General features: G+C 38.7%; 2 protein-coding genes across 2 annotated transcripts in view; both read right to left on the bottom strand.

The window, feature by feature from the left end:
• Positions 1-26,509: 26,509 nt before the first annotated feature.
• Positions 26,510-53,320, bottom strand: pid1 (phosphotyrosine interaction domain containing 1). Its single transcript, XM_053623369.1, has 3 exons — positions 52,725-53,320; positions 33,532-33,678; positions 26,510-27,591 (listed from the first exon to the last, which is right to left on the bottom strand). The coding sequence occupies exons 1-3, from the start codon at positions 52,935-52,937 to the stop codon at positions 27,127-27,129; spliced, it is 825 nt and encodes a 274-aa protein (XP_053479344.1). The 5' UTR covers positions 52,938-53,320; the 3' UTR covers positions 26,510-27,126.
• Positions 53,321-68,390: 15,070 nt separating this feature from the next.
• dner (delta/notch-like EGF repeat containing) overlaps positions 68,391-72,089 on the bottom strand; it is a 32,030-nt gene continuing 28,331 nt past the window's right edge. Inside the window, exon 13 of the mRNA XM_053623368.1 lies at positions 68,391-69,561. Coding sequence (XP_053479343.1) covers positions 69,450-69,561 — 112 coding nt within the window. The 3' untranslated portion in view covers positions 68,391-69,449. The remainder of the gene's footprint in view (positions 69,562-72,089) is intronic.

Genomic DNA, 72,089 nt, shown 5'->3' with positions numbered 1-72,089 from the left:
ATTTTTCTTTCTTTATGACATTGATGGTGCTATTTTACAAATGGAGGCCTCTCCAGATGACCTTATGTTTTGTTCCTCGGAAGGTTGTTCCCCATTCCCCACCAATGGTTTAGTACGCTGCCCTGCTGGCCACCTCACTCTTTCATCATCCATCCTTCCGTTTCTCATACATCATTTTCACGGTGTTTCTCATGCCGTACGAGGGGTGATCTTGGCTATAACATCAAGGTTTTGTATTCAAGACACTCACAAAACTGCTAAATTAGTTCTCGATGCATGTCTGACCTGTGCCAGAGTAAATGTACAAGGGAAAAATACCAAACATGATGCATTACCACCACCTAGTGGCCCCTTTCAGGCAGATTTCAGGCCCCTTTCAAATTGACTTCACACACATGCCAACTGTCAGAGGTCTCAAATACCTTTTAGTTATCTTGGACAAATTCTCCAAATGGGTAGAAGATTTCCCATGCTCAAAAGAAAATGCCAACTATGTGAAAATTCGAATAACACCTAATTAGGAAACAAAATTGTCTCCTTTTGAGATCATTATGGGCAGACCATTTCCCACTCCATGGACAAAGGGGGTAACCCAGGTGTTTGTTTTACAGGAGATCTGGGTGTGATTGTCAGTGACTATACTCAGGAAAAATTATAGTCTAAGGATGTTAGATTGAAAAATTAATTAGCATGCATGGTGATGTTTCTGCTTCTCTCCCTTTACCCACAGAACAGCCTACTCACCCTTTCCGTCCAGGTAACGCAGTTCCCGTCAAATGTCTGAATCCACGAAAGGTTGGGGAAGCAGACTTCAGCCCTCCTACATGTGTGGTGGCCATTTCCCATATTGTTGTCCTTACAGATTCACAACACCAGTGGATTCATGCCAGGCATATCATGCGCTGCCTATGTGTGACAAGAGGCAATACTGCTATCAAGTAGCCCTTAGGGGGCCTCTTCTCATCTCACCTTAACACATACACATATAGCATTATTTTGTATTAGAAACACACACATGAACTTCTACTGTGCCAAAGCTTTATCCTTTGCTACAACTGTTTAGCACCCATTCGTCATCAGTTGACCTTTGCACCTTTGCAAACAGGACACACCTGCCTAACACTCTGCTATGCACTTTATGTTGTCCCGACCCTTTGTAAATGAGCAGCCATAGAGGTGACTGTCATTTAAAGGAAAGGTTAACTTGGGGCAGGTGCAGCATGCGCAGGTCCCGTTGGGATGCTCTCTGTTTGTTCTCTCTGCTCTCTTTGTGCACACTCTCTTTCTCTCTCTCTCTCTCTCTCTCTCTCTCTCTCTCTCTCTCTCTGATAGCCTGTACATCTTCTTATCTGAGTACACAGAAGTCCCAGTCCCTGTTCTGACACAATAAGCTCTCTGTTCCTAGTTAAGACAAGCAATGATCTAACTCTTCCTCCTTTTCTGTATATATACTCTGATAATTTTAGCATTAAACTAAGAAGCTTTCACTGAATTCTGTGTCTGTGTGACTTCTTCCTGAGCTCTGTACTGAGAAGGCAACAGCAACATGGGTCCAAGAATTTAATTCTGAGGCTGGTATCAGCGAAATTATAACGATAATAATAATAATAATAATAATAATAATAATAACATTAGTAATAATAGTAGTATTGAAAAAGGCAAAAGACTAACACCCATGTATTCATGTCACAAGTTAATTACTGGATGATGAGTTTGAGTTAGAATTGAGTTAGAAAGATTAACAGATGTACTGCCAGCCTGCTGAATTATCGTTTAAGCACACACACACACACACACACACATTTGCGTCTCCTTGTGTCTTCCTGACCTTGGCAGATGGCCCTGCGGGAGATGAACTACATAATTAACGCTATGTTAACGTAACAGGACTCGACCTCACATCACACACCATCAGAAACTCCATCCGTCTCATGTTTGCTCTGTTTATTTCTGTTCTTTTCAGGTCAAAATGGTCCATTTCTTTAAAGTAAAAGAGAATACTAAAAAAAGGATTTTTCTGCATTGATTACGTACACTATGTAGCATGCAAATAGAGGCACATTATAGCAGAGAGTGTGGTTTACAGGGTTTAGAATTTATAACTCTGTGTTCCCTTGTAATGACAGGAACACTGTAGAACATCTGTGATTCACACTGTGTTCTAAATGTGTGTTACTGTTATACAGGTGATATTCAGATTATTTAAAGTTAAGAACAACCTGAAATACAAGGTGAAGACAGTAGTGTATTGCTGGGCAATGAGACACCATACTGCTAAGAAGTAAACCCTAGAGAATGTGCAGGAGAGGTTTGCATCATACAGCTTAAGAAAGAGAAAGGAGAGGAAAGACAAAAGAGTAAGGAGAAAAAAGTTGAGAGAAATAAAGACAGAGAATTTGATATATAGAGCAAGGAATAGAAAATATTTCAAACGAGTAAAGAAATATAAGCTGTGGAAGGACACCGGGGAGTGAGAGAGAGAGAGAGAGAGAGAGAGAGAGAGAGAGAGATGAGAAAGGGAAGGAGAGACCAAAAAAACCCCAGAAAACAGCTAAAGTCACTAATGGATGACTTTATTAGAAGAGAAGGAAAGATTAAAGAGGAAAGAACAATGAAAAGAGATAGACACAGAAAACAGAGAAAAAGAAAAGACATGAAGTCGTACGGAAGAGAGGACACAATGGCTTCTGAAACGGGGTCAACATAACACACTGAGAGCATTAATACTGAAACACACACAAATACATGTGCTAATGGCACACTGAATCAGAATGTGCTGTGGATTATGAGCTCTCTGGCGATGCTAATCAATAAGTGATCAATATCTGAGCAGTGAAATGCAAGGAAAGCGTGTGATATGTTTCTGAAGGTCAGATGTAAAAGGGCAGACTAGTCTAGATTGAATGACAAACCTGATGAAAGATAATAATATAGTTAACGAGATGTGCACTTAGGAATATATAGTAATATATAGTTTTTCCAAAGTATTGTAAATTAGTTTTTTGTTTTTTGTTTGTTTGTTTGTTTGTTTGTTTAAATATCACAGTCCTCACTGCAGAACGTTTCAGGTTTGGACAGGGAGTATCTGCACTGCTATTTTCAGATCTCCCCAGAGCTTCAGGCTGTGGCTGAGCAAGGCCATTCACAGACTTATATCAAAGCCACTTCTCTGTATTCCTGGCCTGGTTTATACTTCTGCATTAATACACATTTGCATCATGATGCAGAGAGGGCAATTATGGGCAAGCATGGCACGCAGACACACAGAGAGGTGCTAGCTCGCATCCTGCCACAGAGCTACGTCCGCCGATATTAAGGTGAACGCTAATTGGTTGGTGAAGTGAGTGTGTCCAGTTGTATAACCAGAAAAGTTGTCATGAGGTGGTATTTCTTTTGCAAGTTTAATCAAATTCAGAATAATATTGTTCAATTTAAAGTAATATTGTTCCAAATATACAATAAATATACAATAAAATGAAAAACATCTGTAAAAAAAAAAAAAAAAAGATAAAAATCGCAATTTAGACATGTTCACTTTGCTATTTTCTAAGGTTTCTAAGATGTCTTTAATAAAAAAATTCACAACAATTTAAATGAAAAAATAAGCTGAACTTTCCCCTGTTGAAGTAGGCCTACTCAAAAAGCTTGAATGAGTGGTTCTGTCACAATGATCGCATAAAGTGCAAAGTCGCCAGCAAGTCTAAGTACCCTATTCTGCAACTGTAATGGCTTCATATGTAAACTACTACTTATAATGCAATTATTAATAAAACTAATAATGGAGGTCTTGAATTGATGGAAAACTTGATGGAAAAATCTCGATTGTGGCAAATGAGCATATGTCTGTTGTGATGTCTGGCCACATATGGATACAGTATAGCATAATGAAAAGATAGAAAGCATCAGCTTACCTTACCCATATGAACAGCTTTTTTGTGACACAAACAATATAATAATCATCTCGTTATTATTTTGGATGAAGTCTCTTTCAGTAGATAGTATAGCAAATGGGTTCAGTGTCTCCTGTCTCATAATGTTCTAAAGAAAATATATGATCCTTTTAAGTGTACCCAGGGTGTCCCCTGCCTTGTGCCCTGAGTCCCCTGGGATAGGCTCCCCATGACCCTGTGTAGGATGAGCAGTATGGAAAATGGCTGGATGTTAGCAGTACAGCGTTCTATCTTGTTTGCCCTGATGCTGGAATCCTCCATCAAGACTTCAAGAAAAAATATGAAAAGCTTAGATGTTTGATGGGTTTTAGAAATGAACATACCTGCTGCATAATGGAATTTGACTGATGGCCTTAGCAGTCCACAAAGTAAACATAAGGGAACATTTATCTTAATCTGACCTGCAAGATGGATGATGACTTATTCATTACCACTGCTCAATCATAGGTTTGTGTGATGAGTTTATGCCCAAACTTATATGGTGTTGTCTTCTCTGTCAGGAGCTACACAAGTCCCTCACTGGTTCTATCTGCTAGCTTGGCAAAGCAAATAAAGCTCTTCACAACTGTCTCTCCAGTAATGTACATAAGGACAATTACACACTCGCTAACACAAGCCACACGTCTGTCATCTCATCTGCTTGCACAGCCATAAATGGTGCTTTCGATATTTCATCAGTTATTTTCTGTCCATAAACATGGAGCACACAGTCAAGTAGCTAATTCTGGCTGGTTTTTGACAGCTACTGTACTTGTGTTGAAAAAGTGATCAACTAAACGGCTACCTAAGAAAAAGAATTGATTGACCAAATCAAGAAGGATGCTCCGGTGTAATGATGCAGCAGATTCATTTGACCCATGTAGAACTAGCAAAATTTAATATAGTCTGCTATTCTTGACAGCGAGTTCCTGTTCTTTTTAATGAGTTTGTTGTGTCTCTGTATGAAGATATGGTGACCTTCATCAACCTGACAGGCAATATTACTGTAGCTTTGCCCAACACTGACAGTTTAACGTTATTTCCAATATGACTTGTGCTTCCAAATTTTATCTAGTTATCTGCCTTTTTTTTGTTGTTAATTTGGTGTATCAAGCCTTATTACCTTGCTGGGTCTATGTTGTGTCTCTTCTAGACAGCAAGCATGGGAAAGAGAAAAGTGTCTTTTTGGCTATGCTTACTATTACTTCTTTTTTTTTTTTTAAACCAAGAAATACAAATCTTGTGATTTTTGTGTAACTTAAACTTAAATTTTTGCATAGTCCTTTTATATTAAATTTCTCATCCAACATTATTTTGTAAAAAAGTTGCTCAATCAAGCAATCGACCTTGTTTATATGAATTACACCTGCCATTGTACATTTTAAACACCCCTTCCTGAAAACGTGTTCTGAATGTGTCAGAGGCTTTGAATAATTAGCTCAAAAGGAGATGAAATCTAGGAGGTGTTTCACTCTGTGTAATCATGTCACTGTCATTGATAGGCTGTGTGAACAGTGTGGGCTAGAAAGAACCAGCCCAGAAATTCAATCTATTGCATATCATTCTGTGTATTTATCCTGAGACTCTTGGTTGTACTGATCCACTTGGGTCCACAAAAATCCAAAATAATCAGTCTCAACTAAGAACATATGCTGATGTGGACTCCATCCCTGATTGTATATAATTCTAGGAGTTCTGAAACACTTACCAGTGTAAATCACTAATGTTCATGATTAAAAGGGCCCAGAATGCATGACCTAAAAGCCATGTCATGGCCTTCTTCTGCATTGTTCAACTTTTTGGGAAAACAGTCAAACCTCCTCCATAGCACTTGCATCTATTTGGATTGATGACTAATTTGACCTTTTTAAATTTAACAGGCTCTTCTTTATACAGGATAAAATGATCAATTGTAGTATGTGGCAGCTCTAAAAAAATAATGAGGGTGAGACACCAATGACAGTAAACAAGCTGGCTTACAGAGGTGGGTAGAGTAGACAAAAATTTGACTCAAGTACAAGCAAAACTCTTTCTACAAATAATTACTCAAGTAACAGTAAAAGTAATGATGCTGTTAATGACTTGAGTAAGAAATAAAGTATCCAATGAGAAGACTACTCAAGTAGCAAGTTACTAGTTACTTCGGATCTGATTACAATGAAGGGAAAATCATGAATCTCAGACTACACGGAGAATTGTAAGACACACCTCTCCCTGAAAGACTGTCTGCTCTGTTTATATGATATAAAACCTGGGTTCAAGATGAAGCAGCATATCCCAATCCTGTGAGGGGTACAATAACACAGAACTCGTCATTTTCAACACAAAATCTCACACACATACCAAAAAACAAACATTTTTCCAACGGTTGATTGTCTTTTATTTCACAACATGTTAACAAAACAAACTTGTCAGCATCTGTATATAAAGAAGACAACCGAGAACAAAAAGACAGACTATGGAACAGAACAGAAGAGAAAGTGTGTGTAGAGAGAGTGAGTTTTTGTGTGTGTTAGTGTGCCTGTGTCCTGCCTCCGTCGACACGCTCGTTTCTTCTCCATCTACGGCCATTATCTTCCAGCACCGAGCCACTAAAAAAAAGTGAGCGGTTGTTGCAGATGCATTCATACCACTGCAGCATATCGTGAGAATGTAACGAAGTAAATGGAGAACGTCACTACCCACCTCTAATGGCTTATCAAAATAAGGAACTCCATAGAGCATTAAGACAATTAAAATTTTTCTAAATTCTTTCTGTGTATTTCACACCTTAATCTTAAATATAGGGGGGGAAATCTACAGTGCAGCTTTCTCTGAAATTAGCTACAAAACAACTTTTAACCGAGTCTGTACCAATGACTGTAGATTATGAGTGAACATTGTAACATTGGCACAAAAGTAAAAGCAAAATGCCTCTGAGGCTCTCTAGTGGCTAGCAGCAGTAGATTTTTTAACCCCACCCATATCCATATTTTACTGAATGCGAAAAGATCTAAATTTAATTCATTTTAAGTTACTTCTCCACAAATGTCTTCAGGAATAGAGTTCTGTCATTTTAGTTCAGTTCACCTTGATATCCCCCCAATATTAATCCTTATGAAAAATCTGTTTTAAAGGAGTCATTTGATGATAAATGAAAGGGCGTGGTGGATGAGGTGATTGACAGTTTTTGGGTTGGGCTAGAAATGACAGTCGAGCCTCATTTCCAACATGGACCTGAAGCTCTTGCTGAGACTACAGCCCAGCGAACTTCAGCTTTGAGTGTTCTGTAGCAAAGCCGTGTCTTGTTCTAACAGACCCTCAGCTTTACAGTTTTTCTGGAAAGTTGCTCATTTTGATGTGTAGCTAATTGTACTGAAATTAAATCTAGCAAACCAATGTGAGTGAATGAAGTTATTGTATAAACCAAGGTATCTAATATGAGCTAAATTATTCAATTATTATTAAATTATTGACTGAACAACCTTAAATAATTAACATATGAAGTAGCTTGGCAAGGTTAGCCAGTCACTCCTTCTCCATTCAGATGGATAACAGATGTGTCAGAGCTAGACAGAAATCATGCAGAGTAGTGATTTTTTTTTTTTTAATAGCTTGTGTTGAGTGTAAATGTTGACTGCTGTTTACCAGTATATTTTCAATGGATACTTTATATTAATTCAATTCAATTCAATTCAATTTTATTTGTATAGCGCTTTTTACAATAGACATTGTCTCAAAGCAGCTTTACAGAAATATCAACACGGTATACAGATATTAAAGGTGTGAATTTATCCCAACTGAGCAAGCCACTGAGTGGCGACGGTGGCAAGGAAAAACTCCCTAAGATGTTTTAAGAGGAAGAAACCTTGAGAGGAACCCGACTCAGAAGGGAACCCATCCTCATCTGGGTAACAACAGATAGTGTGAAAAAGTTCATTATGGATTTATATGAAGTCTGTATGGCCTTAGGAGCAGCCGTAATCCCAGCAGTCTGGAATTAGAGAAGATTTGAGCTCCATCCAGAGGCAGAAAGGATCTGGATCTCTAATATCTCCATAAATTCGTGTGGGGCTCGGCGAAAGGACAGAGGGAGAAAAAAGATTATTATGACTGCGAAGTAGTAGAACAGAATCTAGTCAGGGTAGGCTTGAGTAAACAAATACGTTTTAAGCCTAGACTTAAACACTGAGACTGTGTCTGAGTCCCGAACACTAATAGAAAGACTGTTCCATAACTGTGGGGCTCTATAAGCGAAGGCTCTTCCCCCTGCTGTAGCTTTCACTATTCAAGGTACCGTCAAATAGCCTGCATCTTTTGATCTAAGTAGGCGTGGCGGATCATATAAAACCAAAAGGTCGCTTAGATATTGTGGCGCGAGACCGTTTAGTGCTTTATAGGTTAATAATAGTATTTTATAGTTAATGCGAGATTTCACTGGGAGCCAATGCAGTACTGATAATATTGGTGTGATATGGTCGTATCTTCTAGTTCTAGTTAGGACTCTAGCAGCTGCATTGTGGACTAACTGGAGCTTATTTATATTCCTACTGGAACATCCAGACAGTAAGGCATTACAGTAATCTAATCTAGAGGTGACGAATGCATGAACTAGTATTTCTGCATCATGTAGTGACAATATGTTTCTTATCTTAGAAATATTTCTGAGATGAAAGAAAGCTATCCTAGTAATATTATTTACATGAGCATCAAATGATAGACGGGAGTCAATAATCACCCCAAGGTCTTTTACTGCTGCACATGATGAAACAGAAAGACCATCCAGAGTAACCATGTGATCAGAAAGATTACTTCTAGCTACACGTGGGCCTAATAAAAGTATTTCTGTCTTATCAGAATTAAGTAAGAGGAAGTTAATAAGCATCCAACGTCTAATGTCCTTTACACAATCCTCAACTTTACTAAGCTTCTGTCTGTCCTCTGGCTTCGCTGAAACATACAACTGTGTATCATCAGCATAACAGTGGAAGCTAATTCTATGTTTACGAATAATTTGTCCTAGGGGTAGCATATATAAAGTAAAGAGCAGTGGGCCTAAAACAGAACCCTGTGGAACTCCAAAAGTAACCTCAGTACGCATGGAGAAATCACCATTTACATCTACGAACTGATAACGATCAGTCAGATAAGACCTGAGCCAGGAGAGGACTGTTCCCTTAATACCAACAACATTTTCTAATCTATCAAGGAGAATAGTGTGATCTATAGTATCAAAAGCTGCACTAAGGTCGAGTAACACAAGCAGCGAGACACAACCCTGATTGTAGGTCAGTAGAAGGTCATTTACTACTTTAACTAACGCTGTCTCTGTGCTATGATGAGGTCTAAATCCTGACTGATACATTTCATGAGTGTTATTCCTATCTAAGTACGAGCATAACTGCTTTGCTACAACCTTTTCTAAAATCTTAGAGATGAAGGGGAGATTTGATATTGGTCTATAGCTGGACAATTGAGACGGGTCAAGATCAGGTTTTTTAATCAAAGGTTTAATAACTGCTAATTTAAGTGATTTAGGTACATAGCCAGTGCTTAGGGAAGAATTGATTATATTTAAAAGTGGTTCAATTACTCCTGGACAAATCTGTTTAAACAAACATGTAGGTACGGGATCTAGTATGCAAGTTGATGAATTGGCTGAAGAGATTAATGTAGCTAGTTCGGTCTCTCTAAGGGGAGCAAAACACTCTAAACATTGATCTGATATTGCTACATTGTCATGTAATGGGTTTGTTACAGTACTGTCCGGTTTTAATTTAATGGCCTGTATTTCACGTCTAATATTTTCAACCTTATCAATGAAAAATTTCATGAAATCTTCACTGCTATGTAATGATTGAGTGTTTCTCTCTGTAGTGGTTTTATTCCTAGTTAATTTTGCTACTGTGTTGAAAAGGAATCTAGAATTGTTTTTGTTATCTCCTATTAAGGTGGAGAAATAGATTTTTCTAGCATCGCCAAGAGATTTCCTATATTTCAGTAGGCTCTCCTTCCATGCTGTTTGAAATATCACCAGTTTGGTTTGACGCCATTTACGTTCTAATTGTCGGGATGTCTGTTTTAAGGTTCGCGTTTGATTGTTATACTAGGATGCTAATTTTTTTAAATTTTTTATTTTTTTTTATTAGATACCTATATTACTTTGATCAAAATGATGGATAATGTCAGCTTGCTAGCAAATGGTGGCTCAGTCAGTCATGACTCAAAACTCTAAAACTGTTTAATGACAAGAGTAAAATCAAATATATTTGTGAAAATTATACAACTACAATTTAACATTTTACATTTTGATTAATAATGCTATACTTGCACTTTGAGATATCCAATGTAGTTGCACTTCAGGTAATATTTCACAGCATGTGTGTTCTCAACATGAACAATTACTGTGTCCATCACTAGTATGAGCAGCAAGAGACAGACTCCTTGTCCAACCGGCCGTAATTACTGCATATGCTCTTGCAGCCGCAAGATCTCTACTGTACAGACTCAGTATTTTTTTTTTTTTTTTTTTTTTAAATGATGCCATTTTGTCCACTCATGTCAGTCATGGTTTATTGGTTTATTCATACAGTCATTGGTTTATAAATTAAGCCATGGAATCATCACAGAAAAGGTGAGAAGATGAAGAATCATGATGAAATAACAGTGCTGTTGCATAAATGTTACTTTTCTTGCAGTAGCTATCTGAGGTGAGGTAGGTTTGCTTGGAAACTAGCTAACATTATGCTTTTATACTGTGTAAATAAAATGCATGCTAAGCAGTGTGTTAAATGTAGTAGTGGTGTCACATAAACAAGATTGTTCTTGGCTGATCAACATAAGCTATGTCCTTGTTTGCCCAGAAATGCCTGTCACGCTGGGAACAAAGGATATTACACCCGACTTTATGATTTATGGTTGGGAGCCACATATGCTAAATTCTTGTTATCAGATTCACTAGTATTAGATTATTAGTGCATAAAGTTTTCTAATCTCAACATCAGGACAGGTGTGATCTCAGGGGCTGGGAATCTGCACATATGTTTGCATCACACTATGTTCTGAAGGTGAACAGGGCATTAGGTACTCAAAAACAGATTATACTTGTGCGTTAAAGTATATAACATGAGCAATGCATTAGTATTTATGAGCAGCTCTGTTTCTTTCACTTCTTTCTGATGCTATGGGCTAGCTGCTTATATGGATTGGCATTGGTTGTTGGCTGCTATGATTTATTAACACACTTCAATTCAGAATCTGAAGTACAAATAATGTTCCAAGGACAAATAGTACAAGCATGACTCTGTGTGTGTGTGTGTGTGTGTGCGTGTGTGTGTAAAGAGAATAGATATTGGATATTGTGTGTACAGAGCAGGACTGAAGTAGACAGCTGGGCTTATAAGTAATGCATGTTGTGTCGGATCATACACTTACAAGGAGGTGACGGCAATGTAAGAAATGTCCCTTGATGTTCACAGTTCCCATTTTTCAAAGTATATATACAGTCCCCTTGGAAAGTATTGGAAGGGCAAGGCCAGTTCTTTTGTTTTTGCTATACACTGAAGACATTTAGGTTTGAGATCAAAAGACAAATATGAGATGATAGATTAGAATTTCATCTTTCATTTCCTGATATTTACATCTAGATGTGTTAAACAACTTAGAACATGGCACCTTTTGTTTAACCCCCCCTCCCCCCATTTTTCAAGTGATCAAAAATCTTTGAACATGTGACAGATAGGTGTTTCTTGCTGCCCAGGTGTGCCCTGTTAGATTGATTGTTTAAACAACTAATATCTGTGAATGTCTACTCTTGGCTTGAGCCCTAGGTTTTACCTGTGACAACTGCATTTGTTGTTAAAAAGGATAAACCAACATGAAGACCAGGGAACTGTCTAAGGGAGAAAAGCAAGCCATTTTGAAACTCAGAAAAGAGGGAAAATCTATCAAGACCGTGGCACAAGCATTGGGCATAGCCAACCCAACAATTTAAACTGTCCTGAAAAAGAAGGAAACTACCGGTGTACTAACAACCACACATGGAACAGGTTGGCCAAGGAACATAACAGCATTTGATGTCAAAAAACACTGCAGAAAAAACCAAAAGCAATAGTCAGTGACATCACCAACTACCTCCAAAGGCAGGGGTGAAGTTATCAATTAATACACCATTCAAAGAAGACTTTGAGAGCAGAAATATAGAGGCCATACCACAGGATGCAAATTACTCGTGAGCAGTAAAATTTGGGAAGCCAGATTATAATTCTCAAAGAAATACAGGGATGATCTACAAAAGTTCTGCCATTGTGGTGGAAAGGGCAAAGTGTGGAGAAAGAAAGGATCTGTTCATGATCCAAAACAGAATATCATCAGTCAAGCATGGTGGAAGCAGTGTCAGGGCTTGGGAACAGGCTCACTAATCTGTTGATGATTTAACTCACAGTGGTAGCAGCAGAATTAATTCAGAATGACATCTACAGAAAAATATTTCTTCCAGTTTACAGAGAAATGCATCCAAATTAATTAGGAGGAACTTCATTGGGGGGAGGGTCAATCACCAGTTAACCCAGTTGAGCATGTATTTCACCTCCTGAAGCGGAGACTGAAGGGAGAAACCCCCCCAAAACAAACAAACAACAACTGAAAGAAGCTGCAGTAAAGCCTGGAAAAGCATCATAAAAGAAGAATGCAATAGTTTTGTGATGTTACCGGCTTTGCAGTTTTTTCAAGCAAGGGATATGCAACCAAATATTTCGTGTTTTTACAGTGCTGTGAAAAAGTATTTTAAAAAAGTACTAAATTGTTTCAGAAATTAAAACAAAATCTAAGATAAAACAAAAGCAACATGAGTAAACACAAAATACAGTTTTTAAATGATAATGTTATTTATTGAAGCAAAAAAGTTATCCGATACCAACTGGGCCTGTGTGAAACTGTATTTACCCCCATAGTTACTAATTCCCCAAATCTATGAAACTGCATTCATAATAGGCTTTTTCAACAACATGAGGTTGGTTAAAAGGTCTTACCAAGTAATACACTATGACAGAGTTGAAAGAAATTCCAGAAATTATGAGGAAGAAGGTGATTGAAATACATCAGTCTGGGAAGGGTTAGAAAGCTATTTCAAAGGCTCTGGGACTCCAAAGGACCACAGTGAGAGCCATTATCTCCAAATGGAAAAACTTGGCACAGTAGTGAACCTTCCCAGAAGTGGCTGACCTTCCAAAATTCCTCCAAGAGCACAACAACTACTCATCCAGGAAGTCACAAAAGAGCCAAGGACAACATCAAAGGACCTACAGGCCTCTCTTGCATCAGTAAAGGTCACTGACTCCACTATCAGAAAGACACTGGGCAAAAATGGCATCCATGGAAGAGTGGCGAGGTGAAAACCACTGCTAACCCAGAAGAACATTAAGGCTTGTCTGAATTTTGCAAAAACACATCTTGGCGATCCTCAAACCTTTTGGGAGAATGTTCTGTTGCCTGATGAGTCGAAAGTGGAACTGTTTGGAAGACAGGGGTCCAATTACATCTGTCATAAACCAAACATAGAATTCCACTAAAAGAACATCATTCCTACGGCCAAGCATGGTGGTGGAAGTGTGATGGGATGCTTTGCTGCTTCAGGGTCTGGGCAACTTGCAATAATTGAGGGAAACATGAATTCTGCTCTTTACCAGAAAATCCTAAAGCAGAATGTACGGTCTTCAGTCGGTAAGTTGAAACTCAAGTGCAACTGGATTATGCAGCAAGACAATGATCCAAAGCAAAGGAGTAAGTACTAGAAGTAAGTGAAAGACTGATCTCCAGTTATCAGAAGCGCTTGGTTGCAGTTATTGCTGCTAAAGGTGGCACAAACAGATTTTAAGCTTAAGGGGGCAATTAGTTTTTCACATGGGTGATAGGAGTTGGATAACTTATTTTGCTTCATTAAAAAATTAAAAATAAAAACTGCAATTTTGTGTTTACTCAGATTGCCTTTGTTCGATGTTGCATCTTATTTGAAGATTTAAAACTATTTAGTATGAGATATGCACAAAAACAGAAGAAATCACTTTTTCACAGCACTATACTTTAATTTACTTTAAGACTGTTTGTTCCTATACTTTTGCCCAACTAAAAATTGGGTGGTCTGCCAACAAAGGTGCCATGTTCTAAGTTTTGTTTAACATATCTAGATGTAAATTTCAGGAAATGAAGGCTGAAATTCGGATCTATTCACCTTTGGATCTCAATCTTAACTGTCTTCACTGTATAACAAAAGCATAACAATATAACTGACCTGGCTGTTCCAGTACTTTTGGACCGGCTATCCTTCTCAAACAAAAAAAATGCATGAGCATGTAATGTAACAACTAGATGATATGGTGACACTGCTAGCAGGGTACATTGTAGAGAATATGTTGATGAAAGTGTGCTGTTAATGCTTGTTAAGCATGTTGATTTACACTTGCAGTTGTAACCTACAATATTGTGTGATTTCAGGTAAATTTCGCCCATACTCCAGCTTTGTTCAGCCAATACCAGGATTGCTTAACCCAAACAAAACAAAAGGTCCATGGCCATGAGACTACAGTGTAGTCATGAAGCATGAAGCTCAGATAGATTTACTACCATATGCATATCATTTAGATTATGTTTACAGATGTTACAAATACAACAAGATTATTACACCATTCTAGAGCCACCTGTTTAAAACCTAAATAAGGAACAGCATACATACACGTTAATGTTGGACAATTCCAATATTTTGACCTGAACATGGTATATGAAGTCTGATCCTCAGTGTGATGCTTACTGACGTCACATTCTGTTCTTCATCCTTATGTTTTGCTGTTCAGAGGGGATTAAAGATCAGGGAACAGGTGCACACACGCACACACACACACACACACACACACACACATACCTTTTTACATCTGATCTGATAAAACCATCTAAAAAGCTCAAACTGAGCTAGAGATAAAAATCATTCAGACACCGGTGAGGAAGACAGAAAGAGAGAGGCTGGACAGGTGCAAGGAAAGCCATAGATAATAATAAAAAAGTTAGAGAGAGAGACTGGCAGATGGGGAAAATAGACAGACAGACAGAGCAGAGCAGTCCTTGATGTAGAGATCAGTATTCAATCTTCAGCAGTGCAATTCAATCCCAGCTTTATACATAAGACTACTGAAGTACAACAATACCAAAGCATGGCAAGGTGACCCCGTTACATCCTTATAGCTACAGCACGTCTTTTTTTTTCTTCTTCGAGATTTGTTTAATTACATAATGTTAATGGTCCTGTATCTTATTATTTCAGGCATTTTTGTATTCTTCCTTTGAGTACAGATTGTTAAAATGAGGAAACCAATTACAAACCTTGCAAACTAAACTATGGGTACTGATTTTCTTTTAAAAAAAAAAAAAATTAAAAATCTCTTGTGGCCTTTAGAGTCACAACTACATAGAATACTGTGTTAAAATAGGGATCCTTTTGTTGCAGCTGAACCAAATAAACCATACTATGTACCAATTTCCACAATTTCTCTGTTTGTTCATTATAGTCTAATTACTACCAATAAAACCTCGGGGGGGGGGGGGGGGGGGTGGGGGGTCTGTTAATTATACAGAAGCTTCTTTCTCAATACAATTTTATTTGAGTCACTTGATAAATGGCAGTATTATAATGTATCATTTTTATACATAATCTCCATTATTCAATGAAAGTGTTCCAGCTCTTAATGAGTGTTCAGATTGCTCTAGAATAATTTTTATTAAATTCTAATTTATGTAACACTTTTGGGGATTAATTTGACCCTCATATAAAAAAATGAACAAGGCATTGATATGATTATATAAACCTAATAGCAAAGCATGTGATTTAGCTATATAGTATAGTCATAAGGGTAACATAACAGCTTACATAAGTAGCAATAATATCAAAGGTTTAAAAAAAAATACAAAGGCAAGTAATGGAGTTTTATCATTCTAAAAGAAAGAAAGAAAAAAAAGGACAACAAGGAAAGAAAGGCAGCAAACAATGTAATAAAATGGTAGTTGCATCCATGACCATGCATTAAGCTTTGTGTCATTTTTAGGTGTGTTAAATATTACTGGCACACAAATCTCTGACCTAATAACACACCCCCAAAATAACACAGACCAAAAGAGATGATGTGTGACAGATTGGATGGGTCTCTAATGCCACCTGGTGGTTGGAAATAGAAGCGCGACTACTATAACACTCCAATTTAGTTTTTCATCAATCTCTCATGACACTCAGTTTATTCTCAAAACTCTAAGTGTAATTTCTCACAATGTTTTCTTATATTGGTCCTAAAAAAAGCAACATTTATTTAAACATTCACAAGAGGTTATTAGTATTTCAACTGAAATTTAACATGCATGTATATTTGAATGAGGATTTGAGGCACTATTCTGAGGACGCAGTTTCTTGGAGATTTCAGTTCAGAGGAATTCAATTTTCCACCAGTCCAAAGTACTTACAGTAGTTTTAACAATGCATATGCAAATGGCTACCAACCATTTCCTGCATTCATTTGGTTCATCGATCTTGCAATTTGTAAAAAAAAAAAAAAAAAAAATGAACGATCCAAGTGCCTGGTGAAGTTGCAAGGTTAATAGTGGGGGCAATAATGTATGGAGACAATTCTGTGACAGACAGAAAAGCAGGTACACATACCCTAGTGGTGTTTCTTTTTTATTAGTGATTTGTGACACTAGAATAATGCGGCACAGTGAAAAACAAAACTTTCATTGATTGCATTGCTCTTATGTCAGTTGACTGAAAAATAATCAGCAGGGGATTGCTATTAATGTGTTTAATGATGCTTTCCTTCTTCTCATTTCCTATTACAGCAACATCCCCAAGTACATCTTACTGTGTAACAGGACAGTGAATATATTTCAATGTGGCACAATTGCAGTGTACTAATGAAAGTTAAATGTAATGCACTGGGAAATTACACTCACTTCTGACTGAAACCAGCACTTAATTCTTACAAAGCAATCCTCTGTAGATTCTGGCATAGTTTTGAGTGGAGCTAAAAAAATAAGTAACTACTTCTAGAATGCGTATTCTTGTCAGGGTTATTGACAATGGACTACGTTTACCCTCAGCCAATTCATCTCACTGGATTATGTCACATGACTGTGTGTCACATTTTTTGCTAATGAGCAGAAATTCACATCTTCCACCTTACTCATCGTCTAGCATTTGTCATTTGTGGTTGTCGTTGTCTGTTGCTCTCTGATGCTCAGATAATGTATATCTTGTTCCCTTGCATCGTTGTTTCTTGTTTTGCCTCATATTTTATTGTTGTGTCCATTTTCAATTTTAATAAAAGAAGTCTGCACTTGTAGTCATCTCCATTATGTAACAATTCACACTTACATTGACACTGGGATTGTTGTTTCCTGTAGGGTCCAAAACATTTACACTACATTTACCAACTGACGCTATCCAATTGCAACAGTGGCAGCCTGTATCAGTAGCCCAATACCAATTCCAGCAGTCCAGTTCCAATCAGTAGCCCAATACCTTAAACATTGCGCTATCACTGCCCATTTGCTGTGGTAATTGTAGTAATTAAATGTCTAGCTTGCTAAGTTGCTATAGTTTTCATGTTGTAAGATAAGATTAGAATATATATACTGAATTTGATATCATTTTAGAATTCTTTTAAATTGATCAACTTATAAATACTGGCCTATGTTCATATTAAAAAAAAACTTTTAGTCTGCTAAATGCAATGTGAGTGTGCATTTGAAATATGGTTTCTATTTTTATTCAATCTGCACAACAGGAAGTGACCTCAAATATCAGCAACATTCCTTAACAGCATCTGTAGACAATATGGCCAACACATACTTTCAGACACAACCACAGCATTGGGGGGGGGGGGGGTACAGTGTAAGTGTATAAACATGCATTCTGATGGTCTGTATGACGTTGGCAAGGCTGTGACAAATGGCGACTCAGTGACTGTGACATTTGATGTAAAGTTTATGAAGAGTGTAAGACTCTAGTACATTGCTGCAGCAATTGTGAGTGTGTCTATATATATATATATATATATATATATATATATATATATATATATATATATATATACAGTATACAGTAAATGAATAAATGTAGTGCTGCAGGCAAGAGGGTCACAATGTAAACGTCTACTGCACCTGATTGTTTGGGACGTGTTTTTAAGTACCACTGTGTCCAGTTCAGTACTCAGACAGTACTTATAAATTTTTGTGTAATTATGTCACATGGTTCCTGAATAACAATCAGTCCAGACAGCATTACAGTCAAGGCTATGTTCACATGTGGCACTGATTGTAATGAGAAGGCTGCTTTAATGGACAGCAGGCACCAATGCATGATGTGAGGACTTTACTCTAATGTCCATTTAAACCACAAATCAGGCTATTGATAAATGTACTGTCATGTATCCAGCTTATGAAGCCCTTTGGCTCACAGGAACACATATTTACTTTAAGGTGGCATATTATGATGCTATCTTGTTAACAGCACAATACCACAATATGATCAAATTCTAGAAATAATCTTGCTAAAATGAAACTTTATGTGATATTATAGCACACAACAATTATTTTGAGATGTCATATAACACTTTTATCATAATGTTCAGTCAACATTCAATAACATTTACATACTACTAAGACCTAGAACAAATAACATTATATCAGTGAGATGTTTTACAAAACAGCAATCCATTATGACATTACAGAAGAAATATTACACTGTCACAATGTACCAGAACAAACATTCCATCACCTCAGCATTTTAAAATGAACCTTTCATCACCATTCTTCACCAGAACAAACAGTCCATCTCTGTGATGTTCTAAAACAGAAATGATCCAGAAAAGAAATCATTCCATCTCAATATTCTAACACACAGAATACCATTGCAACATTCCAGAACATATGATTAGTCGTAATGTTCAAACAATATTATATTGTTATATGCCAGAAGAAAACATTTAAGCAATATCACATGAGCAAGAGTGCTCTTGTACTGAATATCAGCATGGATGCATGCCGAGTGCCGCAGGTAATCACAGCTGTGCTGATATTCAATACAACAGTATGATTGTGAGTGTGATATTGCTTTGATACAACAGTCCTATAAAAAAGCAATTAATATTAATTGAAATTTCAGACACAATGAGTCTCATTTATCATGCTGGATACGAACGCATTCATTTGTAAATAATTCACACCAGCATGTACACAAGAAATGTGATATTTATGAATATTATTCATGAAAAACATTCATGCTCCTGACTGTGTGTAAATATCCACATAAGAAGAGTAACTAATTTTATATATGGATTACATTGTTAACTTTAAATAGCTTGTGTATTTAAGTTAAATATATGTAATGAAACTTTGTGAAACCCAGTTGCTTCATATTAATGGCGTTAGCAAAGAAATATTTAATATGGGGTGGTGAAAGAAAGAAAGCCAATGTAGGTCATTTAAGAATGCCACTGTAATGGCTCAGTATATACTTTGGTACTGTTTTCCACAACATCTTCCTTTAATGTTGTGCAATACTTTATTAGAGCCAGCACTAACTGACCGATAAGTGACTGAGTAAGCTGCAATGTGCCATATACTCCATAGTGTACTCCAATCCAATCCAATCCTTTGTGACCTCAGAGACTATTACACATCTTGCTCTTGGAGTGATCTTTTTTGGTCTCCACTCCTGGGGAGGGTAACAATGGTCTTGAATTTCCTCCATTTGTACACAATCTGTGGAGAGATGGAGTCTAAATGCTTTAGAGATGGTTTTGTAAACTTTTCCAGCCTGATGAGCATCAACAAGTCTTTTTCTGAGGTGTTGCCATGATACACTTCCATAAACATGTTGTGAAGATCAGACTCTGATAGATCCCTGTTCTTTAAATAAAACAGCTTGCACACTCACACCTGCTTGTCGAAGTAACAGCTAATCCTAAGTTCACATATTTTTGCCCCTTACAGATATGCAATATTGGATCATTTACCTCAAAAAATAAACGACCAAGTATAGTATTTTTGTCTCATTTGTTTAATTGGGTTCTCTTTGCCTATTTTAGGACTTATATATATTCAGAAACATAGATTCTATTATTCTATAAAAGGGTTCACAATCTTTCAAGCATCACTCTATGTCTGCCACAGTATACTGTAACTGAAATCATATGATCAGCTTTAACTTGAGGGTAATTTACATATAAATCAGGTGAAAGGTGTAGGAATTACAACACTTTTTATATGTGATTCTTCCCATTTCAGGGACCAAAAGTAATTGGACAAACTAACAATCATAAATTAACTTGTCATTTTTAATACTTGCAAAAATCCACTTTAAAGACTAGTGGATCCACTAAGGACTAGGGGCTCACTAAATACATTTCATGAATTCACGCTTAGTGAATTAAGTGGCTTAGTGGTTTCCAGTAGTGATGTGTTGTTCATGAACGATTCGTTCATTTTGTACAAATCTTTAATATGACTCAGGAACAACGAGGTGTCTCAGAGACTGGTTTGTTCATATTTGACCGCCCATGCGTAGCAACATCCCCATAGGTTCTCTACAGGAAACAGAAATGATTCGTTCAGCTCTCGAGTCTTCAGGTTTGAGTTGTTCGTTCTTCCGGTGACCGCCGCATAGGCTATGCACCATGCAGTACCGGAAACAGAAATGTCTCATCTAAAGTGTAGTAAGAGAAAAAAGACTCTTGCATTTTGGTTTATTGTGTTGACACAGTCTGCTGCCATGGTCAGGTGAAAACAAATATTGCAATGTGTTTGTCATCAAGCCACCTATTCTAAGAGAAAAAGGGCCGCATTTGGCGCTTGGGCCAGATTTGGGACACCCCTGTGCTAGTGGATTAGCTAGGCTAAATTGCCCTTAAGTGTGAATGAGAGTACGAATGAGCATGTACTTCAGAGTTTCCGCTAAGAAATTTTGGTGCAAGCCAACGTGTCTGGGAATTATAAAGTTTGTGGGACAAACTGGGGAAAAAATCCAGTCATATCATTTCAGTGTTTATTTTGCACTGTAACGTTTTGGACTATGCATAGTATATGGGATTGTGGTGGCGGGGGCGTGTTCAAGCTGTTTGTTTTATATTGTTTAGAGTTTACATGTATGTCTGTTTGTGCTTTCAGTGCCTCCAATGAAAGAGAGAGAGGGAGAGAGAGAGAGGGGGAGAGAGAGAGACGACCAGCACAAAGACATGTGTATGTATGTGTGGTTGAAGGAGTCTACTGAAAATCGAAAGTAAAAATAGAGAAAATGAAAGGCCCTTTTGAGTTATCCTCACCCTCCCGCCTCCTCATTCCTGACCCAACCCAGAAGTGTTACAGCGACATAATAATAACAACAACAAAACAGTCAAGTCAAATGAAAGATAAAAGTTTATTTCATATATTTTCTTTTACACATGATTCAAAATAACAAACGGCAGTCGTTCAAAACAAAAACAGGGTGCAGCAAAATATTAAACTGCAGTTTGCCTCATATATTTTCATTGACAGAGAAATATTAAAATAAGAAAAATCTTATATTTTCCCACACTACTGAAGGTGGGTTTATAATGCGAGCAAATCAGAGGAGTACACGTTACAGGAGAAACATGGAAAAACAGATTTTGCACAGATAGAGATCTTATTTAGGTGTGCAATTACAAACGTACTTTGTCTAACGTATGTCTTCTTCATGTTAATAGTTTTACCGGACATTGCGTCCAACAATATTTAATTTTATCGGACAGTTTGAATGCTTAATGGTCAAAAACCGGTATTTACCAGCTAAAGGAAACTCTGGTGTACTGTACATGGTGCCATATGAGGATAAACATCCTACGTTCTGCCTTGCATCCAGCGTCCCCTCAGGATAAAGTGGTTACTAAAAATGAATGAATGAATATTCCATCATGCAAACAAAACCTTTTTGAAGCATACTGACACAGCGTTCTGAAACACAACACACACCTTATTCTGTGCTGGTAAGGAGTTTCTAGGTGAGGACTTTTATTTGATAGAAATTCACACCAGACATTTAAAGCTGCTATGGCAGGAACTGAGAACATTCACAGAAAACAACAACACACTCATTCTTCCTCTGAACAATACTGACTTCATGTGATTAAACAAAAAACGTCTATAAACGTTTGACTGGAATAATAGAGAACTGATACATCTGTATAAACAAAGGCTTCATGAATACACTGTATAGATAAATTTATATTCATATTTATATATAGATGTTTTTTTCTCTCAGTTTCTGATCTGTTGTTTTGTTTTTTTTTCATTTTGAGCAGTGTGTGTGTGTGTGTGTGTGTGTGTGTGTGTGTGTGTGTGTGTGTGTGTGTGTGAACATATTCCACAGCCAACTGTACAGGAAAATATATCCACAAATCATGTGAATCAATCAACAAGTACCTTAAAACAAAAAGTGTGCAGCATGATATCAAATGTTCCCTGCTCAAAAAGAGACAGGAACTGGATCCTCTCTCATGCTACGGCTTCATCCCAAATGCTAGAGCTCAAGTCTAGTGCTCTTAAGAAGAACCTCAGTCATCTCTAAGGCTGGAACTCACAAACTTGTTCATTGTGTTGTTCATACAGTCTGACTCACAGTGGATGCAGTGCGTAAGCTGTAGCTCATATATATCTTGTGTGCTGATTAAAGTAGATCAAAAATTAGCCCATTAAGTACCAGGCTTTGTGTAATTCTTCCCAAACAACAGTTCTTGCGAGAATGATTCATAATAAAGACACATGTATCATACACTTGCATTTGGGATGCAGCCAGGCAGGTCAAAGCAGAGAGAATAAAACAACAAAAAACTTTTACGATTGAACACAGCATAGTGGAGAAACTGTATTTACACATAGCGATTAATGTGACTGAGAAGAAAAAAAAACTGTCACTCACTTTAAACTACAAACAAACACACACACACACACACACACACACACACACACACACGCACAAAACACAACACAAAGCATAACCTAATACTGTTGTCAAAAACCTGTTCTGTAAAGATTTATTATTCTGTCTCTCTCTCACATAAACAAATACACACTCTCTCTCACACACACACATATCTGACTGTTAAAAACATTCTTTAAAAACACATTGGGTAAGAACTTCGGCTACTCAGGGAATACTGTGTGGAAGAGGGAATAAATTCCAGAGATTCTTACTGGCGAAGGAGAATGCAAGACAGGAAAGCCCACCAGCTCATACAGTACAGTTACTGTAACACACAGCGGCTTTCTGTATATGGGGGAGCTATTGTTTCCTCAACTGTATTCCTTCACAATGTCCAAGAATTTCCAAGAATGCATTGTCATTCTAGACCAACATTCTTTCCATTCTTTTTTAGAAGAATGTCTGCAGTACGCAACATTCGCAGTACTAGAAAAATATATTTCTTCACAACGTTATAAAACAACGTTCCTCTTGGCATTTTATCACGTTTTATCGTGACACTGTAGAACACACTGTACAACGCTCTAGAACATCAAAGCACAATTGTATTCTAAAGCAAGCTAACAATCTCAAACAAGCTTTCGACAATGTTTCAGAACAAGGTATGGGATCATTCTGAAAATTCTACTGTCCAATAACATTATGCAACAACATTCCATCGCACCATTCATCTGATAAACAAAAGTCCCACAACAATGCTCCATCTATGTACTACAGAATCGTTTCATCGTTGCTCTTCTAGAATAATGCTTGAACATCTAAAAACACATCTAATGCAGCATATCGGGATGTGATTAAACAATGTTCCAGAACGTTCAGTCACAACGTTCCCAATATACAACCCTATTTCCGAAAAAGTTGGGACAGTATGGAAAATGCTAATAAAAACAAAGAGGGGTGATTTGTAAATGTACTTTGACTTGTATTTAAACAAAAAACGTGTAAAGACAAGGTATTTGATGTTTTACCTAATCAACTGCATAGTTTTTTGAAGATAAAGGTTTATTTTGAAAGTGATGCAAGCAACACGTTCCAAAAAAGCTTGGACAGGGGCAATTTAGGACCCTAATTTAGCGATGTGACAAGTTGAAATAAGAAGGTGATGTGAAACAGGTGAGGCAATCATCTAATCATAGTATATAAGGGAGCCTCCAAAAAAGGCCTAGTCCTTCAAGAGCAAGGATGGGCCGAGGTTAAACAATCTGCCAACAGATGTGTCAGTGAATAATCCCACACTTTGAGAACAACATTACCCAAAGACAAATTGATTGGATTTTGTGCATTTCACCTTCTACAGTGCACAATATAATTAAAAGATTCAAGGAATCCAGTCAAATCTCAGTGTGTAAAGGGGCAAGGCCAAAAACCACTTCTGAATGTGCGTGATCTCCGATCCCTCAGACGTCACTGTCTTAAAAACTGTCATGAGTCTGTAATGGATATCCTGACATGAACTCATGAATACTTTGGTAAACCTTTATCAGTCAACACCATTCGCTGCTGCATGCACAGATGCAAGTTAATGCTTTACTATGCAAAACAGAAGTCATACATCAAAACTGTCCAGAAACACCGCAGACTTTTCTGGGCTCGGTCTCATCTGACAATTTTGGACAAAACAGCCATCGTGTTCTCCGGGCTAAAGAGGAAAAGGACCATCCAAGCTGTTATCAGCATCAGGTCCAAAAGCCAGCATCTGTCCTGGTATGGGGGCGTGTCAGTGCCCATGGCATGGGTAACTTGCACATCTGTGAGGGCAGCATGAATGCAGAAAGATATGTACACATTTTTGAGCAACATATGCTGCCATCCAGAGCAGGACAACGCCAAACCACATTCTGCCCGGATTACAAGCGCATGGTTGCATAAGCAGAGAGTGTGGGTGCTAGCATGGCCTGCCTGCAGTCCTGACCTGTCTCTGATTGAGAATGTGTGTTGCATTATGAAGCGCAAAATAAGGCAACGAAAGCCCTGTACAGTTGTGCAGCTGAAGAAATGCATAATGGATGAATGAGGGAAAATTCCACTTGCTAAACTTCACCAACTGGTGTCTTCACTCAGCGCCCAAACGCTTAATAAGTGTTATTGAAAGAAAAGATGATGCTACACAGTGGTAAACAGTCGACTGTCCCAACTTTTTTTGGAGTGTGTTACATTCATCAGATTTAACAAGAGTGAATATTTTCAAAAATAAATTAAATTCACAATGTAGAACATCAAATAATGTGGTAATAATGTGTTTTCAATATAGTACAGGGTGAATTTAATTTTCCAAATGAGTTTTTTTTGTTGTTGTTGTTTTGTTTTTTGCATTTTCTGCATACTGTCCAAACTTTTTTCGGAATTGGGGTTGTACAAAGCTCTGTTGATCTATCCTAAAACAGTATTCAATACCAATTTTCATCACCATGTTGGAGAAAGATGTACATAATGTTCCAGAAGAACATTCCATGTACTGGACGAATTCTCACAATATTCAGAATACTCTGAATATAAAATCCAACAGGGAGAACAAATCATAAACACATAAGCTGGCCCAGTTATGTTTTTTTGGTTGTCCAGAAAGTTATTAACAGCCCATACAGGATTTTGCGGTTTTGTTTTGTGATTGTTGTGGCCAAAAATGTTTGATTTTGTTGCGGCTTTTCTCAAAATCTGTGATGCAATTACGGAGTTCTTGTGTGTGTGTGTTTTGGGGGGTGGGGGGGGGGGGGTTATGTGGTTTCAGAAAACTACTTGAATTGCACGAAATTGTTTTTAGTGTGTCTTTCACGGTGATGTTTGTTGGTAAATGAGACCTTTTAGCTGTATTCATGTTCAACACACGTGAATCGAAGGGGGCTTTGGCTGAATGCGTAATGAGATGACGTGAAACGTTTTGGACCAAATTTGCACAAAATCTGCAATAATTTTGAAAAATTGCAAGCTCCTCTAAATATTGTGAAGTTAGCTTGATTTTGCATTAATTTCTGCATTTGCAAAATCGCAAAATGCTGGAGGGACAGTGTTAACTAGGCTAAAAACTGAGAACTAATGTAACTTAGCTTGAAGTATAATAAAGTATTTAGCTAGTTAAGTGACATGACATGAAAATAAGTGAGTTTCCCGGACTGAAGACGACTCTCTGCAGCCTTCGGCCTAGTCAACACTAACATAGGTAAACACAGAACAGTGTATGCAACATTCCATCACAATATTCTCTAAATGCTGTACCTTGATGTAAAATCCTGGACAATGTTTCATAACAATGTTCTAAAACAATGGCACATTGTTTGATGATCCATTAAAAATGCCTGCATTAAAAATGCCTGCAATATTCCTTAATGTTTTAACATACATGTCCGCCACCATCTCCTTGGAACGAAGTTCCATCACGATGAACCAGAAGCATGCTAGCAACATTCTATCAACAACATTCCATCACATTCTAAAACAAATGGTGCATCATGATGCAACATTCGGAAAGAATCTTTGCTAAGTTCTAGAACAACGCTCCCAATATCTGACGCTCCATAAAAAGCTTACATTGTTCTAGAATAATGTGTACACTGTTCTAAAGCAACATTACATCAAGGCATTCAAGAACATTGTTCACAAATAATGTAAAACAATCTGACTTTTTAAAAAATAATTTAGGTACTATAACAAGTACCTAAAAATTAAGTACCTTAATTTATGTTCTATAACAAGGGTTGAAATATTGTACAGACGTTTTTCACTGTGATTTTCTAGAGCAAGGCTTGTAATAATTAAGAACAATGTTTCATCCAACACCACATTCCACCATGAGATGAGCAATGATCGATCATGCCCTAATCCAATATTCCAGAACCTCTATTACAATGTTCGCCAATAGTCTAAATGCAGTATTCTATAACAGTATTCTAGAACACACCTGGATCACAATATTGTAGAACAACCACAGCAACATTCTGAAACAATATACTACTGCAGCAGTTGAGAACAGCCCATTGTGATGTCCTAATACATGTTCTAGATCAATTTTTCATTGCAACATTCTAGAACAATAACAAGATTTGTGAGCAATATGGCTGCAGAAATGCATTTATTTATTAGCTGTAAGCTAAGAGAACATTTTGATTTTCTTTATTATCCCACCAAAGACTGAAACAGAGATGGGATCACACATTCCCCCTACAGGTCCCACCCCCTCAGCCCTCAGCCTCAGCCATCATCAGGATTTGCATTTGAGTCTTCAGGAATCTCGCGTCCTGATTGGTGGATGCGCCCGTCGGTCCTCATGGAGTGGAAGGTCTTGGTGAAGGCATCCATCATGGCATGAGCGAGCATCTTGGCAGTGCGCTTACTCTCACACTCCACGGCATGGCAGTCCATCTGGAACGTCAGGTCCTCATTGATCTGACGGTAGATGAACGCAAACACCTTCGGGCTCACCTCATGATCCGCCGTGCAGTATGCAATCCGTGCCACCTGGAATGTCTCCACTGAGTCTGGTGCCTCACTCTGCCCATCCAAGTGGTGCAGACGCACCTGGAAGGGCCGAATCTCCAGTAAGGCATCCATGGCGATTGACGAGCACTTTGTATCCCATAAAGCCACGACGGCAGACTCGGTGCAGCCTGAGAGGAACTTAGAGCCAGGGATTGTAACTTTCCCTAGATAGGTCACCTAAAAGAGACACACAGTGAGAGCTATACAGTAAGTACAGGTCACAGAAACGGATGTGTGTTTCTGGTAGACACGTAGACACACACACACACACACACACACACACACACACAGTGGAGCAAATGGTGTTGGTGTCACTTGCATTACCATTAGCATGTGTGTATGTGTGTACCATTTTCAGTTTGTTTAGTCTGCAATTACAAAGCTTAAATCTGAACTGGCTATGTCTCACTCCTCTTCTTCCATCTGTCTGTTTCTCTCGGGTTCTTGCACTTGCAATTACAGTATTTGTGAGTGTGGATATATTTCAAACTACTAAGCTACATAAACACCTAAAAACAAACATCTTAACATTATTACTACACCATCCACTGTAGACGTGTCCCAGATTGCACACTCTATTCACTATATACAGTGGGGGAAATAAGTATTGAACGTGTCAACATTTTTTTCAGTAAATATATTTCCAATGAGGTTATTCTTGAGTTATTTCTTGAGTTAATACTGATGTCTGGTGAAAATTTCATGTGAATAGCCTCATCGGAAATATATTTACTGAAAAAAATGTTGACGCGTCCAATACTTATTTCTCCCACTGTATCATGAGTGCACTATAGAACACATTGTAGATTGCGACAATGGGTCTCATTAACAAACCGGATAGGAACAGATTAATTCATAAAATGTTTGTAGGATCATTTACACCAGAAATTCAGTATTCTTGAAAATCCTGTCATTTCAGATAAAACATTTGTATCCTACTCATGCTCCTACCTGTGATTACATTTATGCATAAGAAAACAATCTAATGTAACCCTCCATTGATCAACTTCAATTCATATAAATCGTGATGAGTTACTGAACATTTAGTTACGGATTATACTGTCAAGTTTAAATAGCTTGTGTATTTAAGTCACACACACAAATTTAATGAAACCTTTGTGAAATCCAATCGTTTCATGTTAATTACATGAACTAAAGAATGAAAAAAAATTAAAAATTAAATAAAGCAAGCTAATATAAATCCATAAATTAAGACAAATATGACCAGTCATTCAATTAAGAATGCCACTGTATGAAAAGAGTATGGGATCAGGTAGTGTATAAGGGTATATCCATATGCAGTGTATAAGTCAGTTTCCTTTGCCGTGGCATATTCTTTTTAATGCTGTGTAACACTTTATTAGAGCCAGCACTAAGTGACCAATAAATGACCTGGTATGTCTTAAGCTCCAATGTGTTGTATACTCCCTAGTCCGCTTCCTGCAAACACATGCCCTTCTATTCTTCTAACATGGCATCATGGTGAGGACGAGGGATTTCAGGCTGAAAGTCACTGAGACACTTTGCTTTAATTAAAAAAAAGCAATTAATAACTTTTTTCTCCATTTTCATGTCAAACCATTGAATTTTCACCTCACTTAATTCACATCTTATTTAACTTTCCTGTTATTTGGCTCTAGATGTTGGCATTTCAGCTGTCTGATAATATTCCATAGAGTCATGACATGAGTGAAAATGTTATATATACTGATTTTGACTTTCTTGTCATTTGAGCTGTATGAGCTTTGCCTTTTATTGAGTTTTGTGGGATCACCAAATGCAAATCAGCTGTACCGTGGAAATGCCTGGCAATTTACGGGTGACTGGCATTCATCAACATATGCACATAAGTAGTAAATAAATCCGCTTTTCTGAAACTTTTGTAAATCCAGCAGAATTTATTTGTTTGGTTTGGCTTACACAAACATTTACACACAATGTAATGTTTTGTTCATATAAATTTAATGTTTGAATGTGTGGTTCATATAAATATTTGGTTGTCTGTCTGTCTGGTTGTCTGTCTATCTGTCTCTGTCACTCTCTCTGTCTCTGTCTCTCTCGGACTGTCTGTCTCTCTCTCTGTCTGTCTGTCTGTCTCTCTCTCTGTCTGTCTCTCTCTGCCTGTCTGCCTGTCTGTCTCTATCTCTCTGTTTGTCTGTCTCTCTCTCTCTCTCGCTCCTTCAGTAGACCTGCTGTGAGTTGCAAGAGGAAATGGAAGAAATATCTGATGTCTGAAGATGATTTGCTACAGAGAGTCAGATGAGTTTTCTCTTTCTGGAATGTTGGAACACAAGAGACAAGAATCCACGCACGCACGCACGCACTCTCTCTCTCTCTCTCTCTCTCTCTACTAATATTAAGTCCATTATTGTATACCTGAGTCACCCTGAGTGTATCTCCATCTGTGTATGTGTGTGTGAGAGAGAGAAAGAGAGAGAGAGAGAGAGAGTTTCTGACAGGCTGATTTGCAGTGTTGACATGGACAGTGTCTCTGCAGGAGACTAACACACTTTTCCAGATTTCCTTGTTTGAGACAGACAGAAAGAAAGACACAGGTTTCCTAAATGCGGTGAAACATAAAGACCATTTTCTCCTTATCTTTCACAAATGTAACTGTAGTTTGAGTATAATTTTCAGTTGGCATTTTGAAGGGTAACGTTAAGCCCTGTTCACACCGGGACATTTTTTCAGCCGTCTCTAAATCAAAGGCAGTAGATGGGTGTTCATACCCTCGTGTAAAAGGTGTGCCATCAAAGCGTCAAATTTTTTTAACGTCTCGGAGTTTGTTAAAAAGTTTTAAAAACTGTCCAACCAATGAGATTTGCGCTTTTGTTCACGTGCCCGGAGCCACCGAAATTTATCATAAACGCCACAGCGACTACAAAAATATTGATAACAACAAATCAAATAGGAAATCAAATAGGAACAGGAAAATCCATTTTCTGTTAGCCAGTTCGCAAAAAAACATGTGAACGGCTTTTTGCAAACACGTAAATACTGGCTCTCTTCTTCATCTCCGTGATAAACGGGTGTCAGAAACAGAAAGTTGTGCAGCGCCACCTTGTGTACCGGGGTATGTCTGCTTTTCAGTTAGCACCATCTACTGTCAGGGAGTGAATTTGCACTTTCATTTAGTGTGTCACTCGAGTTTAACGCATGGGTGTGAACACAAAATAACGGACCGTTTAATGTGCTGGAAAAAAACGTCCCTGTGTGAACAGGCCTTTAGACAGCTAACCAGCTTTGTTTTTTCGCAAGGGTTGGCTAGATAGTTTTTATAAATAGCTGTATGGAATTGTGGGCTGCATGGTGGCACATTGGGTAGCATTGCCATTGTCTTATAGCTCCAGGGTCCCAGTTCTGATCCTGAGCTTGGGTTACCGTCTGTGTGGAGTTTCCTCTAGTTTCCTCCCACCTCCCAAAAACATGCTAGTAGCAGGTGAAAGCAGCTTAAATACTGTCAATTCAAACTAGTATTTGCAGTTTTAAGATTACCATGAATCAAAACTAAGATTATTAAAGCTATTTATAGACATTTTTACTAATTTTAAGTTTAAACTTTTCTTATTCTGTTGGCAGGTAATTTTGCTTCTTTGGAGAAATGAATGCTTAAAAGTAGCAACATGATCACAAGACTATTTCAAGCTTGAAATTAGTAAAAATGTCTAGAACTAGGTTTAATTATCTTATATTACGTTTGTTGTAATCTAGGTTATTGTAATACATTTTAATATATTCAAGATATTTTCACTTGGTGTCATTCTTTGCAGTGGAGGTGGATTAGGTGAAAATTGAAATGAAACTGAAATCATTGGATGAAATTGCCCTTATGTCTTTGTGCATGGTGCCCTGCGAAGAATTGGCATCCCACAGAGGAAAAGTTCTTTGCTTAAAAGTTTCTCATTGATATCTCGGGAGATTTCAAACTGATTCTCATTTCATTTAGGTATCAATTTGTCACAATTGACTCCCCTAAAATTCACACATGCCACCAACATGCCTTACCACTGCACCACCTGGAAAATTATTAAATAATGTAAAATATACACCAATCAACCATAACATTAAAACCACTGACAGGTGAAATGAATATCATTGATTATCTCGTTACAGTGGCACCTGTCAAGAGTTGGGATATATTAGGCAGTGAACAGTCAGTTCTCGAAGTTGGTGTGTTGGAAGCAAGCAGGAAAAATGGGCAAGCATAAGCATATAAGCGACTTTGACAAGGGCCAAATTGTGATGGCTAGGTAACTGTGTCAGAGCATCTCCAAAACAGTAGGTCTTGTGGGGTGTTCCCAGTAGTATGCGGTGGTTAGTACATACAAATAAATGTTCCAAGGTAGGACAACCGGTGAACCGGTGAGAGGGTCATTTGCGCCCAAGGCTCACTGATGCATGTGGGGAGTGAAAGCTAGCCAGTCTGGTCCGATCCCACAGAAGAGCTACTGTAGCACAAATTGCTGAAAACGTTAATGCTGGCTATGACAGAAAGGTGTCAGAACACACAGTGCAACGCAGCTTGCTGTGTATGGGACTGCGTAGCTGCGGACCGGTCAGAGTGCCCGTGCTGACCCCTATCCACCACCAAAAGCACCTACAATGGGCACGTGAGCATCAGAACTGGACAACAGAGCAAAGGAAGAAAGTGGCCTGGTCTGATTAATCATATTTCCTTTTACAGCATGTGGATGTAAAGCCGGGTGCATGTGCGTCACTTATCTGGGCAAGAGATGGGACCAGGATGCACTATGGGAAGAAGGCAAGTTGGTGGAGGTAGTGTGATGCTCTGGGCAATGTTCTGCTGGAAAACCTTGGGTCCTGACATTCATGTGGATATTACTTTGACAAGTACTACCTACCTAAACATTGTTGCAGACCAAGTACACCCCTTCATGATAACGGTATTCCTTAATGGCAGTGTCCTCTTTCAGCAGGATAATGCACCCTGTCACACTGCAAAAAATTTTCAGGAATGGTTGGGACATGACAAAGAGTTCAAGGTGTTGACTTAGCCTCCAAATTCCCCAGATCTCAATCCGATCGAGCATCTGTGGGATGTGCTGGACAAACAAGTTTGATCCATGGAGGTCCCACCTCACAACTTACAGGGCTTAAAGGATCTGCTGCTAATGTCTTGGTGCCAGACACCACAAATTCAGAGGTCTTGTGGAGTCCATGCCTCACCATGTCAGAGCTGTTTTGCTGGCACAAGGGGAACCTACACAATATTAGGCAGGTGGTTTTAATGTTATGGCTGATCGGTGTATATTTGAATGAAATTTAATAAATCACTAACTTGGCAGATCTGAGAACAGTGTGTGACTTTGTTGAGATCTCTACAGAAACCCAAGGGAGTGATTATTTGGGGGGTTTTGTCTCAGATTTGGTTTTAATCTGATCTCATTGCTGTCTAGGAGAATCTATAGAGATAAAAAAGAGATATTTTTAAAGATTTTCTTTTCCAAGATAGGCTCTGGATCCTGACCAGAATAAGCGGTTAATGAAATGAGTGATTGTGTAAATGTACTTGTTTTACGATTTCGCTGATTCCGTATTAAACTTTCACTTAAAAAATGTTTTCTCTTCGTTTCCTCTCCTAAGCATACAGACTCAGACTTCCAAGCACTAGATGCTGTGAGTGATTAGCATGATAGCATACAGGCTAGGAGAGAAAACAACACAAGGCATTTTGCATAATGGCAAGATTCATAAGAAGAATTTTAAAGTCACCAATTTCTCCTAAATTCAAATAAAGCATATGAAAATGAACAGGCCACAGAATCAGTCCTACTTCATACATATTTGAGCTATTTTAACTAATGCTGCTAAATGCTAGGCTACTATGATGAAAATAAGAGCTAGTAGCCACACTGCGGTGATGTTCATGGGCCTTAGAAGCCACCTAGAAATAACATTTTGTGATTTTATCCACCAAACTGGTACAGTAATGATATATAATTATTTTCAGAGTTCCCTTTCACACTATTTTGCCATACCCCTAAACAATACACAATATCATCCCAGACACAACAATAATCTAGTGAGTACTTGTTAGTTTCTTCACCTTCTACATGGTGTGTTTATGTTTATGTGGTGTGTACGTGTCTGTCATACCTTATAGCCAGTGTGCGTGCGTGGTTTAATGGTGTGTGTTGTGGAGCAGAGCTCGATGGCCTCTGGTTCATGGAAGATGACACTCGGTAACGAGTCTTTGCGCAGTGTCAAAACATTCAGCTTTGACTTCAACATGTTCTGGAAATGCTGAGTAAGACAATGGAGAGAGACAAGGAGAGAGAGAGAGCATAATTAAGCATTGATTTTTTGTTTTTGTTTAACAACAGCAGTAGACAATAACTAACTAGTTTAAAACGTATAGGCTACAAAGAAAACAGGGCTTCTAAAGCTGCGTTCCCAATAACAATTTTATATGCTTCATAAATGCTTCTTGCAGTTTAATGGGATGCAATGATGGACAACACGATGGACAACATTTTAAACATTTTGTGTGTAAAAATTATGCCCCATCATCCATTCAGAAATCTCACCAGAGCTGAAACTGTGTGTAATGCAGTGGCTCTCTAACCTTTTGTAGCCAGGGACCCTTTTAACAGTAACATAAATTCCACAGACCCCATCAGTATGGATTTATTTCATGAACATTCTTCAAATAATATTTATATTGATAGAAGACCGGTCTGAGTTGACATTGGTGCTTGGACCCCAAAATATAATAACACTGATAATAACAAAATAATCTAAATTATGGACTGTCTGGGAAACCATAAACATTAGGAAATGCTAAAAAAAAAAACATATATCATGCTAAAATGCAGTGCTATAAATTATTTAACAATGCTAACAATGCTGTATACTGACTGCTCCCAGCTGTATGCTGATATTTTCATCTGCGTGACGAGTAAGGTTTTCCAAATTTAGTCCCTCCAGGATTTTGCAATCATAGAAATTATTTCAAAATTAACGCAAATCTTCCACAGATTTGGGCCAAGACATGTCATGTAACGTCATCACAACGCGCATTAGCCAAAGTCCTCTTCGATTCATGTGTGTCGAACACGAGTACAGCTAGCAGGTCTCATGTACCAAGAAATATTACTGTGGAAAAAATTGCAGTTTTGCCAATTCAAGCAGTTCTCTGCAAAAAAGCAGTAAATATCCACAAGTTGCATTGCAAATTTTTATTTATTATTTCTTTTTTTTCCTTTTTTTTGGGGGGGCGGGGGGGGGTGTTAGGGGGTGATGCAGCAAAATTTTTAACCGCAACAATCACAAAAAACTCTGCTAAATCCTGTACGGACTGCAAATTAAACTCTAAAATGAAGCATAAAATTGTTTTCATTAATAATGAAAAGTTAGCCAAGATCTTGGGATCTTGGCTAACTAAAACAGCACCACTGTCACTATACACAATCCTCCAAGGTCGGGTTCTGAACATGTTTTTAATACATAAGCAAAAAAAAAAAGGTAGCTATAAATATTTTTTATTTCTTGACAGTACTATGTATACCATCCAGGGTGTACTCCTGCCTCACACCCAGTGTTCCTGTAATAGTGCTCCAGATCCACTGCAACCCTGACCATGAAAAATAAGTTATTAAAGATGAATGAATGAATCAATGAATGGTCATTTTATGCATACGTTAAACAGCATGCTCTAGTTAATTCTCTTTGTAACACAATACAATTCATAATGAAATGCAAATATACTTTAAGCAGAGGTTTGCTGACACTGACGTGTGCTTTATCACCTCCTGTAGTACAGAGCACAGGAATATATAGTCTGCAATGTATTGCTGCAGATAGTGTTTAAAAAGCACAATGTTTTCTGGTTTTTTGACCACAGCTCTCCAAGGCTAAATATATATAAAAAATGGGAAATATAAAGTTTATTTTCATTTGAAATCAAATCAGTACTGCTGGTAGTTTGTTAGTGATACAGTACATACTGTATTCCATAACATTTCCTGTGTCATCGAGATGTCAAGTATCATGACGAGATTTTATTCATATCGCCCACCAGTATTCTGGTCTAAATGTAATTCTACCACTCTGGAGAACATTTATTGGAACTGTGCATATTTACATATAAAGGAAAATGATTGTATTTTTTGTTAGAATTGATTTTATTATATTTATAGTTTATACTTGATTATATTTGCCATGTAAGTGATTTTTGTCTGTTTAACTAGATAAATACATATGCAGTTTTGTGTAAATCATGTTTTTAGCTTTTTTTTTTCTTGTAGTTTTCTCTAAACTTCACTAAACTAGTGTAATATCCGTGTACCCCTAATAGGCAGAAGAAGAATAGCACAGGAATATAAGCACACTGTGAGGGACTACAACACAACACAACATTTAAACTAATCAGGAGTGATAATCAGAAGGCGTGGTCAGTGGGTGAAGCCAGCGCAACCAGGAATGTGTTTCAAGGTTATGTGTGTATTTACACATTCACCAATTTGGCCTTAGCAAACAGAGAGTTTATCTGACAGTGTTTAATTATTTACTATTATACAATGTTTACCGATTTAGCCATTTTGTACCCCAAATGGGTTAATTTGTTTATATGGTTGATTTTTATTGTTTCTTTGGATCAGCAATGTTAAACACAAAACAGCCATCCAAGTAAAGCAGAAAATGAAAGAGAGAGACAGCAAAAGAGAGAGATGAGGAGAAAAAGTCGGAAAGAAAAAGAGAAAGTCATTGTAAAAAAAAATAAAATAAAATGCTTTGTTTGACAGTTTCCTTCTGGAAAGTAAATTCCCAGAATTTACACACATTCAGTGATCCAGATTGTGTAAGTGGTGTTTTGCAAGTGTGGCTGCGTGTTTGAACTGTGTGTGTGCACATGTGTGTGCGTGTGTGCATGTGTGAGAGACATGTGTGTATCAGCAATGAAACTCAAATGAAAGTGTTGAATTTTCATCAGTAAACTCAATCAAATGGATGAAATGTTATTGTCCAGCTCTAATTTCACCTTTTATATCAGGGATCATTTCATACAAGAGTATCCAAGAAAAAGACCTAATACACTCAGGCCCGACACACTCAGGTTGAATTTATTTTCACACAAACAAACAAAAAGGTTGGGTTTTTTTTCTCTAAGCTGATGACAATGTATCACCCGCATACGATTAACATGTCTTGTATTATAACCTAAAGATACAGACATACAGTATTGGAACAGCGAGGGCAATTCAGTTATTTTTGCTATAGAGTGATGACATTTGGGTTTGAGATCAAAAGATGAATATGATGAATATTTTAAACTTTTTTATGTTGCTTTTCCAGGCTTTTACTGCAGCTTCTTTCAGTTGTTGTTGGCGCTTCTCCTTTCAGTCTCCTCTTCAGGAGGTGAAATGCTGCTCAACTGGGTTAAGGTCTGGTGAATGACATGGCCAGTCTAAAACCTTCCACTTTTTCCCCCTGATGAAGTCCTTTGCTGTGTTGGCAGTGTGATTTGGATCATTGTCCTGCTGCATGATAAAGTTCCTTCCAATTATACTGAATGCATTTCTCTGTAAATTGGAAGACAGAGTGTTTCTGTAAACCTCTGAATTCATTCTGCTGCCACCATCATGAGTTACATCATCAATAAAGATTAGTGAGCCTTTTCCAGAAGCTGCCATGCAAGCCCAAGCCATGAGCAGATCCTTTCTTTCTCCACACTTTGGCATTTCTATCACATTGGTAGAGGTTAATCTTGTTCCAGAACTTTTGTGGCTCATTTCTGAATTTCTATGCGAATTCCAATTTGCCTTTCCAAATCTTACTGCTGATCAATGGTATGCATCTTGTGGTATGGCCTCTATATTTCTGCTCTCAAACTCTTCTTCAAATGATGGATTTTGATGCCTTCACCCCTGCCCTGTGGAGGTTGTTGGTGATGTCACTTACTGTTGTTTTGGGGTTTTTCATCAACTACTGTTGTTTTCCTTGGCTGTCTTGTTTGATGTCTGGTTGTTAGTACACCAGTGATTTCCTTCTTTTTCAGGACATTCCAAATTGCTGTACTAGCTATGCACAATGTTCGTGCAGTGGCTCTGATAGATTTTCCCTCTTTTCTCAGCTTCAAAATGGCTTGCTTTTCTCCCATAGACAGCTCTCTGGTCTTCATGTTGGTTTATCCTTTTTAACAAAAAATGCAGCCTTCACAGGTGAAACCTAAGGCTCAGACTAAGAGGAGACATTCAAGGCTATTCATTCTTTAAACAATCAATTTAACAGGGCACAGCTGGGCAGCAAGAAACACCTAGAAAAAAACTTGTGACAACAAGATGGGCTAATTCTACAGCTTCACAGTGACACCTTACAGCTTCACGGTGAACCATGCTAACACACCCCTCTCCTCTACATAGAGTGGGAAACTGCTGTAATAGCTAGAGTAGCAGTTAATATACACATTGCTAATGCTGTCTAAGTCACAGCACCTGATGAAGAACAAAAAGTGCATTAAATGGTAATCACCCTGCATCATTATTCTTACTGCCGTCAGCCAATCAGAACACATCACACTCAAGTTATATTAATGCAGAGCAAAAGAAGAAGAGGATGCTAGAAAACAGGAACAGAAAGAAGAAAGGAGGACAGAAAAGGGGGGAAAAACAACAGGAAACACATTCAAGCTAAATCAGCAATTTCAGAGAGAGCGAGAGAGAGAGAGAGAGAGAGAGGTGATGAGAGTTACACAGTGGTGTGTGTGTCTCAGTAGGAGAGCAGTTCTGTGGAATTCTATTAATAATATTTTGACTAAGTTTCATTTTTATTCCAGAATAAATGTGTGTGTGTGTGTGTGAGAGAGAGAGAGAGAGAGAGAGAGAGAGAGAGAGAGATTGTGATGGGTTTAACAGGTCACAGAGGGAGAAACAGAGAAACTTTTACCATGTGTGTGTTAATTCCTTATACCTGGATAAGTAGAATCTAAATTAGATCAAAACAAATCTAAATCAATTCACCTGATAGTCTACTATAGAGCCATGCTGAAATCTAACTGTTACAACAGACATAAACTACGGTTTAGGATTGCACTGTATTAAACAGCACTCATTCGCCGCAAAAAGTAGATAAGACGTACCTTTATTGATCCCCAACAGGGGAAATTCAAATTAACACAGCAGAACAAGTAGGATGAGTAACATCAAAGAAAGGAAGAAAGAAAGAAAATAATTTCCATAAATAATTATACAATAGAAATAATAGAAACAATCAAACAGATCTGTGTGTATGTACATATGCTAGAGTTCTATTTGTGAATGAATGAATGAATGAATGAATGAATGCCTTTATTGTCACTATACACATGTACAATGAAATTAAGAGCCACTCCTTTTTTTTTCCGTGCCAACATGTACATAAAATAAATACTAAATACTATAGACACTATACAAATACTATAGACGCTATATACCTATACTGTGAAATCAGTACATGTGTGTGTTTAAAATGGTTATGTACATGTGCAATATCCTCAGTATTTATATACATATGCAAGATCTGTGAAATTGCAATTAACTGTTGAGTGTGTGTTTCCGTGAGACTCAGTCAGTGGAGTAGGAGGTACTGGGTATTTTTGCATTGTAGAGTTTAATGGCTAATGGCACGAATGAGCCCCCCAGACGATTTGAGGCACGTGGCTGGATGAATCTGTGGCTGAATGTGCTTCTGAGCCTCCGCAGCTCAGCGTAGAGGATGAGAAGGATTGTCCATGATAGCTTTCAGCTTCCCTCTCATCCTCTTCTAAGTCACTTCCTCCACCCTATCCAATTCCATCACTACCACAGCGCTGGCCTTCCTCACCAACTTGTTCAGTTTGTTGGCACACCTGTCCCAATGCCACCTCCCCAGCACACCACAGCAAAGAAGATAACACTGGCCACCACAGACTGGTAAAACATCCGTAGCAGCCTAGTGCACACATTAAAGGACCTGAGCCTCCTCAGAAAGAACATCCTGCTCTGTCCTTTCTTATAGAGGGTGACACCCCTTATGGCGACAGGGGTGGGGGACTGCTTGCTGTGCCGGAAGTCCGCTACCAGCTCCTTGGTTTTCCCGATGTTGAGCTGGAGGTGGTTGTTGCACCATCTCATAAAACGTTTGATAAGGTCTCTGTACTCCTCCTCCTTATTATCTGTGATACAGCCAACAATAGAGGAGTCATACAAAAACTTCTGTAAGTGGCATGTTCCTGAATTGAAGCAGAAGTCAGAGGTGTAGAGGGTGAACAAGATTGGAGACAGTACAGTTCCCTGGGGTGCGCTAGTGTTGCGTCTGGCAAGCAGCTTTGCAGCATGACATACTGCGGCCGGTCAGTGAGGTAGTATGTAATCCAGGCCGCAAGGTCCTGGTCCACCTGCATCACAGAAAGCTTCTCAGCCATCCGGAGTGGCTGAACCATGTTAAAGCACTAGAGAAATAAAAGAACATGATCCTCACAGTGCACTGTGGCCTCAAAAGGTGTGTGTAAGCTCTGTGAAGCAGGTAGAGGATGGCATCCTGAACACCAATATCAGCCTGGTATGCAAACTGCAGCAGATCTAGGCAGTTATGTACCTTGGGTCTGAGGCGCTGCAGAACCGGCCTCTCAAGGGTCTTCATTACACATGACCTTAAGGTGTAATGAACTTGTTGAGAGCACAAAGTAACAAGAATGAAAGATTTTTGAGATCAGGGACTAGGGATGTTCTTTACCTCCAATATTCTCATACATTATATGGGCTAAGATTTGTACACACCTGACCATCACTCTCCCATATGTGCTTGTTGAACATCTCATTACAGATGTAGTCCTCCTTTTGCTGTTATAATAACCTCCACACTTCTTGGAAGGCTGTCCACTAGATTTTGGAGTTTGGCTGTGGGGATTTGTGCTCATTCAGCCACAAGAGCATTAGTGAGGTCATGCACTGAAATCAGATGAAGAGACCTAGGGTTCTGTCGGCATTCCAGTTCATCCCAAAGGTGTTCACTGGGGTTGAGGTCAGGACCCTCTGCAGGACACTCAAGTTCTTCCACTCCAACTTTGGCAAACCATGTCTTCATGCAGCTCACTTTGTGCACAGGGACATTGTAAGCACAAATCAAACCCGCTTACTACCACTTGCATCTCATAATAAGCATTGTGAAATCTGAAATTTGCAGAGACAGCAGATTTTCCCCTGAAAATACGTGATCATAACCAACAGATCACGAAACCAGAAAAAAGGGAAGGGGAAGAGTGAAGTGAAACAGTTTAGCATTAAAAGAGCATGCATGAAATTCATGTAATGAAAGACCTTGTCAACATACTCTCTAAAGTAACTGTTTACTTTAACATGTTTTCTTTAAAGCAGGGGTTCCCAGTGACTTTTCATCATGGGCCACATTCAATTAACAACTTTGCCAAAGGCAAAAATTGCATCATCCATCCATCCATTTTCTGCACTGCTTATCCTACACAGGGAAGACTGGCGCCTATCCCAGGGGACTTGGGGCACAATGCGGGGACACCCTGAATGGGGTGCCAACCCATCGCAGGGCACAATCACCTAAGTTACTACTACTACTACTACTACGAATAATAATAATAATAATAATAATAATATTACAAACTACTATACAAACTACCTGTAGCTATTTGATTTTCCTCACCATTCAATGAGAGCAGTGACAGCAGTGGGTTGTAGTGATCTAAAGACACTGATACGGGTATGCACTGGAGAGTCTGTTCCTGTCCTGGCTTTTTATAACGTTCATTGAAGAAAATGCAGATATACAGATATACAGTCATGTGAAAAAATATTTGATCCTCTTTGAAACAGTGCCTATTTTTAAAGGTGATACACTCTGTGAAATGACAGATAAAATTGACATTTTGTAGTAATTTTCACAATTTAAATGAACAAAAAAACATCAGTCACAGATCAGGGAAAAGTAAGTGCATCCCTACATTTATCCATCCATCCATCCATCTTCTATACCGCTTATCCTTCTCAGGGTCACAGGGAAACCTGGAGCATGTCTTTGGACTGGGGGAGGAAACCGGAGTACCCGGAGGAAACCCCCGCAGCACGGGGAGAACATGCAAACTCCGCACACACAGGGCCATGGTGGGAATCGAACCCCCGACCCTGGAGGTGTGAGGTGATTAGAACCTGCTTAGGGAGTGCAGGTGGAACCTGTCTTATTTATACCCCTCTAATATCTAGTGTCTGGAGTTCCCGTTGCTATTGAGGTGTGTGGTGTCATCATGCCAAGATCTACAGAGATCTGTAAGACCTTCAGAAAAAGGTTGTGGATGCCTATGAGTCTGTCGAGCGATTTAATAAAGATCCCCAAATTATTTGAAATACATCAAATAAGGAAAATCTGTAAGGAAAATCATCGACAAAAGGGGGAAATTTCTAATGACTACTACTTTGTCCAGGATTGGCTGTTCCAGCAAATTCAGCCCAAGAGCAGACTGTCTGCTGCAAAAAGAAGTATCAGAGAACTCCAAAATTTCATCACAGGATCTGCTAGTAAGTTTTGCAACTGTTGGTGTCAAAGTGCACGCGTCTACAATCAGAGAGAGATTGCATAAATTTGACCTGCATGGGAGGCATACCAGGAAAAAGCCTTTGCAAACACTACAATTTGCCAATGAGCATATAGGCAAACACCAGGCCTTTTGGCCTTCTGGACAGACAAATCAAAGATATAGTTGTTTGGTCACAGTAACAGCAAACATTTTTGGCGCAGACCAAAGACAGCTTTTCAAGAGAAGCACCTCATACCAACTGTGAAGCACGGTGGTGGAAATGTTATGGTTTGGGGTTGCTTCACTGCCTTAGGGACTGGACAGCTTACATTCACTAATTTAACTATGAATTCTGCATCATATCAAAGAGTGCTTGAAGATAATGTGAGGCCATCTCTCCAAAAGTTGAAGTTGAACCAAAAGTCGACCTTTCAACAGGATATCGATCCTAAGCGCACTAGCAAATCCACCAAAGAATGGCTCAAAAAGAAGAAATGGAGGGTTATGGAATGGCCAAGCTCTGATTTCAATCCCATTGAAATGTTGTGGCGGGATTTGAAATGGCCAGTACATGCAAGAAAACCCTCAAACATTTTGCAACTGAAAGAATATTGCATGGAGGAGTGGTCAAAAATTCCAGCAAGCCTGGTGGACAATTATGCAAAACACCTACAAGAAGTTATTTCTGCTAAAGGGGGCAATACTAGCTTCTGAGGCCAAGGGTGTACTTACTTTTTCCACAGAAGTATATCACATCTATTAATATTTCTGTTGAATAAATGATTGAAAAAGCTAATTTTCCTTGTGGATTTGTTCAGGTATATCAGCTTCATTAATAGGCACTGTTTCAAATATTATGTTTGCTTGTCCAAATATGTCAAAAAAGGCAACAATTTCCATGGGGTGTACTTATTTTTTCACATGACTGTAGGTGAAGGGAAATATTGTGAGTACTTTCACTTTCTCTCTTCTTAGGAATCGTAACCCAAAGATTCTCTAGTCACAAATCCTAACATCCACTATTCAATGCCAACCAGATGAGAATGATTGCCCTTTGTGAGTCTGGTTCCTCTCAAGGTTTCTTCCTCATGTCGTCTCAGCTAGTTTTTCCTTGCCTCTGGCCTCTGGCTTGCTCAACAGACAGAAAATTGATTTGAATTGAATTGAAGCATGATGTTCTGTGACATTTCCTTCAGCAGAGCTCTGAAGATGCAATGCTGCAGACTGGAACTTTCACAAATGAAGATTACAAGTATCATCAACTGTATATATGTGGTTCTTCATTTTCCTACACCGTTTGGAACAATGATTTGTAAATGATGCAGTGAGTTGTTGTTAGCACTGGGGTAATAACAGTTAGCCTGTTTACCAGACCCTTGGGTTGTCCAACCATAGACTTTGCCCATGTCGATGCCATTTTTTTTTTTCAACAACCTCGTGCTGTCGTGTCAGAATATCTGAACTGAATGTCTGAAAATGAACTTTCTTTACATTAGATAATAAGAGTAGACAGTCAGTCCATCAAAACTTCTACTCTTTTCACTGTAGTACTCTTCAGTAATGGTACTTACAGTTTGAGAACATAGTAAACAAACTGGCTTAAGAAGAAAGTATGCTTCACTTTTTATGCGTACGCTAGGAACAGCGTACAGTACGTGTGACGCAGATTTCATCATCAGCAGAGTACGCGTGTACTCTACACTCGCCACCCAATATTTTTAACAGGTCGCACATGGGCATTTAATTCTTTTGAACTATTTAGTTGTTACACAAGGTGGCAACAGTGACCCAGGGCCAGTGATTCTCAACGTAGTTCAAGAAAAAACGGACTAAATGGAATTGACGGAAATGAGTGCAGGTTAGAAAGTACCCGCATTTGTATAATTCTAGCCTTGAAGAGTATAAGGATTTATATATGGGTGGTAATCGTGGCGAGAGATTGCCCAAGCATTGCTTTTCGTGTTTTTGTGGTTCTTCTTCGTTGTCATCCTACATAACAACAGACCTGCTTTACTGCTCTGTACTGACTCTTGTAGGCCAGGAGGGGTAGTGCAAGTTGTCGTATGCGCATGCATCGACCGCCTGTGTACGATTACAGTACATGTCGAATGGAGTATACTTTGAAAGGCTATTCATACGACTGTACGCATACGCTAGCGTATGCATGAAAAAATGAAGTATACCAGAGCCTTTAGCATTGGTATCCTCTGCGAAATTAAACAATATTTGTTTCAGCTCTGATTTTGATTTTTTTTGTTGTTGTTGTTGGGGGGGAAGGGGGTGGGGGTTGTGTGTTTTTTTAGGTAGCCAGTACCGTACATGCATGGCCTGTTTATTGGAGAACCCTGCTCCAAAGCCTTGAAGCCCTAAATCCTTAAAGCACTACAGCCTTCAGGCTCAATAGCCTTAAAGCCTTAAAGCTTAAGTACTACAGCTTTAAGGTTCTAAAACCTTAAAACCCTAGGGTACTTCATGTTCTATATTCCTACAAACTTAAAGCTTTTAAAATACAGCCTTTAAGCCCTCAGGCACTACAGCCATAAAGCACAAATCTTAAAGCCTGAGTGACCTATAGTCAATAGACCTCAATAGCCCTATAGCACTAAAGCAATATTATCTATTGTATAAGACTTTGGAGAACAAAAGTGCACAAACTTTATTATACTAATGGTCAAAAGAACTTAAAGCCCTGTATTCATAAGCGACAATATTCTACAGTCCTAGAGCAATACAGCTACATGACCCTGATGCCCTAAAGCTAACAGTCCTAAATGCCTACAGCTCTAAAGCCACAGATGAAAGCTCTACTGTCCTAAAATCTTAAAGCATTACAGAATTACAGTCATAAACCGTTAAAATGTAAAGCTCCTAAAGCCTTATTATCCAGAGACTTAAAACTATACAGGCTCAAAATGGTGCCTAAAAATATCACACACCTACACAACCTTCTTCTCGTGGCAAGTACATCATATTACGTTCTACTGTGCATGTTAAATATTTTGCTGTATCATGTATTGTATAGTGTGACAGCAAATACACAGAAACTGGGATGCAGGAGGAGCAAAAACAGCAGCCATCCTTCCCATCTGACTCATAACTTACTCACATGCGCACAGACACACACAAATACAGTTCAATCCAGTGGTTGCTGTAGCAACAACATCATAAATGAGTCACTGTGGTAATAGAAGGAAGACTCACAAAGAATAAATGAGACATGCTATAATATACACCATCATCACGGACAGCTTATAATACAACAACTGTAAGAGAAAGCACAGAGCAAGAGAGAACATTGCCGAAAACACTGCCGTTCATCACCGCCATGGCAACAGGCTGTGGCAAGGCAGCAGTGGTTGTCAAGGTAACCCTTTAAAGGACAAAAAAGCAAGTGTGCATTCAGAGAAAAAAAATTGTGTATGAGAAAAAAAATCAGTATGTGTGCCAGTGATAGAGCTGCTGTCCTAGTTTGTTACCATCTCCTTACACAATCCCTATCTACTTACAGTATATGCACTTTACACTCCAAACCCATGTAGGAGCATATGTAGAGACTTGTTTTCAAATGTTCTTAATTAGTACTTTTACTCAATATTCAATTTCATTTAATTTATTCAGCCTTAACATTAAAACCACCTGCCTAATATTGTGTAGGTCCCCTTTGTGCAACCAAAATAGCTCTGTCGAGGCATGGACTCCACAACACCTCTGAAGGTGTGCTGTGGTATTTGGCACCAAGACGTTAGCAGCAGATCCTTTAAGTCCTGTAAGCGAGGTGGGGCCTCCATGGATCGGACTTGTTTGTCCATTGCATCCCACGACTTGGTCAGATTGAGATCTGGGGAATTTGGAGTCCAAGTCCACTGGAACACTGTTGGTAGGTACAAACCACTGCATACCGGGAACACCCTACAAGACTTGCTGTTTTGGAGATGCTCTGACTCAGTCGTCTAGCCGTCACAATTTGGCCCTTGTCAAAGTCGCTCAGATCCTTACGCTTGCCCATTTTTCCTGCTTCCAACACATCAACTTCGAGAACTGACTGTTCACTTGCTGCATAATATATCCCACCCCTTGACAGATGCCATTGTAATGAGATGATCAATGTTATTCACCACCTGTCAGTGGTTTTAATGTTATGGCTGACCGGTGTATATTATTCAACACTGTGTAAATCTTTGGTGAACTCAATGGCTGCTGTATTAAAGTGATGCATTTACTTGACAGTGCAAAATGAAACGCTGTGAAATGCCTTAATACCAACCATAATATGAAATACTATGATCATCTGGCCATATCACCAGCTCTAACTCGTCCTGTGCATAGCCAATAAAATAATATGGGTCATATACACAAAAGCATCTCCTACTCTGTCACTCATTCACTCCTCACACATGCACACACACACATAAACCACACTAGTTGACCAATAAAATTCCTCAAACACTCACTAAACCTCCACCAGCCCACACCCTTCACCCACCCCCAAAAAAACACATTTCACTGAAACACACGTGCTATTTTGTCCAACCAGAGCAAACAGGAAATGCCAGGCCATACTAAGACAAATGTTTAAAAAATGTAATACTAGATTCCAAGTGACAGACTGAAGAGCAAAAAGACAGATGTGATTGTTGGGAACGGTCTCCCAAAGTATTGCAATAACAAAAAAAATAAAAGAAGTAAAAAGTTTTTGTTTAAAATAATAAGTATCATAATAACAGTATAACTAAATAACAAAGTTATTTTCTATTCCTGATGTGGCGACTTCAACAATAAACTCTCTAACGCTTTCGATCTTTGAAGTCGAGAAAGGAATGGTAGAGGTGGTAATGAAAAACAACCAATGGAAGATTACAGATTACAGATGACAATCAATGTGCATTACATTTCAATTTCAAAAGAGTGCCAATCAAAAGGGTGTAGTTCAATTTAGTGTGTGTTTAAGCTCAGCTGCTGATTGCTCAGCTGCTGTAACACTTATAACATTATCAGCTGAAATTTCACCAAAATGCTGTTGGGTTCAGTGGGAAGGTTCTGATATTTAAAATATACACACTTTTGAAAAAACTTAAACATAAAAAGGAAGTACGACGTCTGTTATGTGCTTTAGTCTGGCCTCATCACAGAATCAGGGAAAAATAACCACCACCAGTGTGTGGAATTAGCAGTAGTTATACTACATCTAATTACACACACACACACACACACACACACACACAAACACCTGTTTACATGAGAAATTTCACACTTTAAGTAACATTTATGTGGTAATTTGAACCACTCAGCTTGGACACACATTCCTTTGCATACCAACCATAAAACAGTAAAATGTGTTTCAGCTCACAGCCAAAGAAATCTCTCTCTCTCTCTCTCTCTGTCTGTCCACATACACACAGAGATATAAATTTGTTTTGTCTACACACTAAGATAATTTAACTCATAATGTGTAATAACAATGATTATTACAGCACATGATGTTACATTTACATTCCACAAGAACATTGTGCTCTCTCTCTCTCTCTCTCACACACACACACACACACACACACACACCTGTAAGGTGAATTAACCTCATGGTTGCGGTGTGTAAACTATTTAATTCCACCATTCTTTGCCACACAACTGAGAATAATGATGGATTACTTAGTATGTGATTTGGACCTGTTGTGGCTTTGCAGAGTCTGTGTGTATGTGTGTGAGTTGGGGGGTGATTGTGAAAGTTCACTCTGAACATCTGGAGTGCATTAAAGGAGCAGCACATGGAAATACCACTCATTCACCACCATTTCACTCATAAAGGGACAAAGTAACACGAAAACCCATTCTCTACCAGGCCACTATACAACTCGCATGTGACCAAATCACCAAACTTTTTCATCGCAATTTCCCAGATTTCATGTCAGTCTCCTATCGCAAACAAAACTGCAATCGGGAATGGTTGATACATTTGAATTCAATTAAAAACGTAATATCACAATCACAAATATAATCAGAAACAATAGCAATGATCATTTGTGGGATGATTGTGCAACCAGTCAGCTACAATTGATTTTAAGAATAAAGTGGATTCCCTGGTGATTTTGTGGCACTGTGGACTGACTGATGTCTTCAGAGACAGTGTACTTAGCATATTTTATTTAGTAATGCTAGACCAAACAGGCCAAACAAACTAATTTTGAATTTCTTATGACTGCTATGATTCTCTATGCCAGCTAAATTATTGTTACACTGTACAAATCACGATGTAAAAATAGAAGATTTGGCAAAACCCTCACTAAGGAATGAACGAAGTGTTGTGTAAAACGGAAACACACACACACACTCACAGCCTGTAAACAGATGTGGGGTAGATCAGGAGATTCCAACTCTTGATGTTCAGCACCATGTGGTGAACTTCCTGCTCTAACACCCACTAATACACAACCAATAATACACTAATACTAAAATAATAACAGTAATCCACTTAATACTAAATCTCATAATGAACAGAGATAAACCAGGTTTGCGGTAGAGCTTGACCGTATTTTAGACTGTGTCCCAAAAATTGGTGTTTGATAAAAGAGTTTTTATTAGAAGTCTTATTGAGAAATGTTAAAAGAAAATGCGGTTTAGGACAATGTACTGTACATCCATAATGAGTTGCCATTTTGCCAGGTATCAGGTACACCTAGCATATGAGTCACTTTAGTGACCCATATGAGAAAATAGTGGCTTTCCACTAGATTTTGGACTGTCGCTGTGGGGATTTGTGCTCATTCAGCCAAAAGAGCATTAGTGAGGTCAGGCACTGGAGTTGAGTGAGGAGGCCTAGGATGCAGTCGGCGTTCCTGTTCATCCCACAGGTGTTCAGTGGGGTTGAGGTCAGGGCTCTGTAAAGGCCACTCAGGTTCTTCCACTACATCCTTGGCAAACCATGTCTTCATGGAGCTCGCTTTGTGTACAGGGGCATTGTCATGCTGGGATATGTTTGGGCCTCTTAGTTCCAGTGAAGAAAAATTGTAATGCTACAGCATACAAAGACATGTGTGCTATACAAGTGTGTGCTTCCAGCTTTATGGCAACAGTTTTGGGGTAGACCTGCATATGTGTTTGATAGTCAGGTGTCCACAAACCTTTGGCCATATGTAAAGTATCTATGTACAACTTTTGGCTGTATGGTGTATGTACGGTTTGTTAGCCTCCCTCTACCACAATAGAACTACCACAGTGTGTCTCATAGAGCAAGAGCAAGTCTAGGTGGTGTCTGAGTAAAATAGAAAAACTTTACACCAAAGGACACCAAAGTGTCTCCAGTAAAACCTCTGTTGTCATTACCAAGCTCCATTAACTGCTTACTGACCCTTTCAAACCAGGTCTGATTCCTACTATAAGTGATACATGCAGTTATATAGCCAGCAGCAGACAAAGTATTGATACTGTGAAAAACTGTCATAACATTTGTCTGAGATGTATTAGGTACGATCAGTATTTTTATAGCAATTACAAAATATATATTAAATTTTTTTTTAATAAATTGTTTTTAACAATTCTCATTTTTAGAACTTTTCTAGACTTCAGATGAAAAATTACTTTTTTTTCATGCAATACCATTTTACTGCCAGCTTGGTAGCAAGCCTACAGTATATAAAATGATACATATCACATATTGTAGAAATTACTTCAAGTATCATGATCAAAATGTTTTTCATACAGTACTGCCATAATAAACCTACATTATAATTCCAAAACACCACTAGGAAATAAAACACTAACTAATTGATATTAGTCTTTTGTAACTATTAATTTCATATAATAAGTAGTTAGTGGTAACTAGTATTTGTAAGAGGATGTGTTAGCTAGCTTGTTTACAGCGATCTATAAAAATAGTAGCCTAATAGTCAGTCATGTCGTTCACTAACTTACATGAAACGCTTCTTCATTTGGTTAAACAGTGAAATGTATTAACACTGTGACTGTACCAAATTAAATATGTCCTGATTTTCAAACCTTTTGTGACATTATTTATTCATCATTTTGTACCATCGTTTATTAAATGTTCTGTGCTGATACAGCAAATCTGTATACTCTGTGCTATGTTCTTATGTTAGCTAGCTAGCTGTAGTGCATGGGCAACTGTATTTACTGTATGCATCTGTACTTGGGTTGGATGATATGACAATTTATATCACATCTATTTATACCACATTTATTAATGTGCTTGTTCCGATATGCTACCGTTTCTATAGTAACAATTCATTCACAAGGACTTTGACAGACTCTTCACATAATCTAAGCTTAATAATAAACATATTTTTAAAATGTAGACATTCAAAAACATTAACTATAAACTGTTACATGTAGTATGTTGTGACATTCATGACTATGTTTTTTTTATGTAATCACTGGCAAATTGCTGTGATTTAAGATGAATAAAAAAAGACTTCACACCTCCTCCCCTGCTAAAAAAGTAATACAATTCATCACAGACATTATATACAGTATCTCACAAAAGTGAGTACACCCCTCACATTTTTGTAAATATTTGATTATATCTTTTCATGTGACAACACTGAAGAAATGACACTTTGTTACAATGTAAAGTAGTGAGTGTACAGCTTGTATAACAGATTTGCTGTCCCCTCAAAATAACAACACACAACCATTAATGTCTAAACCGTTGGCAACAAAAGTGAGTACACCCCTAAGTGAAAATGTCCAAATTGGGCCCAATTGGCCATTTTCCCTCCCCGGTGTCATGTGACTTATTAGTGTTATAAGGTCTCAGTGTGAATGGGGAGCAGGTGTGTTAAATTTGGTGTCGTCGCTCTCACACCCCCTCATACTGGTCACTGGAAGTTCAATATGGCACCTCATGGCAAAGAACTCTCTGAGGATCTGAAAAAAAGAATTGTTACTCTACATAAAGATGGCCTAGGCTATAAGAAGATTGCCAGGACCCTGACACTGAGCTGCAGCACGGTGGCCAAGACCATACAGTGGTTTAACAGGACAGGTTCCACTCAGAACAGGCCTCTCCATGGTCGACCAAAGAAGTTGAGTACACATGCTCAGCGTCATATCCACAGGTTGTCTTTGGGAAACAGACGTATGAGTGCTGCCAGCATTGCTGCAGAGGTTGAAGGGGTGGGGGGTCAGCCTGTCAGTGCTCAGACCATATGCCGCACACTGCATCAAATTGGTCTGCATGGCTGTGGTCCCAGAAGGAAGCCTCTTCTAAAGATGATGCACAAGAAAGCCCGCAAACAGTTTGCTGAAGACAAGCAGACTAAGGCCATAGATTACTGGAACCATGTCCTGTGGTCTGATGAGACCAAGATAAACTTATTTGGGTCAGATGGTGTCAAGCGTGTGTGGTGGCAACCAGGTGAGGAGTACAAAGACAAGTGTGTCTTGCCTACGGTCAAGCATGGTGGTGTGAGTGTCATGGTCTGGGGCTGCATGAGTGCTGCCAGCACTGGGGAGCTACAGTTCATTGAGGGAACCATGAATGCCAACATGTACTGTGACATACTGAAGCAGAGCATGATCCCCTCCCTTCGGAGACTGGACCACAGGGCAGTATTACAGCATGATAACAACCCCAAACACACCTCCAAGACGACCACTGCCTTACTAAAAAAGCTGAGGGTGAAGGTGATGGACTGGCCAAGCATGTCTCCAGACCTAAACCCTATTGAGCATCTGTGGGGCATCCTCAAACGGAAGGTGGAGGAGCACAAGGTCTCTAACATCCACCAGCTCTGTGATGTCATCATGGAGGAGTGGAAGAGGACTCCAGTGGCAACCTGTGAAGCTCTGGTGAACTCCATGCCCAAGAGGGTTAAGGCAGTGCTGGAAAATAATGGTGGCCACACAAAATATTGACACTTTGGGCCCAATTTGGACATTTTCACTTAGGGGTGTACTCCCTTTTGTTGACAGCAGTTTAGACATTAATGGCTGTGTGTTGAGTTATTTTGAGGGACAAATTTACACTGTTACACAAGCTGTACACTCACTACTTTACATTGTAGCAAACTGTCATTTCTTCAGTGTTGTCACATGAAAAGATATAATCAAATATTTACAAAAATGTGAGGGGTGTACTCATATATATACACATATATATATATATATATATATATATATATATATATATATACATATATATATAGAGAGAGAGAGAGAGAGTGTTGTGAAAAGGTCTTAAGGTCTTATCATGGTGCACTCTTACTCTTTACTCAGTCTGTATTGTTTCTTATGGTCTATATGTTACAATTTATTTTCATTTAAATAATTAAGTTCTGTTCACTCTCCTGATCTTGTTAGCTAAATCTTGTAGCTAGCAGGGTAACATTTATTACTGTATAGTATGCTGTTAAAAGCAACAGGTGGTATTAACAGGCCTAATGCATTAATGACAACTTAAGTGATCAAATCTCCTGTATATGAAACTTTCCTTTTCAAAAATGTAATGTAACATGAATACTTTGTCATTCTTGCATGCAGAATAGTATGATTCTGGTGGGAGGGAGGAAGAAGGGAGGGAGGGATGTAGCTGTAGGACCCCCTGCTCCGCTTCACTAGGAGCCCCAAATGGAGAAAGTCGGTGTGATTGTGCAGGGAGACTAAGCGCCAGCTGGGTTTAAGGCCAAAATGAGCAGATCTGATTGAACGTTACTTCAACAGATCGTACAAATGTTCCTCCTGCCTCACCAGAATCTGCTGCACAGCTGGAGCAGTGAGTGCACATCGCCTGACTGGAATGTGGAGGAGCGGAAATATGAAAAATAAACGCGGATCCGCTTACCTGCAGTCTCTCAGTCGCAGGCTGCCACATCGTAGCGGATTCACGGTACCGACCGGGTTCCTTCAGCTCACATCTGCCTGCACAGGCGCTCTTCTTTCCCCTCTTCCTCTGTGCTGTTTCTCCTTTTTTTTTCTTTCCAGCAAAATATGCCGAGAAAATACACGCAGTGAATTCCAACGGTACGGGAGGAAGAAGCTCCGCCTGCGAAAACATACGGCTCTTCCTCCCTCCTCCTCCTCCTCCTCCTCTTTCTCCTTCTCCTTTTGCTTTTTACTTGGTGCGCTCACACTGTCCAGCAGAGGGTGCGCTTTGTTTACGGAGAGGGTGGATTCAAAAAGACGAGTGGCAGACCTCTCTGACTTTTATAGGAAAATTAACTTTTTGGGTTCACTGATTTCCCTAAAGAAGATTCTTTTATTTAATTCGTTTATTCATATGTTTGGCCAACTATCACAGTCAGAAATGCATAAAGTTTACTAATAAGTTTTTGGTTTTGTTGACTGACGTAAGGCTGTACAGCATGGACAGTATTAGAGACTCTTTGAAGAAGAAAGCTATAAAGTTTATTGTATGATCATTTATATACCCAGTTGTTCGAGGTACGGCTTAGCGGTTAGCACGTTCACCTCGCACCTCCACGGTTAAGGGGTTTGAATCCCACCTGTGCCCTGTGTGCATGGAGCTTGCATGTTCTCCCTGTGCTTCAGTGGTTTCCTCCACAAGTCCAAAGACATGCACTGCAGACTGATTGGCATCTCTAAATTGACTGTAATGTCTGTACTGCCCTTGTTCCGCAAGTTCCTCCAGGCTCCCCACGACCCTGAGTAGGATAAGTGGTACAGAAAATGGATGGATGGATGGATACCCTGTTGTATCCTTATTTTGTTCTCTATAATATTACCTTTCCCATGCATATTTTGTTTATTTTATTTCTTTTTCTTTACTATTTTATAAGTGGTTTATACATACTTAAATGTATAATGTTTAATATTTGCAATTGAATGAAAGTGTGTAACGTATGTGTTTCTTGACAAAAAAAACCCACAAGAGGCACCTTTTGATATTTTAAACGTAGAAATGTCCCGGGGAAGATTCTGAATATTAATTAAACTGTGCACAGAGCCGATATGTGATTGGCTGAAGTGGCACAGTGTTGCGAAGACAACCGGTGTGAACTCAGGCTTCCTTGGTGAGCTGACGATGTAAAATCCTACTGTATCAGATCTTTTTTTTCTATACAGTTACAGTATATAAACCAGAAAATTATGTGGCATAGGCTCCCGTCAGTCTCAGTTGAAATGATGACAAAGACTTTATGACGTCTATGTAAATTACGGTTAAAAATGGAACTTGCAACCCTCCTGTCACCTGCTCCAGGGACAGACTTGTGCTCAGGAAAAAGCTGGCAGTAGCCCACAGTCTGGGGCGAAAGAAGGCCCCAAAATTTAATAAAAAGCTGTGAATAAATATTTAGGTTTTCTGTTCAGCAATCAGAATATTTCTAAATAAATATTGCTGCTGGCTTCAATTCTTTGTTAAAATAGGTAGTTTAATTTGCTTAGTTGTATTTCAGTGATATTTTTCTTGTGTTTATTGGCTACGGTTTAGGCAAAGGAAGGAAACACAGGTGCGGTCACATAGGCTTTTGATATTAGCTAGCTAAAAGTAATAATGTCTCATAATTACACAATATCACACTAGCAAGAGTGTGTTTATACTGAATATTGGCAGGCTGTGATTCGCCACAGCCGTACTGATATTCAGTACAACAGCAATATTGCAGTTCTGCAAACAAGAAATGAATGTGGAGTATGTGATATTTCAGACACAATATGGCCAAATGTTCTGTTTCTTTTTGCACCGCTAGTGGAAATAGATCCCGAAGACGCCACACTCACTTTATAGAACATCAGCTAGCTGGCTAGCTAGCTCACTTTGATTTGTACTGTGGGATTATTTGATTTTCCTTTACTTTCTCTTATGCTTAAAATCTGTTTCATTCTTTTTATGCTAATTCTTACTGTATATGAGTGTGTTCTGTACCAGAGTGTTCTGACCTGATATGTCATGCCACAAGATAAGGGGATAGAATGTACGTAAGGTGATAGATAAGAGGTACACTTTGTCATGTGGTGACCCGTTGATCATACAATGAGCTAAGCCTCTGAATATGTTATCACATAAAACCCAGAAACTTGTTATATATCTTATCTATATTTACATTTATATATATATATATATATATATATATATATATATATATATATATATATATATATATATATATATATATATATATATTTTATCTGAAGAACTTCTGCACATAACATTTGTCAACTGTGAAGATCCTGTTTCCAGAATGATCCTTCCAGTCTTTGCATTTGACCGAGTTGTTATTCTGGTGTAAAAGTCAACAGTAAGTTCCTGTTAAAGGTGGTTTCGGTAAAATTGCTTACCTTCTTCCTTTTCATCTTCAACTGATGAGCTTTCATATTTTAAGCCAAAAGTTATATTCATGAAAATATCGTTTGCCATGTCTGCTGATAATGTCCCTAACACTACTGTAGTAATGGTTTCAAACTAGGAAGTGGAAGTGAAATAGTTTTGGACCTCAATTCCACATGGGCATTCTCACTGTGGTTGCTGGGACTACGATTGCTGCGATGGTCTTGGGACTGCAATTACCACATGTAGTTTTGCACTCAGGTCTCCTTTGGTGAACAGTGGACTTTTTCAACAAACAGACTTCATGTTAAAACCATAATGAACTTTCCTTTACTTTCACACTATCCGTTGTTACCCAGATGAGGATGGGTTCCCTTCTGAGTCTGGCTCCTCTCAAGTTTTCTTCCTCATATCATATTAGGGAGTTTTTACTCACCACCGTTGCCACCGGCTTGCTCAATAGGGATAAAGTCACACACTTAAAATCTGTATCCTGTGTTTATATGTTACTGCAAAGTTGCTTTGAGACAATGTCCATTGTAAAAAGAGCTATACAAATAAAATTGAATTGAAAGTTTATATGGTGAACACAGACAAGTGGCTATTTTTCTATAACCGCATGGCTTGGACAGTAGTTCCAGCTGTAACATGAAAGATAGGTTAATATATCTATAGTAAACACATTTCAGAGCAAATACTTTGTTTATATTTGCTTTGTCAACAAAAATAGTTCTCAAAAAAGCTACAGCTGGATGGAGCGTTGCATGTTGCCATGCAACAAGCTGACTGACAACCCCGAAGTAAGCGTACAGTAGTAACAGTTTCACTGTTACAAACTATTGCTAGAATTGTATTTAGTGAATTTAACTAAATTTTATTTACACAGTGGAATAGTGGAGCTCAAAAAAGAAAAAAAGCTTCTAAAGAAAAAAAAGACGTGAGGAGAAATGAAAGGGAATTCATTTGGACAAGCTTTATCATGGCTTTTGTTCTTGGGCCACATTGTTGTTAACAAGCCATAGCAGAGTGTGTGTGGGCTTTGTAGAGGTTTGATTCATGCTTAAGTGATGGCTTTGTACATGCCTCTTTTACAGTAGGAAAGTTAATATCATAGTCAGATATTTCTGGACATGTTAACTTCATGTTTTGAATGTGAAATCAAAAGCAGAGACAACTACACCAATTTAATCAAAACTCCTGATTCGGAGTTAGTAAAACATTTAGTCTGCTTACAACCTGTTGTGCCTAAGTCTTCTCCTGCCTTTTTATAGCGTTAAGTCTTGTTTTCCTTATCCTGTATTTCCTGGTTTTGCCTGCCTGTATTCTATTCCCTTCTAGGGACACTCATAATGATTCTCAGATTTCCCTTAATAAAACACACACTCAGTTTACACACTTGCATCCTGCCTTAAATCACAGCACATTGCAGAAACTTGTACATAACTTTGTCTTGGATTTGTTTTGACAGCTTCTTGGTCTTCATGATGCTGTTTGTTTAGATATGTTCTCTAACAAACTCTGGGAGCTTACATTAACAGGTGTATTTATATTAAGATCACGTGAAAGGTGACTCCCTTTATAGAATTATTTGACTTCTGATGGCAACTGGAGTATTGGTGAGGTCTGGTCCTCACTGAATGTTCCAATTCATACTAAAGGTTGAGGCCACTGGAGTTCCTTCACACCAAACTCATCTAATTATGTCTTTATGGACCTCGGTTTGTGCACAAGGGCACAGTCATGCTGGAACAAGAAAAAGGTCTTTTCTAAACTGTTGCCACAAAGTTGGAAGCATACAATTGTATGTTGTAGCAATAACATTATCCTTCAGTGGAACTAAGGGGCCAAGCCCAAACCTTGAAAAACAGCCCCAAACCATTATCCCTCCTGTACCAAAGTTTACTGTTGGTACTATGCATTCCTGTAGGCAACGTTCTCCTGGTGTCCGCCAAACCCAGATTCAGACTGCCAGATAATGAAGTATGTATTCATCACTGCAAAGAAGACATTTCCAGTGCTCCAGAGTCCAGTGGTCCAGTGGTGCTTATACCACGCCAGTCAATGCTTGGCACTGTGCATAGTGACCATAGGCTTGTCTGCAGCTGCTCGCCCATGGAAGCCCATTTCATGAAGCTTCCAGCACACAGTTCTTATACTGATGTTGCGTCCAGGGGCAGTTTGGAACTGTAGTAAGTGATGAAAAAGAGGATAGGATATTTTTACACACTAGACACTTCAGCACTTGGCAGCCCAGCTCTGTGACTTTGCGTGATCTATTGCTTTGTGGCTGAGCTGTTGTTGGTCCTAGATGCTTGGATTTCACAATAATAACACTTAAAGTAGGCCAGGGCAGATCTAGCAGGGCAGAAATTTTACAAACTGACTTGTAGCAAAGGTGGCATCCTGTGACAGTTTAAAGTCACTAAGCTTTTCCGTAGGACTCATTCTACTGCCAGTGTTTGTCTATGGCGATTGCAAGGGTATCTGCTTGATTTTATGCACCTGTTAGCAAAAAGCATGGATGAAACACCTGAACTCAATAAATAGGAGTGGTGTCCACATATTTTTGGCCATATAGTATATAACTCTAATTAATTCCACTTCAGTTCCATGTTGTAACACTACAAAAAGTTATAATGGACGATAATACAAATGTCACTCAATGCAACAAAATAAATTGAAACGCAAACACTATCTGAAATGAGTGACTCACACAAAGTCCACTTGGGTGACCAGACTCATGAATGTAAGTTTATGTAGATTACGTAAGAGTTGTGTAAGAGCTATTTAGTTACTAGGATCTGTGACAAAGAACAGATACAAAGTGGATTGTCAGGTTATTTGTGTTCAATTTTTTCCGTTGTTTTCATTTGCTTTATTTATATTTTCCCTTGTAGTTATCACATATGAGGGATGTAATCACCATGTTCTGTCCTTCAGCATTAATCTTTCACACCCTAAAACTACCATTAACATCAAGGTGGTCATGCAGAAGAGCGAGAGTAAGAAATATCATGGAATAAAAGAAAGGCCATGAAAATACCAGCTAAATCTCAGCTGAAGATTACATTAGAAATGTAATCTAATAATCACCTATTCATTTTTGCTATCATTGTTGTCATTTTATCATTTAAGCAAGCATTTTGTTCTGCTTGTTCATTGTTTAGACTGTGTATTTTTTTTATATTTCTGTTTCGTTTTTTTCCTGTGGATAATTTTTGAAAGTGTTTCTGAATGTTAACTGAAGGGTGCACATGACATGATTACCATGGACTAGCAATAAACAAGTCAGAATTAAAATGGTCCATTCACAAACAATAAATGAGGTATACAAATGCTTAAGGTGAGAATTTGATGTTGGGTTAACAAAGTCAACTGAATAAAATGATAGACAATGATCCGATAAAACTTAAAGGATTAATTTACTTTAACAAACATGCCTAGGGAGAAGACCAAAGACGAGTCTTTAGTATTCAAGGGGAGGAGGCCCTCTGGTGGTGTGGTGTGGAATTGTCCGTGACTGATGGGACATTTTCTTTTTTTTCTTTTTTTTCTTTTTAAAGAAAGGTGCATGTTAGTGCTAGTTTTGTGACATGAATGATGAACATTGAAGGACATAATCTGGTGATTAATTTTTAAATTCTCAGTGAAAATGTCAAGCATTGTAATGAACATCTAAGTGTGGACTTAATGCTGCTCCAAGCTCAAACCCATATCACTAAAGAACATGGGCTTAAATCCAGGATCAGAATCACACATAACTGAGACATATCTCTGCTTTAGGCCACAGTATAAAGGATAGGCTGAAGGAGCACTCGTCTTATACAACCCCAATTCCGAAAAAGTTGGGACAGTATAGAAAATGTTTTTAAAAAAAATAAAGAGGAGTGATTTGTAAATGTACTTTGACTTGTATTTAAACAAGAAACGTATAAAGACAAGCTATTTGATGGCTTAGCTAATCGGCATAGTGTTTTGAAGGTAAACATTTATTTTGAAATTGATGCATGCAACACATTCCAAAAAAGTTGGGACGGGGCAATTTAGGACTAGCGATGTGACAAGTTGAAATAAGAAGGTTATGTAAAACAGGTGAGGCAATCGTCTAATCATAGTATATAAGGAGCCTTCAAAAAAGGCCTAGTCCTTCAAGTGCAAGGATAGGTCAAGGCTTGCCAATTTGCCAAAAGCGAATAATCCAACACTTTGAGAACAACATTCCCCAAAGACAAATCGATAGGATTTCACCTTCTACAGTGCACAATACAACTAAAAGATTCAAGGAATCTGGACAAATATCGATGCATAAAAGGCAAGGCTGAAAACCACTTCTGAATGTGCGTGATCTCCGATCCCTCAGACGTCACTGTCTTAAAAACTGACATGAATCTGTAATGGATATCCTGACATGGGCCTATGAATACTTTGGTAAACCTTTGTCACTCAACACCATTTGCTGCTGCATCCACAGATGCAAGTTAAGGCTTTACTATGCAAAGCAGAGGTCACATATCAACACTGTCCAGAAGCGCCGCCGACTTCTCACATTCTGCCCGGATTACAAGCGCTTGATTGTGTAAGCAGAGAGTGTGGGTGCTAGCATGGCCTGTCTGCAGTCCTGACCTGTCTCTGATTGAGAATGTTCGATGCATTATGAAGTGCAAAATAAGGCAACAACAGCCCTGTACAGTTGCACAGCTGAAGAAATGCATAATGGATGAATGAGGGAAAATTCCGCTTGCTAAACTTCACCAACAGGTGTCTTCACTCAGCGCCCAAACGCTTAATAAGTGTTATTAAAAATAAAGGTGATGTTACACAGTGGTAAACAGTTGACTGTCCCAAATTTTTTGGAGTGTGTTGCAGTCATCAGATTTGAAATGAGTGTATATTTTCAAAAATAAATTAAACTCGAAGTAAAACATCAAATAATAGGTTAATAATGTGTTTTCAATATAGTACAGGGTGAATTTAATTTTCAAATGACTCTTTTTGTTTGTTTTTTTTGCATTTTCCATACTGTCCCAACTTTTTCAGAACTGGGTATATATATTTACAGATCACTTTAAGTAAATTCATAATTATTGTATGTCCATAAAAAGAATCATCACCAACACAAGCAACGTGATTGATTAAGATGCGTCTCCTCTGATTTCCTGTCTGAAAAAAAAAACCTTTTGTCAAACTTTACGTCTGCGTCTGTTCTGTTCAGTGAGGGGCTGAGAGCCAGAGATTTAACAAATGTCATAGATAACGAGACGCGCCCTCCATCCCAATTTACAACATTCTTACGCAAATGTTTTTAGAACCCAAGACAAATGTAATACAACATGTTTTACATGTAAAATAGTCCACCTTATTACAGCCTAGTTCTCTTGTTCAAAATACGTATAGTGTTCAGAAACATTTCATTGGAAATATATTTACTGAAAAAAAGTTGAAGCATCCAATACTTATTTCCCCCCATGGTACTTACTTATTTAGTTAGTAAGTGAGGTTTTATTAATGAAACTGTGCACATTGCTATTCCAACCTCGGATTTATCTAGAAACTTCAGCACTATTCAGCGGTTTTGCGCACACACGAAGTTTGCCTAAAACAGAGGCATGTCTCAAGTGATTCTGACACTGGTCTTAAGCCCAGGTGTGATAGCCGCTAGAGCAGGGAGCAGTATTAAGTCCAGCGCCACTGAGAGTTTGATCTAACCTCAATGTGTCCCACTGAAATTTAAAATTTATTAAATGTGTCCCACATTTTAATTCCTAAAATGAAAAAAAAAATCCTTATCAACAGGGTTTATGATATTTAGTACATTAAGAAGTACATTTCACATGAAATTCAAGACTGGAATCACCAAATGCTAATGTTTATACTGCGATATGACTACTATCTTATTTCACTTTTCTCAGGTCTATCAGTAGTATTCAAGTAAGAAATACTATGGAAATTGAATAAAGCAATTAAATTTAAAATAAAATAGACTCCACTGTATGACATATACAGTGATTCTTATTAAATGTACTGAAGTGATTTCATTGATTTCATTTCACCGTGTTTATTGCTAAGTGACTTTGACCATTGTTTACATTCCCAACCTCGATTTCTGCCTTGCCCCGTTTTGTTTTGCTTGCATGATCACCTAACCCTTGCCTGTTTCTCAACTACGAACTTTGTCTATTCCTCTGGATTATACTGCCTGAATCTGCCGCCTGCATCTGCTTCCGTATTCCCTACGGTACGTGACGGATTACTTCGCCTCCAAATGGAAGCAGCGGGGGATCCGCGGTGGCATCAAGCCGTTGAAGGCCACGGTCGGATTATTAGCGAGCAGAGACAACTGCCAGCCAACCTGACTGAGCAGGTGGCTAGGCTAGCTCAAGCTGCGCCGGTCGCTACACCGACGACTGCGCTTTTTCCTCCCATATTGGCACCGGAGAAATACGACGGAGATCCGGCACGCTGCCAGGGTTTCCTCCTCCAACGCTCCCTGTTTTTCTCCAGCTACCCAGGCATGCCAGAGAGTCAGAAAATTATCCATTTCATGGAGCTATTGACCGGGAGAGCTCTGCCCTGGGTCACGGCGGAATGGGAACAGGGAGACAGCACCATCACTACCATGGATCAACTGACTGAGCGATTTCGGATCGTCTTTGATCACTCTCCAGACAACAGGGAGACCGGGGAGGAATTACTGACCCTGAAGCAAGGGACACGCTGCGTAGCAGATTATGCTTTAGAGTTTCGTACTGTCGCGGCCAGGAGCGGATGGAACCAACCTGCCCTCAAGACTATGTTTCGCCAGGGATTGAATCCGGATATAGTGACAGAACTGGCATGCCGCAATGATCAGCTAACTCTTGACTCACTCATAAACCTGGCTATTCGCCTAGACCACCTACTACAGAGCCGCCGCCCAGTACGCAGCAAGGCGGTTGTTGTGGTGCAAAGTCAACCCGCTGAACCCATGCAGCTGGGGTATGCGTGGGTTAAGACTGAGGAGAGAGAGAGAGAGATGGCGTCGCGAGCTTCGTTGCTTCTACTGCAGTGAGGAGAAGCACTTCATCTGACAATGCCCTCTCAAGCAACACCGTGACATAGAAGACAACGAGCGGCTAAGCTACATCAGCCAGGGGTGAGTTTGGGTCCTTTAACCCAGAGCACATTTCAGTCTGCATTTTTGCTGACAGTCATAGTAGAATACTCAGGACTATGTTGTACTTTAGAAGCGCTGATTGACTCAGGAGCAGCGGGGAATTTCATCAACCATACCACCATACAGCAGCACAACATCCCCGTTCATCCACTAATCATACCATGCCAGATTCAAGCCATTGATGGGGCCTCCATTGGGGGGGGTTATCACGCATTGTACTGAACCACTCAACCTCCGGACCAGCGCACTCCATCAGGAGAGCATGGTGTTCTATGTCACAGTGTCCGCCAGACATCCAGTGGTCCTAGGCCTCCCCTGGTTAGAACACCACAACCCGGGTATTTCCTGGACTCACAAGGAGATCACGCACTGGTCCCCCTATTGCATCAAACATTGTCTTCAGACACCCATGATCACTCTAGTGACCCCCTCCGTCAAGAGCCCAAACAAGACTACCACAGTCCACATTCCCACTGAATACCAGGACCTCAGCGAGGCGTTTAGCCAAGAAAAGGCCAGTGGATTACCACCTCATCGGCTCTACGACTGTGCCATCGATTTGCTTTCGGGCACTACGCCACCCCGAGGAAGAGTTTACCCACTATCACAGACTGAACAGAGAGCTATGGAGGAATACATCCAAGAGGCACTACAACAGGGCTACATAAGACCCTCTACGTCCCCAGCCTCCACAGGATTCTTCTTTGTGGAGAAAAAGGGAGGAGGGTTACGACCATGCATAGACTGCAGGGGTCTAAACCAATGCTGTATCAAGTATCACTACCCTCTTCCGTTAGTACCAGTCGCTCTAGAACAACTTTGCACTGCTACCATCTTCACAAAGCTGGACCTCCGCAGTGTTCTGTCATATCTCAGCCCAGCCATGACTTGGTTTCCCAAGAAGCAACACCCACTTCTAACATGGCTGCTGAGGACTACACTTCCCACACACGCATGTGCTCACTTTCCCCAGAGTTCTGATCACACACACCTGCAGCCAATCACTTCACCCTCTCACCACAGCTTATAAGAGACTTTGGATGCATACAAACCTTGCAAAGTAAACGTTCAGCTGACTTGTTTCTCTGTCGTTATCCAAGCCTTATCTACCGTGTTTATTGCTAAGTGACTTTGACCATTGTTCACGTTCCTGACCTCGATTTCTGCCTTGCCCCGTTTTGTTTTGTTTGCATGATCGCCTGACCCTTGCCTGTTTCTCAACTATGAACTTTGTCTATTCCTCTGGATTATACTGCCTGAATCTGCCGCCTGCATCTGCTTCCGTATTCCCTATGGTACATGACAACCTTAGACACCCTTTCCAATCCTAATTTTAATTTATAAATGATTTTTGAGTCTGTCTCCTGTTTTGAGACAGCACTCAGTGAGTTATCATTTCCTTTTAAACTTATCACAGGTTTGCTAAGTAAAAAGAGTAACTGCCAGGTAGTTGGTGTGTATCAGCTGGTTTAAAACTTAAGCTAATTTAAGATATTACTTAACATGATTAAAATGTGTGCGCAAGGGAATCTGGTGTGTTCTGGAAAACCTTTGGAAACCCATAGGGTCTGTTATCTCGCAGGGCCTATGAGAGCTGATATTTTCAGACTCCTGTGGTTCGGCTTGCTTTTTACGTCAGGCTGCAAACATAAATCCTGCTTTTATACTGGATTCATCACTCTGAACTAAAGGAGAACACTGATGTGCTCACATCTACGCACATCTGTCAAGCAGTATACAACCCCAATTCCAAAAAACTTGGGACACTGTGTAAAATGTAAATAAAAACAGAATGCAATGATGTTCAAATCTCATTATGACATTCAAATCCATATGTTATTCACAACAGAACATAGAAAACATATCAAATGTTTAAACTGAGGAAATGTACCATTTTAAGGAAAAAATAAGGTATTTTTGAATTTGATGGCTGCAACACGTCTCAAAAAAGTTGGAACGGGGACAACAAAAGACTGGAAAAGTAAGTGTTACTAAAAAGAAACAGCTGGAGATTAATTGGCAACAGGTCAGTAACATGATTGGGTATAAAATGAGTATCTTAGAGAGACAGTCTTTCAGAAGTAAAGATGGGCAGAGGTAAAGTAAAGATTGTAAAGATGGACATTTAAATGCTGCCTTGAGTCTGGTACACCTCAGAAGACTAGAGAGATATAGTTTAGTTTTTGATTAGATAGGATAGGGCTGGCATTACTCTACACCTCAGCCAGTGGGTTGGCAGCAACACTCAATGGTAAATTCGAATGTAATATCGGTTCATTGTAGTACGCCATATTGGCTTATAAGTGTATAGTGTTCATTCGTTTTGTTGTTTGGGTTAGCATTCATGATGTCAGTTTAGTGGTGATAAAAGTATTCCTGTAACTAGTAGGCTTATTTATATAAGTTAGCAATGTTGGATTATATAAATGGCATTTCTATACAATTCTGATTTGGGTGAACTGTCTGGTTTAGTGGGTTACACAGGAAGGAGCAGTGAAGCTCATGCAAAGTTTCAGGGATCTTTGTGAGTTATAGGTAACTTGAGTTGTATAGTTAAGTCAACCTAAAACTGATTCTGACTAAACATTGTGCTAAACATTGAAGAGAGCTTTTAGATCACTGCAGTGTGGTTGTCTTAGGACACTAATAAGGCTTGTTTTTTGTTATATGCTTACCTCAGCTTTGAGTTTTGGATTCATTGAGCTAAAATGACCTCCATCATCAGTGACTTTATTACAGACCACTCTACTGAGAGATCAGAGAGATGCATCATGGAACAACTGATAAAAATCGCTGAGCATTATTCCATATTGCTAACCAGCCATGACACATTTTTACCAAGTTGCTGTAAAAATGGTCCTTAGACAGAGAAGAGACCACAGAAAAAGCAGAAGAGTTAATCACTTCTGACGCCTCTCTGACTGAATCCAGCAAGGCCTATGGCTTAAAGGAGACTTATTATGAACCTTTTTACAAGATGTAATACAAGTCTCAGGTGTACCCAGGATGTGTCTGAAGTTTCAGCTCAAAATACCTCATGGATTTTGTTATTTTATTTATTATACTATGCTGTAAATGCCACTTTTTGGGTGGAAGCAAAAACACGCTGTTTTCGTGTGTGTCTCTTTAAATGCAAATGAGCTGCTGCTCCCCGCCCCCTTTCCAGAAGAGGGCTCTGCCTTTACAGCTCGTCCTTCGGTACCAAAGCAACAAATCAGGAGAACCAATATGACTGACACCATAAATACCGTTGTTCAGCCCTATATATATGAACCAGAGTCAGACACTGATGAAGGAGAGACTCCGGCAGTGAGAATGAACCAGGACGTTTCTAAATGGTTACTCCGTGAATTCAATCAGACAAAACGGTAACTTTAGCCGTATTAGCCATGAAATCTGCTAACAAGTACATTTGGAAAGGCGAATTGCGAACATTCACAAAATATAAAGTGCAATACTTACGTCTTCTGGATATGAAGCTGGATCACGAACAGATGGTACTGATCCATGCTTGAGAATCAACTTTTCAGCAACTCCTGCTTTGTATTGACCCTCATTCACAAAGCAGTCTGGTGTAAAATGATTCGCACAAACATACACGAATTTAGCTATTTTTTGGGGCACAATTTTTATTTTTTGGGGCACATAAAACTTCTCCACTATGTCTTCAGTGGCTCTGATGCCGGGAGTGCATGAAGACTCTTATGTTCATTTTTACAACCAACAATAGAACACTAATAATGCTTATGTAGCTGAGACATTCTTCTTATCACTGTAGCTGCTCCAGAGCGGAAAACATGTGCAACTCACTCAGGGGAGGAGCTATGCTAATAGGGCAGAGTCTATCACCAGTCGTATACGGGGCCTGTTCCAACTTGACGTCGTGTTGGAGAGAAAACAAAAATGACTCATTTTGATTTATGGGGAATATCAAAAAAGGAGCGGGTGGATTTTTAACTTTTGTAGGGTGGTTGTGTACACACACTGCCGACACACATTTATGTTCAAACACCATGTAAAAGTGAATTTTGCATAATAGATCCCCTTTAATACGGAAAAAAAAACATACAGATTCTACAAAGCATTAATAGAGAAATCATAATCACATGATTAATTGATATGAAGGATCAAACCAGCAAAAATACAATGTCTTTGTTGAACGTGACTTAGACAAAAAGATGTGTCTAATCACTGTTTTAACCGTTTTAAATTTATAACACCTGCCTACGTAAGAAAGAGTACTTACAACACTCCTAGCTGCAGCAGTCAGTGATAACCAAAAATTACTGCAGTGTACCATGTGACAGATTCCAACTTGACTTAATAATTGTGGGGTTAAATGCAACCATGTACATTAAGAGCACTATCTCACATGAGATAAGCAATAATTAGTATATTCATCCACAGTAAACAACTGCACATCAAGCAAATCTCCTGACACTGAATTAAGGTGATGGTATATTAATTTGGAGGTTCTCCTAATAGCATGGAGGTAATAGCACAATAACTACCATTCAGCCTTTGTCTCAGCCAGAACACCTTATTTTTCAAAAGTGACAGAAAACAAAAGGACAATATTAAGTCCATATTTAACACAGTATCTAATTTGAGAAATGATCGGGCTATTTATGAATGTTAAATTCCTCCATACCTTACCAGCAATAATTTCTCAATTACTTTTTTCAGTAAGAAAATAAAGACCATAAGAGTTCAAATTCAGCAGCATTCTGCCAGCTAATCATTATGTAATAGTGTATGCTATATCTTTTTGATCTCCTGAACAAGTATAACTTAGCCCAAGCACTTCGCTCAGCTGAGGCAGGCCTACTGTTATTGCAATGGCATTTCAAAACATTTATTTTAAATTTGTTTAAAATTTGGTCTTGGGACATTTTATTTAATAAAGTTTTCAAGATTTGTAGTAATTGTTTTGACCTTTACTTTGTATGTAAATTATTTTGAGATTTTGAACTAAAAACTGTTATGTCAATGATGATGATGATGATGATGATGATGATTATTATTATTATTATTATTATTATTATTATTATTATTATTATTATTATAGTGTTGGGATTTCCTTCCAGCTCATATCACTAACAAAATACTTTCCAGTAAAGCGGACTTCCGAAGTCTAATAAAAACAACAGTCATCCCCCAATGGTCTTCTATTGACCTGCTCCTTATGACCTAGAGCAAGAGTGTGCATCCAGCAGTTTCTCCTTTCTCAACAAAGTGTAACAAAATTAAAGAAAAGTCACATTTAAACTTTTAATGAAGAAAAATCACGCAGTATGACTGTTTTTTTGTTTTTAGCTTGATCACTAAGCCCTCACACTGCACAGTACTCACCGTATTTCAGTCTATAGAACATGCCAGTATTGACTCAGATAACACAACTACTATTCTTGATTTTAGTTTTATGAAGGACAGAAAGGATAGAGTAAAACAAGATGAACATCTAATAAAAACTGTTAAACATTATTAAAGCTAACCAAGCTGACCAAAACATGCCATATTCACTACATAGCGAGATGCAGGAGTCATTTTTGAAAGTGCAGTGGAAAATATGTCGCGGCCTCACAAAATCCCACAGTGCACTTCAGCAGGTTAGTGTTCCTTGTTGGCACAGAGTGCACTTTGCATATTTGCACTTTGTAGGAAATAGGGAGTAGGGTATCATTTTGGACACAACTGCTCAATCACAGCTACATCAGTAATTATAGTGCATGAATTCAGTAAAACAAAGCAAGTGAATGTTAGTGTTTAAAAGCAGCTATTTACGATACGTTGGCACTTAACATTCTTCTACTACCAGGATGAGGGCACAAGACTCCGGTAAAGAGAGCACTAGATAAACATTCAACATCTTACAAATAATTTAACTGTGAAACCGCCGAGTCGAGCCATGCAGTGTTTAAAGCAGCCTAGAGCTTCTTTTTACTTACACTTGCACAAAAGCTTTGTCCCAAAAATTTGATAGAAGTGTTCTTATTAGAACCAACCCTAATCGAGATACCTTAAAATGGCTAGTATACTGTATCACACAGAAGATTCATAGTACAGCAAGCCATAGAAGATTCATAGTACAGCAAGCCATTGTACCTGATCTGATAGTCAAAAGATGCTGAAAAATATATTTGAATTAATAACAAATCGGTTTGCTAAGGGTAACTAGTTTGCATTCAATTACAATGAAGTCAGCTAGTGTTACAACAAGGGACTGTCACTGGTGTTCGTTTCCTAAACATAAATAGCTAGTTATCTAATATCTGTATAATACTGAATAAAGTTTGAATAGCTAAACGATTAGCTAGTTTAGTAGTAGCTACCACCACTCTGGAAAATAACATGTTATATAAAAGAAGCAGTGTACATTGTAGTAACATTAACAAATTAACCTACATAGCTAACTAGCTTGATGATGTCAGTGGGGACCAACACACTCATTATACTGGCATAACCTTGTGCTATCATATACTGTACATAACTCAGCACATTCAGCTAAAGCCTGACAGGGACATTAAACACAGATGATCTTTAGCTATATGTTACAGACAGATACATTATCTAACATTATGTTTTATTTCATTATATACTCTTAAACAGAATGTTAGAACAGAATGTAGAAAAACAAAACGACTCACTGCTAGCAGCTATTTCTCAGTGTTAAACATCACATGTGCATTGTACTGTAGGTAATACAAACACTCCCTCACACTGCATGAAGTTTCGTTAGAACATACATTAGCTTTTGGACCGAGTCTTAAACGTTCTAGTAAGAACACTAACTGTGTTTGGAACAAAGCCAAAATTACAGCCTACAATACCAGTGCTTTACTGAAGGAGACTACATGAGACTAAGTGTGCAAACTAGTGACACTTTGCAATGAAACAAAGGCCTTTACTGATAAATACATCTATAAAACACAAATTTTAGCTGATTCTGCATATCAGTGGTAAAATAGATCTATGCAATATCAAAGTTCATCTAAATATTAGCTTTTATAGTTTAATTAAAATGTTTTTAGTAATACCTTTATTAAGGTTAATTAATGCTTAATGGTCGGCATCAGCTAATAGGAAAGGTTGGACTTGGTGTGTGTGTGTGTGTGCGCGCATGTGCTTTACAGATCTTTAGTTTTGATGAGAGTGACAAGTGGTTTGTCATCTGGACTGAAGTCTTCATAGTTGATGGGTGTGGCATCGTACATGGCTGGACGAGATTTCTTCCCAAACCTGAACAGAATTTTAAAAAAAAATAAAAAATAAAAATATATTACACCACACACAACTTGTCCTACTCTTTGTGTTTGTTTGGGCTTTTCTGACATATTTGGGCAAGCAAACATAATTTTTGAAACAGTGCCTATTAATAAAGATGATATACTTGAACAAAACCACAAGGAACATTAGCTTTTTCAATCATTTATCCAACAGAAATAGCAATAGATGTGATAATTCTTCTGTGGAATAAGTAAGTACACCCTTGGCCTCAGAAGATAGTATTGCCCCATTTAGCAGAAATAACTTCTTGTAGGTGTTTTGCATAATTGTCTGCCAGGCTTGCTGGAATTTTTGACCACTCCTCCATGCAATATTCTTTCAGTTGCAAGATGTTTGAGGGTTTTCTTGCATGTACTGCCCGTTTCAAATCCACCACATTATTTCAATGGGATTCAAATCCAGGCTTTGACTTGGCCTTTCCATAAACATCCGTTTCTTCTTTTTGAGCCATTCCTTGGTGGATTTGCTAGTGTACTTAGGATCATTATTCTGTTGAAAGGTCCACTTTCAGTTCAACTTCAACTTTTAGACAGATGGCCTCACATTATCTTCAAGCACCCTTTGTTATGATGCAGAATTCATAGTTGAATCAATGAATGCAAGTTGTATAGTCCCTGTATGAGGTATGAAGTGCTTCTCCTGAAAAGCTTTCTTTGGTCTGCACCAAACATGTCTGCTGTTACTTTGGCCAAACAAGTCTATTTTTGATTTGTCTGTCCAGAGCACATTATTCCAAAAGGCCTGGTCTTTGTCTATATGCTGACTGGCAAATTGTAGTCTTGCAAAGGTTTTTTCCTGGCACGCCTCCCATGCAGGTGCAATCTCTCTCTGATTGTAGAAGCATGCAAAGTAACACCAACAGTTGCAAGTCTTCCTAGCAGATCCTGTGATGAAATTTGGTGTTCTTGGAGACTTCTATTTGCACCAGACGGTCTGCTCTTGGGCTGAATTTGCTGGCACAGCCAGTCCTTGACAAATTGTCAGTTGTATGAAATCTGCACCATTTGTAGATGATTTTCCTTACAGTGGAATGATGTATTTCAAATAATTTGGAGATCTTTTTAAATCCCTTGCCAGACTCCAAGCCATTCACAATATTTTTCTGAAGGCCTTACTGAACTAAATCTTGGCATGATGACATTACACACCTCAATAACAAAGGGAACACCAGACACTAGATATGAGAGGGGTATAAATAAGACAGGTTCCTCCTGCACTCCCTAAGTAGGTTCTAATCACTGGTACCCAATTTTCAACACCTGAGTCTAATTTTATGGATTTGAAGGTGTGATGCATGTAGGGGTGTACTTACTTTTTCCATGTGACTGAATACTAAAAAATATCAATTTTGTGTGTTATTTATCAACTTGTATATCAACTTATATATACAGTACCCTCCACTAATATTGGCACCCATGGTAAATATGAGCAAAGAAGGCTGTGAAACAATTTCCTTATTAACCTTTTGATCTTTTGTTTAAAAAAAATCTTATATTTAACAAAGATATATATATATATATATATATATATATATATATATATATATATATATATATATATATATATATATATGTGTGTGTGTGTGTGTGTGTGTGTGTTTGTTGACACCCCTATGAATTCATATGAGAAAAATATATTTGAAATATATTCCCAGTGATATTTTACATTTTTACTACACCTGATTGACTAGCAACAGTAAATTGTTTAATCATGTCTTCCTGTTTCACAAGAGTATAAATATGTAGTAGCACATAGGCCAAATTCCCTTAGTCATTCATAACAATTGGTAAGACCAAGGAATCTAGCTGTGATGTGCGGCAAAAGGTTGTTGAGTTTCACAAAATGGGAAGTGGCTATAAAAAAAAATAGAACACGCATTGAAAATGCCCATTTCCACCATCCATCCATCCTCAACCGCTTATCCGTTATCGAGTCGCGGGGGCAGCAGCTCCAGCAAGGGACCGCAAACTTCCCTTGCGCGAGCCACATTAACCAGCTCTGACTGGGGGATCCCGAGGCCTTCCCAGGCCAATGTGGAGATATAATCTCTTCACCTGGTCCTGGGTCTTCCCGGAGGTCTCCTCCCAGCTGGACATGCCTAGAACACCTCCCTAGGGAGGCGCAGAGGGGGCATCCTTACCAGGTGCCCGAACCACCTCAACTGGCTCCTTTCAACGCAAAGGAGCAGCGGCTCTACTCCGAGTTCCTCTCAGATAACCGAGCTTCTCACCCATTTCCACCATCAGGGCAATAATTAAGAAGTTCCAGTCCACTGGAAATATTATGAGTCAACCTGGAAGAGGACGTGTGTCTATATTGTCTCAACGCACTATGAACACAATGGTTCGAGTGGCCAAAAAGTCTCCAAGGATCACAGCTGGAGAATTGCAGAAGTTAGTTGCGTCTTGGGGTCAGAAAATCTCCAAAACTACAATCTGAAGTCACCTATATCACCACAAGTTGTTTGGAAGGGTTTCAAG

The sequence above is a fragment of the Ictalurus furcatus genome, chromosome 4 (assembly GCF_023375685.1).
Source record: "Ictalurus furcatus strain D&B chromosome 4, Billie_1.0, whole genome shotgun sequence".
Classification (NCBI taxonomy): domain Eukaryota; kingdom Metazoa; phylum Chordata; class Actinopteri; order Siluriformes; family Ictaluridae; genus Ictalurus; species Ictalurus furcatus.
Note: the sequence above shows the minus strand (reverse complement) of the source record. Positions and strands in the feature narration are given on the sequence as shown.

Excerpts from the sequence above, each read along its gene's own strand:
- pid1 (XM_053623369.1), bottom strand. The coding sequence starts at position 52,937 with ATGTTTTCGCAGGCGGAGCTTCTTCCTCCCGTACCGTTGGAATTCACT. Across the intron at positions 33,679-52,724 it reads CTGCGACTGAGAGACTGCAG|CATTTCCAGAACATGTTGAA; the intron begins GTAAGCGGATCC and ends TGTCTTACTCAG. Across the intron at positions 27,592-33,531 it reads GCACGCACACTGGCTATAAG|GTGACCTATCTAGGGAAAGT; the intron begins GTATGACAGACA and ends TGTCTCTTTTAG.